This window comes from Pinus tabuliformis, chromosome 8, assembly GCF_031772625.1.
Source record: "Pinus tabuliformis cultivar Carrire ecotype Pingquan chromosome 8, CPIR1, whole genome shotgun sequence".
In the NCBI taxonomy this organism is placed as follows: domain Eukaryota; kingdom Viridiplantae; phylum Streptophyta; class Pinopsida; order Pinales; family Pinaceae; genus Pinus; species Pinus tabuliformis.
In genome coordinates, this window is record NC_142294.1 from 1,783,157,039 (window position 1) to 1,783,229,127 (window position 72,089).

A 72,089-nucleotide genomic window follows, 5' to 3' on the forward strand; every position below is an offset into this window, starting at 1 on the left:
CTTCGAATTTCTGATGCTGATCATCTGGATGAAGAAAAGAAGCATTTAGTCTCAACCTTTAAAGGTATAGGCTACAAAGAAAATGAGATTAAAAGAGCAATTCAGAAAGCCGAGAAAAGGATGTTATCTCATGAACCTAAGGCCCGAGATCAACCTGAGGGTGGTAGGGTTTTTCTACCTTATATTCATGGAGTTACAGATAAGATTGCGAAAGTCCTAAGAAGGAAAAACATAAGCACGCAATTCTCAGCCCCTGGAACGATTAGGCAAGGTATGAGATCGGTTAAGGATAATATTGATAGACATCAACTTAAAGGGGTCTATAAAATTGATTGCTCATGTGGGAAAAGCTACATTGGTGAAACAGGTCGCTCCCTGCAGACCAGACTCAAGGAACATGGAGCTGATATTAAGAATGAAAGATCTCGTTCTTCCGCCCTCACAGAACACTCGTCAAAAACTAAGCACCATGTCTGCTTGGAAAGCGCCTCCATTATCGCTAAGGAAGAGCAACACATAGGCGAAAGATCAGAGAAGCTCTTGAAATTATTAAACACCCGCATAATCTCAATAGAGACAATGGTATGGAAATTAGTGGAAGCTGGTTTCCCCTAATCAGGAAAATTAACCCGATATCAGTATAATAATAATAATAATAATAATAATAATAATTCTCAAATTAAGCATTTACAATATTAATTAATTAATTATTCAATTTAATAATCACCCATATTAATTACTTATTTTCTTAATATTAAAAACATCTATTTTAATATAATAATAATAATTATTTATATTTATTCTTTTAAATAATAATAAAATTTTAACCAATTTTAATATTATCCCAATATATGATAATAATTCTAATTAAGAATATAAATAACATTGTACTAAACAGACTTAAAAAAAAAAATATTAAATACTGAATTCAATATGCTAGATTAATATTTTCAATATTATTCTTAATACAAAATTTTATGATTTATTTAATTAATTCTAATTTATTTAATATTATTAATTCTAATTATTATTATTATTTATTAGATTAATAAATAATAATTATTAAGAACAATAATATTTTCTATTGGCAATTATTTCTTTATTAATTTCCTTTCTAAAGCTATAACCTATTCTAAAAATTAATAAATAAATAAATTAAAATTATACCATCATATATTATAATAAATAAAAACTAATTCAATATACCAAGTTTAATATTTTCATCATTAATTATGATCATTATAATTATTATTACTAATTACTAATTATTATATTAATAATAATAATTAAAATAATAATAATTATTTCAATTAATTTTAATAATAATAAATATTAATGATCAATCATTTATAAATATTAAATATTAATTCAATTTTCTAGAATTAATTCTTTTCAACATTAACTATGATCAATTCTAATTATCATTAATTATTATAATACTAACTATTATTAAAAAAAAATTATTAATTAATAAATAATTAAATAAAAAATAAATAAATTTTTTAATTAATTAAATCGGAGACAGCCGACTTCTCCTTAAAAATTATTGTTTCAAAATTTGAGAGCCGACATTCATCTCTTTTTCTCTCCTCAATTCTATTTAAACCCTAAAATTTGCTCTTCTTCTATCAAGCATTCAAGTTGTCCTGATGATGGATCCGGGTTGGGATTTGAAACGTTGGCAGAAAATGGTTCGTACTGTGGATTCTCCGGTGACTAATTCGAAAAAAATAAAAAAATAAAATAAAAAAATTAAAAAAAAAAATTCTTGTGATATTCCATAGAATAAGAAGATAATATTAAACAGGAAAATAAACAAGCATAGAACTTACCTGTTTTATTAAGTCACCGATTTGATCATGAATATGTTGTCTCGAAGTCAATGGAGTTTGTTTTGAAAAATCTTAACTGGGACTTAGGGAACTTTGCTACAAAATAAATAGTTTGCATGAGATACCATGAAATCAGAAGATGAAGGGTTAAGCTACAAAAATAATGTTTCATTAATTATGCATCCTACAACAATACAATCATGTCCATATTGGCATTGTGCTTTTAAAATCCCAATCTTCAAAGATGGCATACATCAAAAATTAAATATCCTACACATGTAATTCCTACATTGTTGGTTGGTTTTGGATCAACTCAACCATTTTTTTTTCATTGTTGGGTTCTAGATCCCTTTATAATGTTTCCAAACAGACATTTTGTTTTTCCTATACCCTTTCTTTTCATATTCGTTGTAATACTGGCTTAGGTAGTTTCATATGCCCCTTCCAAACCATGTTCTTTTTGTGGTGATTCTCTCTTCACACCATGATCTTGTTATGGTGGTTCTTGCTCCAAATCATGATGTTGTTTTGATGGTTCATGCTAAGAATTTACTGGAAAACAAACCACACCTCTTGAGATAATTATAGTATGGGTTTCTTAACAGAAAATCTTGAAGTACTTATAAAGGAAATATAAAATTGAGAAATGATCATACCTTCCAATGGTTCATGCATATTTTTCTCAAGAATATGTGCATTAGAATTGTTGTTGGCACTAAAGCAACTACATTCATGTTGTAATGGGGCCATGGATCATGGTGCTCTATTTTGTGGGTATTTGTTTATGAAGCCACATCGAATGTTGTCATGTTTTTCGTAATGCATCTTGACTTTGTGGTTTTACTCACTGCTAAAATTTATCTCTTATGACATCTTTCAATAATATTAGATACCTACAAATATAAATTGCAACACTTGATCAAAGTCAGTAAGATAGATTTTAAAGTAGAAAAGAAAGCACAATAATTTTTAAAAGATATTGAAGTCCAAAACCAAAAATAATGTCTTACTTTAGTATGTATATCTGCAAATAGACTGCATAACAAAAAAGTTTATTTTTATTAGCACATCCTTTCCATTTCAAAAGAGTTCAATTCAGATCTTAGTATTCTCAAGGATCCATTTATGTTGTCTTAAAACAATATCCATCTCCATGTGTGTTGAAACATAGTGCAAGTTATTTGTGGCATTCCAATGCAACTGCCCATTTGACACCATCTTTTTATTTTTCTGCTTCAAGTGGATGATCAAAGAAAAAAATACCTTTAGGGGTGGTTTTAAAACCCTCCTAAAAAATTCAAAAGAGTTAAACTTTTGGAGGTAGTTTTTTAACAACCGCCTCTAAAATTTCAATTATCATGACTTAAACTACTCATTTTTTAATATTCTTAAACTACTTAAGTATCATTATCATGTTATATATCTACTCCACAATTTTTTATTTATTATTAAAAAATCCATAATGCTTTTGTTTATTGTTTTTGTTTGTTTGTTTTAAATTGTGGGAGACCCTATCGTAACTTAGTTGTTAACTCGTAGAGGGGTCAATCATCGGTCATTGCTATCCACAAATGCAATTCAACTCATCACCATTATTTAAGGGAAACCATGCCACTTGGAAACATTGGTGGTTCATAAAGGGGCTTTCACTCCTATTAGATGCCTCTGGGTCTTGGGTAGTAACTTGTTTCATTACTTATGAGAAATATGAGCTCTTAGATAAGTAGATGCAATTTTAGATAAGAAGTCCATTTTTTTTAAGAGAGAGAAAGCATATTATAGGTTACTTGCCAAACTAGTAGTGAAGATAACCATCATTGAATCATATCCTTGAATGCACATTGACTCATCACCATTATTCAAGAAAAATCATGCAACTTGGAATTACTAACTTATAGTCCATAAGGAAGGAGGCTTTCACTCCTACCATATGCTTCTAGATCTTAGGTGTTAACATGTTTCCTAACATTGGGGAAAGATGAAATCTCAACTAAATAAAAATTATTTTAAATAAACAAAGCTCATAATATTATATCAACATGTCAAATGGAAAATACAATTTCCATTTAAGAATAAAAATTAATTGATATTTATAACTTAATTTATATAATTACTATCCTAGATCCATCTTAACTCCAAATCTATTCAGCCTTGAGAAAGGTCAAATCTCTCAAGTTACAAACATTTTTTCTAAATGCAAAACTTGTAAAAAAAATTGCACTCTGAGAGATTTAATCTCTCTTAACACTTAATAAATACAAAATTAAAATAAATCTAAACTAATATATTTTAATTTAAAACTTAATATTTTTTACTCAAAATCAATTATTATGGATTACATTAAAATATTATAAACAAAACCATAGATATCAACGAAAAACCATAAAAAATAACTTTACTTTAACCGAGTTAAATTTACTCCAATGACTTGACTACAGGCCATTACATTGTAAAAAACACACGTGAGATTTTGATTTAATACTGATAAGCCATGGTCATGGCCGTGCCCATGCGTATACCAAGGGTTAGTTTTCTAAGGAACACCTAGGCGTGTGTTTAATTTTTTCTATTATTTATATTACTCGATGATGTAAATAAAGAGTTTATTTATATAAATAAAAGCATTATTGTTTATTACGCCGAAGGCGTTGGAAAATCTTTACAAATCAATAATTTTATTATCGAATAATAACAACTAATTGGAAATAAATGTAATGCTATATGATTTGACCTATGAACATGTGATTCTATACATCATCATACCATATAACATGATTTGAAAGCTTCAAATTTATATAATCCCAAGTAATTCATATAGATTCATATATAATACAATTGAAATTTAGAATTTTAAATATTTTTTAGTATTTATTTAAATATTAAAAACAAGAACAAATACATTTATATATGTTTAGAGAGTGTTTTATTTACTTATTATTTGTTTTTTTTAACTTCTTTAAATTAAGAATAATTAGTATATATCTATCTTAATTCAAAGAAATATCAAATTTAGTGTAGTGATTTTTCTTTTCAATTTTATATTGTTTTAAAAATATATATTTTTTTTGAAATATTTGATTTCAAAAGAATATTTAAAATCTGTTTGTAATTTATAAATTAAATAAACATTTTAATGTTTTTATTTTTACATGTCATATTTATATTTACATTTTAGCACACGTCATTTTTTAATAAATATAAATATTATAGATCAATATCAATTTAAGGGACTTAAATCAAATCAATTTTTTTATTTTTTTATTTTTTATTTTAGTTATAATTGGAGTTTTGTATAAAGCGAAAAATGGCCCAAAAAAATCTATATTTCTCATTTATAAATTAGATAACACATTTTAATATTTGCATTTTTAAAATCGGGAGTTTTTTTTATTTGTAAAAGTTTACATTATAGTGTAAAAACTTTATATTGGTGTAGTTAAAAATATATATATATATATATAAAAGTGTATAGATGAAATTGTTGTTTTCTAAATATTTTTTTTTGTCAATTTTGTTCATAATTTTGTAGACATTTTTAAGAATCATAAATTTAAGTTGTTTAATTTGCAAAATTAGAGTTCCTCAAGGTTTTTTAGGGTGTTGAATCCATTTATACATTCAAAAGTGAATTTTAAGCAATAATAAATCACAATCTTTCTCAAGTAGTCTAACTAATAGATGAAATAGCTATTTCCAAATACTTTTTCTTGTCAATTTTGTCGAGAATCCTATAGATATTTTTAAGAATCACAAGTTTAAGTTGTTTAATTTGCAAAGTTCGAGTGTCTCAAGGGTATTTTAGGGTGTTGAAAATATTTATACATTCAAAAGTGAATTTTAAACAATAAGAAATCATAATCTTGCTCAAAATTGTATTGCTCGGTTCCGATGAAAAAGCATTTCATCTATTAGTTAGATTAAGCACAGTGGTAAAGCACGCACACATTCCATATCTGTCTATCTCTATACATCTATCTATATGTGTATGTGTGTGTGTGCGTGTGTGGAGTTGATATGGAATGTGTGTGTGCTTTATCACCATTTGTATATGGATTAGTCTAACGTACGAAGTAGCCTTTTTCACCAAAATCCAATGATACAATTTCAAGTAAGATTGTGATTTTTTATGTTTAAAATATATTTTTGAATGCATAAATGGATTCAACACCCTGAAAAACCTTTGGCGCACTCGAATTATATAGATTAAACAACTTAGACTCGTTTTTTAAAAATATCTTCCATATATTGGTTGAAATTAACCAGAAAAAAATGTTCTGAAAATGCCATTTTATCCATAGGTTAGACTACGTCTTTGTATATTATGTGTACCTTCTAACTTATTTAGGTAAATAATTCATTATGGTAGTTACATGTTTAAATTCATTCAGGTGAAAGGACACCTTATGTGGCATCTCCACTTTTATCCTATATCTACCAGAACACATTAAATGTGGTCCTATCCAAAATTATTTTAAGTGGGGATGCTTGTCACTATTTTGTCATGAGAGATTATGAGAAATGAACAAGTAGTTAAAGTGATAAAGTTATAATATTTCTTAATGTTGTATTGCATGTAGGATTAGAACATTAACATTGTATGTTGTTTGAGTAATACAAAGGTTACTTTGTCTTAAATTTGTTTTGTCTTACATTATTTATGTCTAGGTTCATATATGATTGTAACTCTTTCACTAGACGACATAAAATATGTGATCCTAAACTCCATTTTGATCATAACTCTTTCAATAGGGGGCATTGAATATATTATCCTATACTTCATTTTGAAAGATATATTAAATGCTAATTGTGTATGTGGAACTTATCAAATCTCTTCTTCAAAGTCTAAAATCTGACCACTGCTTCTCCTTACATCCATGTTTGATGGTTCATGAAGCTTGCTTAAAATTTGTGAATCAATGCAACTCGATTCTTGGAACCAATTTTATACACCTTTTTTATTCTAAGGGAAAAAGAAGTTGCAGTGTACCTAATTAGCCATTTCACTATATAAGGAAGACAAAGTTGCTAAATAAACAATTGTTGAATTTATCTCCTCCCAAAGAGACTAATGAAATTCAAAAGTTTTTCATTGAATTTATCTAAGCATTCATTGTGATTCCTACAAAGATCCTTGGTACCACCCATGCAAAGGGTCTCAAGCTATATAAAACTTTGTCCATCTTGCAAGGTTATATCAATCTTGATTTTTTCACTTGTTGATAGTATCAAGAATCTAAAACATTTGTGTTACAAATTGTAGTTTATATATTTCATTATTAGAACTATAATAGTTATTCTAATTTTAATTGATGTAATTCGTACATGTAGTAGAATGATGTAAAGGATCTCTTCCATAGTAATGTGAAGAGTATATTTTTTAGCACAAAAACCTTGATATAACTAAGTAAATTATTTTGGGTATGTAATTTTGAAGGTCAGAGAAATTTTAATAACTAAAATATTTAAGATAATAGAAAAAATAAGGAATGTTTAGTAGTAGTAGTCCATCCTCATATGTTGTCACAAGTCCTCGAAAAAGGGTTGCACACAAAAAATTACTTTGTTGTCCATTAAAAATGGTAAATTTCATGCATTTTTCAACACAACCTTACTTTGTGTGAGTAGTGCCCTCCTCAATTTTTCACATTTCATATAGATGTCTTGTTTCTTATGGTTTTGGTTATTTCATGCATTTTCTAGCATGTTTCAAGTTGTTTTAGGATTCACACCCTCTTTATGTATCATATCATGCTCTCTTATAACAAGTTATAACTTGACGTTGCCAAATTTTTTTGGATATGTTATATGTTAAGTAGCATAATAATTTCCCACATAAGCAAGAAAGATTTTCAGAGCAGAGATATTATTAGAAAAATATTGATGTGAAAGATGAAGAGTTCTCATTCTATATTTCAAATCTATCATTTATACATGGGGAGGAAAAAAGTTATTTTCCCAAACTAATGAAAATCATAGTAGGTAGATTCATTCTATCCCACACATGTCTATAATGTGGGCTAGGAGGTGACATGCACTTCACATGGTAGACCCATATGGAAACAACATAGACATCACATATATGGTAAACACAAGTATTCATTTATGTTCATGACAAAGTATCATGACTACCTATTTATTCTTAATCCAATAACCCATTGCTCCATCTTGAACTACTAAAATGTAGAAAAAATAAATGGACTTGGTGAAGGTTGCTCTTTTTTTTTAATTGATCATACATTGTTAAGTAATTCAATGGCGATCATGAAATAATTATTCTCTAAATTTTTTTTTCATAAAATGATCAAGATTGTACTATTCTTTATGGTCATGTGTGGATTTGAAAGACCCACACCAAATTCTCAACCATAATCTCAAACAAGAACAACTAGCACAAGGCTATTATCAATATTTAACCTTTAATTGATTTTACTTTCAAATGAAAACATGGTTTATCCTAGAAAATGCTTTAGTGTACATTCAAATATGACAATTATTAACAATCTAAAAGATTGTTAAACATGTTATTCATGAACTCTATTAAATAGATTCACTATTAGTTGTCCACGAACTATCCAACACACTTTTATTATCTTTTAAAAATTAACTTCGGCATTTCATTTCCCCTAGTTATTATTAATTTTTAACCAAAATGGAGTAAAAGGGTGAAATATATTTTCTTTCGTTAGATCTGAGACTTTTGTGATCCATATTGTAGATATATGTATTTCGGATTAATCACATCATTAGGATTTGGTTGACGTTTCAAACCAACTAATGTGGTTCATCCTCAGGACAAGTGAGAGAAATCATACAATCTTCAGGAATAAATATTAAGGATGCATCATTGCACAGGGTTAGCTAACCCTGGGCAATGATGCATCCTTACTATTTATTCATGAAGATTGTATGATTTTTCTCACCTTGTCCTGAGGATCAGCCACATTAGTTGGTTTGAAACGTCAACCAAATCCTAATGATGTGATTAATCCAAAAGACATATATCTACATATTTTCTTTCATTTAACACGCTAAAATCACTATCACAAAAATCTCAGTCATAAAAACTTATTATGACATGAATGTTTCTGACATTTTACTTGAATCATTTCCATTTTCAAGACCCACACTTATACTTAATCGGATGTCAAACAACTACTAAACTAGCATTTTCACCAAAAGGGTGAAAAGACATGTCGATGTAAGTGTAGATGAATGTAGAGTGGCGAAGAGGTGGCACTACAGGAAACAAGGATGTGGACATGGAAGGCATGAGGAATCGAGAGGCTAAAGTATTGGTAAATTAGAGCTTTCCAAGTCAGTAAAAGTTCATTATAGAATCTACAATATATCATATTTCTATCATCGAACTCATAACTAAACTAAAATAAATCTTTGAGGAGACATCACTATGATATTCTACCATCTTCTCTGAACAACATCCTGGAGATTATGATGAGAAGCTATTTGGATGGGGGAGAAAAGGAAGGAATTGAGAAACACATATTTCATAGAGTGCTCGAAAGCCTAAATGAATTGAATTGGTGTCCTTCTCTGCTACAATTTAAGGAATCCCCAAGTATTTTTATCATGTTAGGATTTTGGATAGATAACAAGTGGATTACGTGCTTGTATTTAATGAGAATTTATGGCTCTCAGAAAACGTGAATGCTTTGTGGAATGCCTCATTAAGAGATGATAAATTTTTGATAAAATATGGAATGGAGTTGTACAATCTATTGTTTGGCATGAAGAAAATGGTCAGAGTTTTCCATTTTTCTTGGAAAATAAGAGAAATGTTGCCAAATATTTTATTACTTCCCAAACAAATCTGCTCCAGGTAAGGGAGCTACTCAGAAAATAAACCCTCGAATCATGGAGTGGAGAGTCCATGGTCATGGTGAGCACGTGATTTCATTGTGTGTATAGAGTTTTACGAGGGTTCTTGTCCTTTACGTGGCCTGGTACTTGCTCCATCACACTGACTAATTTCAATCATTCTACTAGGAATTCGCGACTCATCTCCATCTGGGCAATTCCCAAGCTCAAACTAGAGTCAACAATAGCCTCGGTTATCTTCATGGGTACTTTAATCACCTGAATTTTAACTCCATTTCATTTTGTTTTCCTTGTACTCCTACTTCATAGATTGTATCATATCCATTTATGTACTGTCATTGTGCAAGGAAAGAAGCCCAAGCAGTTTAGGTATGTGAAATTACATAAACATTATATTATATGCATATATTTTATCGAGGTTTCAGATGAATAGAGCTACCAATTTGAAGACCATGCTTTCTACAATTTCATCTTTACCACTCCCTGAAGCTGCCAATTTGGTCCCTTCTCAGTTCATTCATGCTCTGGCTTGATCCAATTCCTTGCCTCTTTCGAGGAATCTTGTGCTTGTCCTTGCATTTGCATGTCCCAGATACGAAACCCTTTGGGGGAGGAACTCTAACCGTGCTCTACCAAGGAGCCCAGGGGAATACTCCCTTGGCCACATACACTTTCATGTTTGTTGGGTGATTTAATTGTAAGTTAAATCCCTATCATTAATTGTCAACCCGAGGTTTGTAGAATTTGCGAGGTATACATGTACTATATGTACTAGGTAATTATTTATCATAATAGATTAATCTAATGCAATTGAAACTAACTACAAATTTAATTAAATCAATCCAATCCAAACCAAACCAAACATAAGTAAATTGAAATCACACTTGCATAAAAGAAAATCACACTTGCTTCAAAAATAAAATCACACTTGCATAAATGAAATCACACCGCACTTGCATAATTTAAATCATTCTTGCTGAATTGAAATCACACCACACTTGCATAATGAAATCATGCTTGCATAATTAAAATTGCACCACACTTACATAAATGAAATCACACCACACTTTCTAAATTGAAATCACACTCACACTTGCTGAATTGAAATCACACTTGCTAAAAGGAAAAACACACTTGCATAAAATGAAAACACACTTGCTGAAAAGAAATGAAATAAAATAACTACACTATGTTACCAATATGTACAAGAGTGTGCAAATTGTTGTTGATGGGGACCCTCCATTCCTCAGCAAGCACACTAAAAAACTATCACATCTTTGAGATAAAAGTGTCAATATGTATTTCATAAAATGAGTTACAAGATATTACAACAATTCTCTATCCTCACTTTATAAATAACATCTTGGATGGAACTTAGAACCTCCAACTAATAACTAGAAACTAGCTACTAATGACTAATTAATTAACAACTTGAAAACCCTTTGTATGAAGGGTGCACTCTTATTTATACAAAAAATGAGGATAACTATACAATAAATATAGATCCGTAGATATCTTCTAAATCCACATTTATCTCTTGTGGTTACAACCAATCTCCTAGCAATGTAAGATACAAATCCTCTCAAAATACTCTCATCCATGGTTCTTCTCCTTTGAATGTGCATAGTTAATGATCCACATATTCTACAATTATTCCACAAATCTTCATGAGTTGGAATTTGAAATTCAAATTTGTGTTTGGATGACCAAGTAGGACCCTTCTATAATCACCAATTCACCTATAATACTTAAAATCAACGACTTGGAAAATAATAATAATAAACCCATATGATTATGAAAATGGTTACTAATGTAGGGTTATGGAGTTACAGAGTTACGGAATGAGGGTAAAATGATGGAAATGAAGGTGAAAATGGATGACATTTTGGAGACTCAACATACCCCCCAACTGAAGATGTTGCATGTCCTCATGCAACTATTGCATTGATTCCCTTAATCATAAGTTGATATTCTTGAAATGTTTTGCTTCTATATGAGCTTTGGTTTTGTATTGGTTCTCTTTTAACTTTGCATAATCATATCATTTAACAATTTTATTCTTTTTGCAAAGTGAACTTTAAAATACATTTTATTGCATCCTATATTTTTTATGGTTGGTTCTTGTGTGACAACCAACATTTTATGAGTATTGGTTCTTGTGTAACAATACTTTTCTTATTTTTGTTGCATCAAAATACTTGAAAACATTGAGAATTCTTTTTTAAGTCTCATAGTGACTGTCAGCCATTTGATGTGCTCATCAAATGATCATTACAAAACATATAAACTTTTGGAATCAAAATGCAATAATAGTTGATTGGGAAAAATATGTTTGTTAGGGTGAAATGAAATGTGACATGTGGCATGAAATGTGAATATGAATTGATATCCCTTCCCCCCAACTAAAGGTGTTTTCAGTTTTCTTGGAAATGAGAAAGGGAATATAAATGTGGTGAGGGATTTTCAAAAATCACAATTTTAGCATTTAGGAATTACATGATTAAAAATTAGAAAATTACATACCTTCACCTACCTGAGAAATGGACAAGTTATGTATATTGAAGAGTGTGGCTACTGCTACTGGATCATGGAATGTGAAGTAAAAAAAATTGATATGTTTCTTCTTTCTCTTTGTTGTATGAATTGAGGATGAGATTGGAATCTTTATTACTATGCTTGATAAATTGAGTCATGTTGCAAACTGTTCAAATCATGTAGTCTTCATTCGTTCCCACTCGATGGCATAATTCTTATCTATGTGAATAGATGTGTAGATGTCAAACATAGAAAATAAATTTTTGGATTATTGGCCAGTAATGAATGCCATTAACCAACACGATACTACTCACCATTGATGTCAATGAGAGTCAAGATTCCTAAGAACATCTTACTAGGTACGAATAGATGTGTTGTAGTCGAGTTACCTAGAAGATCCAAAAAATAGGGGACATTGATGTATTCTCGTTGTTTATTAGCGAGAGAAATTTCCCTTAAGGCATGCAAGCCTCAAGGTACTTGAAAGATCTCTAGTTTTGATCACAAATGATGTGTCATAGTCGATGGGTCAAAACTTGTTAGAAAGGGAGCCTTAATGAATCCTACATCATCTAACACGAGTATGAAATAATAATTTGAAGAACTATAGATGGAAAATCTTCATTGAAGCAAGGTTTATTTAACAAGAAGGAAATGGAAAATGGGATGATTCAACTTTGTAAGGGAGTTGAATTAGTTTATTTTTTTGGTGAAGGGTGAGTGAAAATGAGGTAGGAAAGTATGAAGATTGCAAGAGAAATGAGCTTTTGGTAGTAGGGGGATGGAAAATTATGGATCGACTACAAGCTTAAAATGTGTAGCAATTGTAAAATTGGTATGTGTTTAGTAGAAATGGTGTAGTGGATCTAATTTTACATTTAATGATCATGTTCTTCTGAAAGAAATTTGGTCTTTAAAAAGGTACTCATGCATATAGTGCTTTTCTTTCATTGTCTTCGAACCTACAAAAACTTAGCAATTTTTTGCAATAAAATGTAAGACTATCAAAAGAGAGAGGTGATTAGTCCCTCTTCATTAGATATATACACAAAAAACTAAGAAATAATATTAATAAAACAAATTTAAGAACAAAAAATTAAATGCACTTTTACCTTATCAGTACCATGGATCACCTATTATTGTTTTGTTGGTGACTTCTTCATTATGTTTCTAACCAATTTTGAGCTTGAGACATCTTCTCTATACACTTAATGCTTTATTAATATACCATAAACCAACTTTGCATAATCTACTGAATTGTGTCGATTCTGCAACTACCAAAAATATGGATCGTTGCACTGCCTTGTCGCTTTTACAACTTGCAATTAGACTCGGATGGTGGTTTTTCAATTATCACAATTGGATTTTTAATATTTACATTTTTTTATGAAATTTTTAAGTCCGTAACTGTGTTTTTTCTTTTTCTCTAGCGCTCCACCCTTGTTCATGATCTTGTGGATCAAGAAAATGCTTAAAATTAAAAAAAATCTTGGAATAGCTTGAAACCAACTCCAAAGCATAGATCTCGTCGCCTTGAATCCAATGCAATTTGTTTCACTGAAATCTGACTTCGTATAATCCCGGAATCGTGTTCTATTCGTTTTAGGAAACAACCAAAAATAATGAATTTTAAGTTGCAGGAATGCCCAATCAGCAGTGCGTACATTGACTAGGTCATGTCGTGGCAAGTTTCACTATATCTCATCAGCCAATAAGTGTTTGACACTTGTCACTGGTTATTGGTTGACACATGTTTGTTTTTTATTGGTTTTGGTTTTATTTTGGTGGGCTGATGAGGGAGTGCCATGTGGACCAACCATTGGTTACCACGTGGCCTCCTCGTAATTGATAAAATTTCGTTTAGGGTCAAACCACCCTTCATGGGAATCAAAACCACAACCTCATATAAACCAACAAAGCGCTCAACCAAACCGCGTCCCACAAGTTTCTTGTCAACCAAAGTTTCAAAATTGTATTTAACGTGTGATGGGCATGCATTTGGGGAAAGGGGTCGGGCTAAGCCCTAGCCCACGGTCCTGTAGCACCATAGAACCATAGGCGGGGGCGAAGGGCTAGGCCTTAGCCTAGCTCACGGTCCCATGAAAACTGCAATATGACCAGGTGCTAAAATTTAAAGGGTGTGACAGAGGAATGGGGATTAGCCCCTGATTTTCGACACCTAATGTGGTTGCATGGCGCCACATGACCTTGATATTCAAAACTTGGGGCTAAATGAAGATTTTAACCATCCTACAATTTCAACCGTGGACTGGGAATATATGTCAGGATTTTGTTGATTTTCTATGTTCAGGGCGCATAGAACAGGTTTGGGTCGAATTGTAGATTATTAACAGTAGAATTGGGTAGAAACTTAAAACAGTGATATTTTACTCGATTTTTGGCCAGATGAGGTGCAAGAGGAGTCAAAATAGGGGTTTTCAATAGTGTTGGATCCATTGGAAACATCAATTTTGTTGTTTGAGCTTTGTAAAATCCTATTATTATACTTTTTATTATGAATTTAGATCTATTATCCAATTTTTATTGCAAAATTTTAAAACTGACTTTGTGCAATTTTATTTTCTGATCTTCCAGAGTGCAGAAAGTGCACGAAGAGAGCATACTCATCAATATTGAAACTCTTTATTCATTTTTAATGTGAAATTAAAAAGACAAAGTGAAAGGATTTGATCTCTAAATTTCAAATTGTGGCTCTCAAAACTCTATTTGTCTCCTTCTTCTCAAATATTCCTTCTCTTTATACATCTTCCTACAAATGATTAGTGAGTTGGGTGGCTCTTACTACACCACCAATAAATAAAATTGCAAATAAAATGAAATCTAACTTAAAAAACCTAAAAAAACATATCCAAACTTGGTTTTATTCATTAGTTATATCCTACTATACTCTACTAGAAATAGAAAAATTGTTTCAAGTGTATGCGTAATTCCAATGTAACCATCTGTGTAACAGGAGTAAAAAGATATTCATGCTTACTTCTAAAAAATATGCATTAAAATACATCAAAGCAAGAAAAACCATTTGTTTTGATAATACAATCAAGAATTAAGGAAGAATGGAAGACTGATGTGACTTGATCCTTGATTGGAACCTTCTTTCAATAATATCGTGACATTCCTGATTCCTTTTTTGGTTTAGATCACATTGAATATCCTCCTTTATTATGCATTCCTCGATCTTATATTCTATTGGTTGCTCCTCATCAAAAGTATTGCATGATTCTTTAGTCTCTTCAAAAGAAACTTGAAGATCTTCTTGTGTAGGTGGAGAGATAGACAAGTTTTTGCATGCAGTTAAAATAAACTCTTCCTGAGAGGCAGATATCCTAGCTATTTCTAATATTCAAGAAAATTCTTGGAAGAACATTCTTTATATTCTTAATTATATGTGAATTTCTCTAACTGGTTGATAATTCTTGTCGTGCACATAGATTAGTACAAGGTTTTGAAATTTTTTTAAAATTAAATATGCAAAATGATTTTAATACGCCTTTAACCGTGCATCTAAGAATGAATGCAACTATAATGAGTTGTCTAAACTTCAAAATAAAAACCTATGTAGACCCCCCCGGCAATGACGCCAACATGTTGGGTGATTTAATTGTAAGTTAAATCCCTGTCATTAATTGTAAACACGTGATTCGTAGAACTAACGAGGTATACCTATACTATATGTACTAGGTAGTTATTTATCAGAATAGATTAATCTAATGCAATTGAAACTAACTACAAAAAATGAAATCACACTTGCTAAAAGGAAAAACACACTTGCTAAAATGAAAACACACTTGTTGAAAAATAAAATAACTATGCTATGTTACCAATATGTACAAGGGTGTGCAAACTGTGGTTGATGGGGACACTCCATTCCTCAGCAAGCACACTAAACAAACTATCACATCTTGGAGATCAAAGTGGAAATATTTATTTCATAACATGAGTTAGAAGATATTACAAGAATTCTCTATCCTTCCTTTACAAATCACATCTTGGATGGAACTTGGAACCTCCAACTAACAACTAGAAACTAGCTACTAATGACTAATTAGTTAACAACTTGACAACCCTTTGTATGAAGGGTGCACTCCTATTTATACAAAAATTGAGGATAACTATACAATAAATATAGATCCTTAGATCTCTCCTAAATCCACATTTATCTCTTGTGGTTACAACCAATCTCCTAAAAATGTAAGATACAAATCCTCTCAAAATCCTCTTATCCATGATTCTTCTCCTTTGAATGTGCATAGTTAATGATCCACATCTTCTAAAATTATTTCAGAAATCTTCATGAGTTGGAATTTTAAATTTGAAGTGGTTGGATGGCCAAGTAGGACCCTTCTAGAATCTCCAAGTAGGCCTACAATATCACAAAACTCATAACACTTTTAGATATATATGAAAACATGTTAATTTCCTAATATTTAATCACAAATTCACTTATAATACTTAAAATCAATGACTTGGAAAATAATAATAATAAACCCATATGATTATGAAAATGGTTACTAATGTAGGTTTATCTAGTTACAGATTTACAGGATGAAGGTAAAATGATGGAAATGAAGGTGAAAATGGATGACATTTTGGAGACTCAAAAATGTTCAAGTGGGGAAAAAAATTCTATGAAAGTTATAAGGGAACAGAAGGAGAAGAAGAACATGACGAGGAAGAGGCCTGAAAATTTGATAGCTTAGTGTTTGAGAAGAAGTTGTAACATCATCTCATAGCCATGGATGACTTGGGTGTCTACACAAGTGGAGAAATTCATCTTATCTTGGGGCCTATGTTCGCGAGAAAGACAACTTCCCTTATTCGTAAAATGTGAGCAGCGATTCAAATGGGCAGAAAAGTGTTCTTGTGAAATATGGAAAAGATACAATGTATGGGTTGAACTAAGTTGTATCGCATGATGGTGCAAACATGCCTTGTTGGGTTTTTTCAAATCTTGCATCTTTCAAAGGAAAATTAGGGGAGGAGGCTTATAAGCAGGTAGATGTGATCGGCATTGATGAAGCACAGTTCTTCAAAGACCTGTATAGTTTTTGTTATGTAGCAGCTAATAATTATGGGAAAAATTTCATTGTTGTTGGCCTTGATGGGGATTATTTGAGGAAGATATTTGGATCATCTCTTGAGTTGATACCTATAGTCGATTATGTGATTAAATTGAATTCATGTTGTGAGTTGTGTGGGAAGGTTGTGTCATTTACATTTCATAAAGAAAGAGAAAGATAAACTGAAGTCGTTGGTGATGCATACATTTAGATGCCAGTGTGTCGACGACATTATGTAAATGGACAATTTTTTATTGATACAACAAGGGTTGTGCTCAAATACCCGGAGGTGTAATTTGATACTTGCACACAAGAAACCCCAACATCTGGATAATTATGTCAGAATTTTGTGCATAAATTTATTTTCATTACTTATGAGATATACTTATTTCTTTCTCTAAATGTTAAAATTTTTCTTGGCATAATTAAGTGTAATAGGGGTGGTTTAATGGTTGGTATATCTCAGGCAAGGAAAGGTTTGACTACCTAGGGGATCTACGGAAAACACTCTAAAATGAACTAGTTAATTCTCAATGGATGGCCTCATAGTATGTGAGATTTATGTTTTCATTTATCTATGGCCATGTCAGTGATGCTGAGTTGGTTTTAGTGTGTATTTTATGCTCTACGGATCTATATACAAGAAAATTTGGGCAACCATTTATTTGAAAATCCATTGCTATGTTGTCTATATTAAATACGCATTCTCATTTGTTGAAAAAAGGGAGTTGAGAGAGGCACTCGAATGGAAGAAATCGAGTGAGGTTTTCATGGGAGATATCCAAAGAGACCAAACTAGTCATATTCACGAGCCATGTAGGGATTTCAGAGTGAAAAATATTTTGATCCAATTGCAGATTCTCTAGGGATGTAAGATTTTGTAGAGAGGCAGGAAGCGAACCATTTAGCCTACAGTTTGCCATTGAAAGATATGTGAGCTGAGAAAGATGACTTACTGTTTATCCCCATAAGTTGGACATTGCTAATAGAATGATTATGTGAAGATGAAGGTGTTTCAATGTTGTAATATTAGGAACCAGGAAAGGTCATGACTCCTCAACACCTTGGAATAAAAGAGATCAAGCAGTCCCAATTTTGAAAGATTTTTGAGCTAAGCCGGAACGGTGCCAACGAATCTCGTTATGGACAGGTTAAGGGATTTCAATGTTTTCAATAGTCCCAGCACCCGCTGAATAGGCTGTCCCTTGTAAAATTATTGAAGGCAACATTTAAATTTTGTAAACTCCTTAAATCAACCAGCGTTGCAGGACGAAGACCACCACTTAAACTACGATTATTTAAATTTATAGCTACAAGTTGGCTAGTATGTATGTCACATGAGACACCTTCCTAGCGGAAGCAACTTAATGAAGCATTCCACGAAGAATTCAAGTTTTCCCAGATCATGCTTGAGAGAATCAGTGAATATGCAGCGACACTATTGAAATTCATGGCATTTGTTGAGGACAATGAATCTCAACAGTGTCACCAACAACAACCTCATAATATAATTTCTATAGGCATAGTTAAATTTTGGTGGCAGGGGATGTAAATGTCTATTATCTTAATTTTTTTACGTCCCCTGTTCTTATGTCTTTTACGGTGAATCTCGTGAGATAGAGTGAAAATGGGGATGTGCAGGAGCATCTGCATGTTTCATATTGCCATCAAATCACTAAAGCTAGCGTCAAAATCACTGGATATACTCACAGTATGTACTTTGGAACGCATATATTTGAGAATTCATTTTAAACTAGATCTTCAACTGGGTTATGTTTTCAATTGGAAGTAGGTTTCTACCATATCTCGCTAAGATCTGCCTCCAGAAGTAATTGTGTGTTTTTCTTTTTATAATTTTTTTCTATTGCAATATACGAAGGATGCTTATTTTTCTAGGTATCAAATCTCTCAACTTCGAAATACAATTTCTACAATTGGGTTATTCTAGGGTTTGATTTGGTCCTAGATTCAATTTTGATAACCTAGTGTATTGAACTAAATCACAGAAATAACATATAGAACAAGACATAGTGTTGTAGTTTAGTGAAATTGAGCATGAGATGAATATGTCTGGGTGGTTTGGTTGTTGTGTTATCCTAGTTTTTTTTTGCTCCAATTTTTTTTGCACAACCGGTTTTGTTTGAATAAACTTGTCTATTAGATTGCATACCCACTAATATATATGCCAATCATCTTTGGCATGATACATACCTATGTGCCTTTACTCAAGTGAATGAATATGTTGGTCAGATACTCAAATAATTTGTGTTTGGTATTCAATCTTCATATTGCAGGATGTTGGAAACTCTGAGAAAATCCTAATTGGAAAGAGGATTAAAAGTGGCGATTCCCATACATTATTTAATCTATCACCCAAGTGCATGTAATATAATATCTTTGCATTCCTATGATGATTTTTTAATTTCATTTTTTACAGGTTTATTCTATTTTAATTTTCTTACACAATAAATAAATGAGACTATCGATCTTAATATGTAGATATCGCATTGGCTATGGTAGATGAAACGTTGCAATAAGGAATTTAGGTTGAGGGGATAAATTTAAGTGGATCCCATCAGGACTTCCACCATCGCCATTCCCCTGTGCAATCTTCTCTCAATCATCAGGCCCACATAGTGTACCTCCTTTGCATCTTCTTTATATGGAACTAAAACCGTGCAGTCTTCATCTCAACTACCTATTATCTAGACAACTATACAAATGCAAGTATATGGGAACCTTTTGACAGTCTGTTATCTATAGTGATACTAGAGAGGCTTATTATTTTCTTTGCTTCAACCACTTTATTAATTGAGTTTTTCTTTTATATCGAAACCTGAGGATGCACTTTCTATTACCAGAATTTGGCCCTGAACATCTGAAATCTAAACAGTTGGTCAATTCTCATTTGCGACAGCCGAGTTAAGTGATATATGGAGATTTTTTTTCTTATGTAGGTAGGAATTGTGAGTACATGGTAGAGATCTTGACAATCTATTTTCTCATAAACACGTGTAGCTCAAGGGGATACATCTGCAGGCTGCATCAAATATAGTAGATGGAGTAGTTGATAACTATCTCGTCAGTCGAGAAAAAAAAACAGAAATGAAGAGATCAAGTAAAGTATTTTTGGACTTCACCAAGATATATTTTCTCCTTGTTCATTCTTGTAAATAAATATTAATAGAATAACTTTCAATATAAAAGAAACTTTATGCCTTCATTTTTTTTGCATTGAGTGGTTTGAGATGTAATTTTCAATGTGCCATCAACTGTTTTGTGTTGTTTTTCTTGATCAATTTTTTTATCTGATTTCGGTAAATGCCTTAAAAGTTGTTTTAAAAGAGTTTCTTAAATTATTGATGTCAAGGTATAATTTCCAGGGGTATTGATGCTAGGGTATAGTTTGGTGGTGATCTGAATTTGACATTAAACTATAGAGAAGTTTGGAATGATAATTCCATGTATGATAGACTTTTTCAGATTTATGTCTTATCACACCTTGAAGATTTTAGATTGATGGATATTAAACCTGTCAAAATAGAACCTACTTGGAATAATAATAGATCTACTAAGAATGTAGATGTTAAATGACTAGACTAATTTCTATTTTAGGTTCCACGAATCGTTCCTTGTTAAGAAACATCTTGGGGGAACGCATATCCCAAAAGACTTTGTTGTGAGGAATAGTTCCAGATTCTATAGAGCTATCCCCTATCCTCCTATTGAGCTACATATCTTGACAAAGCACTCGATTGGGGTCATTTTCAAAGGACCGAAAACCCTCATCTACACCTCAAGCCCCTCCTTTTATGTATCTATTACACCTTTATTTGGTCATTTTGGTGTCACAAAACATATGAAATCCAAGTGCCTTCCATAAGGAGTGAATTCGATTTCCCAACAAATTAATGGCATGAACCTACTGTGAATTACTTGAATCTTCTCATTGCTATAGTTTTTGTGCACATTTATTGAGAGATACGGGGGAAGGCACACCAATAAAGTGTATTTAAGTCATGGAATCAAGAAAATACATTTTTTTAAGGGTCAAGAAATACCTAACAACATGGTGTTGGTTAATAAGAAGGAAGAATCCATTGTCCCATTCTTTAGAGACCTTGAACTACAAGTATCCCTACTTCGTGTATGCCCCATATATATGGAATGGGGGGACAAGAAGTGAAGAATTAATGTCATTTTATCCCTATTATTCATAAATATATGGGTTGGGAAGCCCCCCTGATGGAAGGTAGGGGTGTGTATTCTTTATGAACAACAAGGATTCAATAATCCATCTATGCGCCATAACAGTAACACCAAGGCCACCCTTACTCGAGTGAGTATGTAAAAATACATCATCATACCCTAAGATGATTTATAAAAAGACTGAAACTCACCCTGGTAGTAAGCCCCTTCGATAAGCTCTGGTTATTATCCCTAAACCAGGCCCTACTTCCTCGGGAAAGAGCTTTGCCTTCTCAGGTCAGATCAGGACCAAAATAGCCTCTTCCTTTTGAATCAACAGGTATTGGGTAAACTAAAATTGGTATGTATGTAGGAAGATATGGTGCTTTCTTTGCTAGATGTATCAACACCTGGAGCAATGGGAGAGGCACAGACAACAAAAGAGATAGAATAGCTAGCACCACCACGTAATATCCCTAATGCCCAAGGAAAGCAATAGTGAGATCCTTAGAGGTGGATGCAAATGTGGATGCATATAAAGATTCAAAGTGAACAGTTCCAAATCTAGGCATGGACTAGAAGGTAGAGCCATTTTGAGAATATAGAAAGGCCCTTGCCTAGGCGTTGGGTGATAATCAAGCTACTGGAAAGGAATGCATCAGACCAAATTTAACTACAAGTGTGAGGCTAGCACTACCCTCCTGCATGGGAATTTCAATGCATGTTGACGACATGTCATGCATATATGACATTTGTTGAGGACATGTATCACATATAAACACATAAAAATATATTATATCATATACATTAATATTTAATAATATAAATTAAATATATGGCACTTCGTAACATAGTTGTCAACATGTTTAAATTACTAAATGTGATAAATGTAATTTGTTGTTGTGATATAATAAAATGTTGTGCCCTCAGTCCTCGGTTCATGAACGCTCATTTTATTGTATGTCTCTGTTCTCAAGGTGCTTTAATTGTAGAGGCCATTCATGGACCAAATCCCTCTTCTCCTAATTTCTCCTAAGTCGATTTCATTAAGGTTCATAATAGTTAGTAAAAGAGGAAATATAATGTACCTTTGAAATTTTGTTTTGCTAGTGAATAACTAGATGTAGCCTACAAGACAAATGGTAATGTGGTTTATATCTGGCATAATTTTTCTCATAATTTTGGAAAAATGACCATTCCACCCCAATCAGTTTGTCAATGGTGTGTTGGCATTCCCCCATTAATTTTAAACTCTTATTTAGTTTCCAAAGAAAATAGGCTCATTAATGATTTTATAAATTATATCTACAAGTCAATTATCCTTATACTGACTTTTTTAGTATTAAAGAGTAGTGACCTGCCAAACCAATGAACAATTCAAACTCCTAAGTGAATGACATATTAGATTTTGTGAGTAGGGATGGGACATTATAACATTATGGGATATGCAAGCTAAATATGATATCTAACTATCTAGACCCTAAACTCTATATTTATTTTTTCTGTGATAATGTTTGATGTCCCTTATGACATCCCATGTACTCTTTGGATTCCCTTTGAGTCCCTGAGATTTAGGGTGCTACAGTTAGGGATGAGGGAGTTGGTCTTACATATGTCTAAACATGAATAACTTAAATGTTGTACTTATTCAGTGTAGCATTCTTTATGTAGTTATGCCTGCCCCCCAGTTTTAAAGTAATGTAAATTAAGATATTGAAAATCAATAATTAAAATAAAAACATATCTATAGAAGAGATATGTCTTGTAAATAAGTGAAAAGAATGAAAGTCCTAAAATCAATATCCTTGTTCAAATGCATACCCAAGGTGTTTGGATATGGTGGAGAAAATTTTTCTTACATAATTAAAGGAGACAATTTCCCAATATTTTCCCTCTTGAAAATATTGGTCAAATAGAATTTTGTTAGCCCTACAGTCCAAATGACCTGCAAATTGACTTTTTGTTCAGCCATTCAAAATAACAAGGTAAATGTCATTTTTGGCTTGAAAACTGGAAAAAAGCTTTTTGGATTTGATGCAATTGCAGAAAATATATGTTAACATTGTACAATCTAGATTAAGATGGCTACAATTGTGGAGCAATAGTGAATTTGTTTAACTCACCAACAACCATATAATTTCTTAATGCCTTTAAAAGAGTTATATCTAATAATATATTGATTCTGAGCAATGTTACAAATATCTTGGATTTCTCACAAAATATCTTGCATTTCTCTCAATAATTTCAATTTTTTCCAAGCTTTTCAGGTTGCCAATGTTTCTAATATTTTTCAAGGTTTTCAGGCCAAGTTTATGCCGACCAATAATTTTCAATAACTTCCAATATTTTCCCCAACATTTATGATTAGTTTATTTTTGGACCCTTAGAGATAGATTCCCCAAAAAAATATTTGCAACATTGACTCTAAGATCACAAGGATCTGTTGCTTTAACTCAGGAAGTAGCCTACAAAAATCTCATAAAAGACGTAGGTAGATGGAATGTTTTTACTACCATCCAAGGTTAATCCCTCTACTCTGGTAGTTAAGAAATTAGTGATGAAATGTTGAATTATCCTTCTTAACATGCTCCATAAAGGTGGCTACTAGGATTTTATATCTATCATCTCATAGTCCTAGTAGATGATTTATATAATTGTGTAAATCATTGAATGTCAGCATAGTGTAGAGCTTAATCATTCCAATTAGGGGTACAAGTGAATAAAAGTAGGTAGAAAAATAGTAAATTATATCATCGATAAGGGAATATTTTGTCTCTACTTATGGAAGAGAGGCTTTGCATTAAATAGGGAAGTATTATTCTGGTCCTATAATATGCTATAGTTGTCAACATAGTAATATATTTACACAAGGGGCATTCAAAAATAGGTAGTCTAGTAATTGTGCCCCAAAAGTCATAGAAATATCTTCCTCTTATTGATTTTTATTTGACATGTACATTACTTTGTATTTGGCTAAGACTACCTATTCCATATTGGTGTAGGATACAAATCTTTGTAGCACAAATATACACTTAGCTATTGATTTATTCATTGGAGCATATGCATATTTTATACAGAATAGTTAGTGTTGTTCATATAGATTAGGATCTCAAACCTATTCTGATACTTCTTATAGAATGGAATAAATGTATTCTACTTGTATGTTTGGTACTTCCCAACACCTCATTTACATTGGTTTATTTACATATACTATGATGTAATTATTCCAGCATCCCCCTCAATTAATTCAAACTCTTAGAAGTACAAGAGAGAGACTCTTGGAATGCCTCAAGATTTTCACATGAAAGTGACTTCGTGAAGATATCTGCATGCTGATATTGAGTGGAGAAAATTGGACCTACATGTTGTATTGTTGACATGTTTTCATTTGAATTAATACTAAACCTAATCTAGTAACATATCAACCACATAATTATCTTCCTTTTGTGATTTGCTTCATTCAAAAGGTTCTATATTCTTTTTTCTTAAGGAAAACTTCAACCTTTCCACATATCAAAGCTTAAATGTGTCGTGATTAGATAATATAGATGAAATGGATGCATACACCTCAATTTTAGAAACACCATGATGGTAAATACTAGTGCACATACTGAAAATCACAACCACATTACCTTATATCAAAGTTGTAGATGGACCATTACCTTATATAAAAGTTGTAAATGGAAGTAAAATTCGTAAGTGTTGATAAGGAAAAATAAAATACTGAAAACACCACAAACCCCAGAGAAGTCAAGTTCATTGAAGTTCACAATAGTTGGTAAAAGAGACAATCTAATTTACCTTTGAAATTTTGTTTTGCTAGTGAATAACCAGATGTAGCATGGTTTATATTTGGCATAATATTTCTCAAAATTTTGGAAAAATGACCATTCCACCCCAATTAGTTTGTCAGTGGTGTACTGACATTCCTGCATTAATTTTCAACTCTTATTTAGTTTCCGAAGAAAATAGGCTCATCAATGGATATCTACAAGTTAGCAACTTCCAATATTTTCCTCAACATCTCTGATTAGTTCAGTTTTGCACCCTTAGTCATAGATCCCCCAAAATAATATTTTCACTACAAAATTGACTATGAGATCACAAAGTTTTTTTTATTTAACTCAAGAAGTAGCCTAGAAAAATCTCATGAAAGACGTAGGCATATGGAATGTTTTTACTACCATCCAAGTTCAATCCTTATATTCTGGCAGTTAATAAATTAGCGATGAAATGTTCAATTTTCCTTCTTTGCATGCTCCGTAAAGGTGCCTACTAGGATTTTGGATCTATCATCTCATAGTCCTAGTAGATGATTTATATAGCTATGTAAATCTTTGAATGTCAACATAGTGTAGAGCTTAATCATTCCAATTAGGGGTGCAAGCGACTGAAAGTAGGTAGCAAAATAGTGAAATGCATTATCCATGCCATATAGGCATCTTCTCTCAATACCTATGGAAGAGAAACTTTGCATTAAATAGGGAGGTATGCATAAAATAGGGAGGTATGCTTATGGTCCTATAATATGCTAGAGCTTTAAGATAGTAATATATTTACACAAGGGGCATTCAAAGATATGTAGTGTAGCAATTGTGCCCCAATTCATAGAAATGGCTTCCTCTTGTTGACTTTTTCTTTGACATGTACATTACTTTGTAGTTGGCTAACATTACCTATTCCATATTAGTGTAGGATACAAAACTTTGTAGCAAAAATATAGACTTAGAGGTCTTGATTTATTCATTGGATCATATGCATATTTTATACAAAATAACTAACTTAGTTCATATATATTAGGATCCCAAACTTGTTCTAAGATTTCTAATAGCATGGACTAAATGTATTCTACTTATAAGTTTGGTACTTGCCAACGCCTCATTTACATTATTTTATTTACATATACTATGCTATAACTATTATAACATCCTCCTCAATTAATTCAAACTCTTAGAAGTACAAGAGAGATGCTTGGAATGCCTCAAGATTCTCACATGCAAGTGACTTGGTGAAGATATTTTCACGTTGATCTTGAGTGGAGAAAACTGGAGCTGAATGTTGTATTGTTGAACATGTTTTCATTTGAATTGGTACTGAACCTCGATGTATTTTGTGTGCTCATGAAATAGTGGATTGCAAACAAGTTATAAAACACCTTAATTGACACACTACAAGATCGTCTAATGTATTTGTGGTACACCCAATCTTGCAAGTATGTGATGTATATTTTTTGCATACATATCCTCATATTGTGCAATATTCTTCTTCAGTGGAAGATTGAGAAAAAAAAATCCACTTTTTGTTCACTCATGACATAGGACTAGATCTTAAAAGAAAACAAATCTAGAGGTGGATTTCCTGTCATCAATGGAACCTCCATGATCTGATTTCATGTATCCTGTCAAGAAGAAATAATAATTTTTCTTGTATTCTAAGTTGTATTACATAAGACCATGAATATATTTCAATTCATTTTGTTGGTTTCTAGTGACTCAGCTTTGGTTCCTGTGTGAATCATAAAAATTAGCAAACAACATAGCTAATTTATGGCCTTGTGTATGTTAGGTAAATAAGGCTCAATCAATTGATGATAGAAAGTGGCATTTACCTAAGATGATGGATCAAACTAAATGAGTCTCACCATGATCTCCTGATCCCTCTGTGACACATCGCTACCTAATTGTCTAGATTGGCCACATCTTCTTCTCTTCAATTTTTGTCTAGCTTGGTTTCTTGCCTTTTGTTGATGCTTCTCTCATACAAGAACTAAATCCAACTAAGAGTGAGTCAAGTGAATATTCTATAGACAACATTCCTCTCGATTATGAAAGCAATTATTGGAGAAAAATCTTGGTTTCAAGCCTACCTGGTATGCTAAACATTGCATAATTTGAGGAGGTCTTACTTTGATTAGAGTTTTATTTTTTGTTTTATTGCATTATTTAAGCCATGCATGATTATCTATTTTTATAATTTGATATACAAGGTAGGCTCTTTACTTCATTTGTTTTTCTTATGTGTTGTTTTGATAAACATTTTCCCTATATTATATGATTTATAGACTGTTTTGCTTTTACATTGAACTTCCTAATAATTTATAATTGTGATGTTTGTAGACTTTGTGTTTCTTTTACACTGAACTTCCTAATAATCTGCAATTGTGATGTTTATGTATTATGTGTTGCTTTTACATTGAAATTCCTAATAATATGTAATTGTGATGTGAAAGTAGTTGGGATGTTCATGAATATTATTTCATCAACATTGTTGATTATGTTTTTCTATAATCTTCACAAAATTGGCTGAGAAGTGTTTCTATAAATTGTCTCAAATGTAGGGCATTATAACACAAATCATACAATGTTATTAGTGCTTAAGAAATTGTCAGGAAGGAATGAAAAGAAATAATATTACAATATGGAGATGTGATCATGGAGCTATTGATTTAATATTGCACTTCAAATATCGATACAGCTTGCTCTACCTTAATGATAGTTCAACGGATTTTGATCCACACCCTTGTTTGCATCATTTATTGTTGTAGTTTTTTTCAAAATAATCAATAGCTTACACGACTATGGAATACGTGGCTAGACGGCATTTATGTTTTTGATGATAGCATTTCTTCTTCAAATTCCTTTTCCTGAAATCCTCTTCTTTTATCTTATTAGGATTTCTTAGACGAAGTATAAAAAGAACCAGCAATGTAGTATATTGGCCTACAAAATTAAGTTGGCAAGGACTTGTTGCCTCTGCAACCACTCTTGTTTCAATGTTGGAGAGTAAGCATAGAGTGTATCACAAAACCCCAATTCCATACATAGAGGATTTATACTAGAGGACAGTAGAAAAAAGGTAGGGATTTTCTTCCATTTTACTAAAAAAGTAAATTCCATTTTATCAAGTGCATAAGCAATCATGTTGGGTTCTTTTGTTTCCTCTAATATTTGAGTACATGTGGACTCATGTTCAAATTAGTAGATTTCGTTGTTGGTTATGTTTTTGCTTATCATCTTTATTTTTCCCACTCTAATCCTATTTTCTATAGATCTTTTTATTATTCCCGTAGATTTATTCTATAAAGGTAGAGGTGGAATGAAGTGTATTTTTGTATTGTGTAGTTATTTTTTCTTTGACGTTCTTGTCTTCACAACTTTCTTATAGTTGAAGTACTTATGGGAGGACATACTTATCATTGAGAATATAGAGTGATTTCCTTGTATCTATGCAATTTCACCTTTGGATACTCGTGTTTGGTTTGGATTTGGAAGTGTTTGAATGCCCCTTAGATATTTTTTTGGTGTAATGGATATTAACCAAACTTTGTGCTTACAATTTTAACATTTGTTTAATAGTTACATTTCAATATCATTGTTATTGGTCATTGTATTTTTACATTTTGAATTAATTAATAATGAGAAGCACTCCCAATTTATTTTTTAGAATCCAGATCTAGTAGGATTCAAGCATGTTGCTCATTATTCATAATTGCATCATATAGACTCACTATTTTTTACTTTTGGGCATGCAAATAAGTCTTTTAGAGGCGGATTTTTATGTTGTCACAACATATTTACGTGATTCACAAGGTGAGAAATCAATATTTGGTGTAATTACATATTTTAGGTTTGATAATTATAGGTCATTTATATACTATAAATGTCTTCAAAGTTTCACCTCTAATTGATTATTCAACTGAATATATTGAGTATCTTATAAGTAAATATTTTTCCCTCCACCCACTTTTCATAACTTTCATAACCATTAGGTGGGGACCTACAACTTCAATGATATTTTTCTTGGTTAGTTATTTTCCAAGACTTTACAAAGTTTTATAATTTATTGAAAGTTATAAAATTTACAATTTATAAAGTTTTAAGGTCTAATTTTTTAATTCTAATTCTTTAAAGGGTGTTAGCTCAATGGAAGAGCATCTTCTTTGCAAGAAAGAGGTTGGTTGTTCAATTCCATCGTGCCTTGATATTCATATGGAATGACGATGATCTGTTTTTGGTGACAGGGGCTCTTTTGACCATCACCAATGAGCTTATGGTGACATTTTTCGACTCTCATCAAAATATGAAATGGTGACAGTCAACGAAAATCACTATATATATATATATATATATATATATATATATATATATATATATATGCATCAATAGTGACAGTTGTGAAAAGTCCATCACCATAAATCATTGTTGTTCATATGAAATGGTGACATCACTATTTATCATTATAATCATTATTTGTTACGAACCTTGAATGTCACCAAAACACCTATACTTTTGGTGATGTGGCCTTTGGTGACATTCATTTTTTTATGATGGAAGCTTTTTTGACCATCAGCAATGAGCTTATGCTGACATTTTTTGACCCTCACTATAATATGAAATGGTTACAGTCAACAAACATCGCCATATATATGCATCAATTGTGACGGCCATGAAAAGTCCATCACAATAAATTGTTGTTGTTCATATGAAATAGTGATGAGAACTATCGATCATTATAATCGTTTTTCATGATAGACCTTGAATGTCACCACAACATATATACCTTTGGTGACGTTCAAATTTTTGGTGACTGGCTAAGATTTGTTTTATATATATATATATATATATATATATATATATATATATATATATATATATATATAGATATATATATATATAGCGACAGTTGTGAAAGGTCCATCACCATAAATCATTTTTGTTCATATGAAATGGTGATTGTCACTATTTATCATTATAATCATTATTCATCACGGACCTTGAATGTCACCACAACGCCTATACTTTTGGTGATGTGGCATTTGGTGACATTCATTTTTTGGTAACAGAGGCTCTTTTGACCATCACCAATGAGCTTATGTTGATATTTTTTGAACCTCACCAAAATATGAAATGGTGACAGTCAACAAATATCGCCATATATGTGCATCAATAGTGACGTCCATGAAAGGTTCATCACAATAAATTGTTGTTGTTCATATGAAATGGTGACGGGCACTATCCATCATTATAGTTGTTTTTCATGACAGACATTGAATGTCACCACAACACATACTTTTAGCGACGCCACCTTTGGTGACGTTCAATTTTTTGGTGACATAGGTTAAGGTTCGTCGCCATTTCTCATATGAAATAGTGATGGTAACTATCTATCATTATAAATCATTATTGGTGGCTAAACTTAAATCCCACCACAACACCTATCATTTTGGCAACGCCACCTTTGGTGACGTTCAGTTTTTGGTGATGGAAGCTCTTTTGACCATCACCAATGAGCTTATGTTGACATTTGTTGAACCTTAGGGTGTATTTTCTTTATATTCATATATATATTAAATTATTATTCATACTCATGCATGTAATATATTAAATACATAAATAAAGAACAGTGAAAATATGAACACTCGCAAACCAAAATGACATAATTTATGCTTTAGGAAGCCCTTATGGGAGAAAACCCAACTAGGAGGTTAGCATGCTATGATCTCTCTTTCTCTTAATGGAAATGGATGCAAGTAAAAGGGAAGTGAGATGTGTGGCCCATATGATGATATAGAATACAAAACCTACATGTTTTCTCTTTCTTTATCCACTTGCAACTACTCTTCTCATTAATGGAACAAAATGCACTCTAATAGAATAGAACCCATTTGCCTCCTACTTCCCCAAGTATAACACTGCATGACACCCTTCTTGTAATTAAATTTGAATCCTTAAAATATTATCTAAAGTTACAATATTGACCCTTATAGAGTTTTAGTCAGCATGTTCATGTGGCTAGCCCATTTTCCATGAGTAATGGGGCTAATGTGGCATCTTTTCTAATAATGGTGGTCAAAATAAGAAGGTCAACTTTTGGGTGGCATAAATTTGCATATCGACTCCATATGAGGTAATTCTTGCATTGCTGGAAATGTATTTGAGAATAGAATGGATACAGGGGGTGTAGCTCAAGTGAGACCTTTTAAATCCCAAAAAAAGTCAAGAAATGCCTCAAATTTCCTTTGGAATGTTTAAAACCTCAATTCACCAAAATGGGACCCACCAGTTAAAATGGTCCTATAATTTGATTCATCCAATTTTTCCACTCCAAAATCATAAATATGGATGAAAAATAATATAAGTATCCAATATGGATTATTCTATTTCTCATGAAATTCCATAGAGCCATTTTTCATCACTTAAAATTCTTCAATGATGCACTTTTATATATGTTAACAAATATTATCTTGTCAAAAGATGGAACTATGGAGTTGCAAAGGTAAATCTTCAATGTCTTCATAATTATTCATATTCCACATTAAAAGCACAATGCCTTCAAAATTTTAAAAGAAGAAGGTATGTTTTCTTCCAATCAAGATGCTAAGATGAGAAACATTTTGAATGAAACTTCATCCAATGTTATAGCTAATATGTAGATGTCTTCTATGAAATGGTATTACCTAAAGTTACAATATTGACCCTTATAGAGTTTTAGTCATAATTTTCATGTGGCTAGCCCCTTTTCCATGAGTAATGGGGCTAATGTGGCATCATTTCTAATCATGGTGATCAAAATAGAAAGGTCAACTTTTGGGTGGCATAATTTTTCATAGACTCTATATGAGGTAATTCTTGCATCGCTAGAAATGTATTTGAGAATAGAATAGATCCATGGGGTGTAGCTCAAGTGAGACCTTCTAAATCCCAAAAAAAAATCAAGAAATGCCTCAAATTTCCTCTGGAATGTTTAAAATCCCAATTCGCCAAAATGGGACCCACTAGTTAAAATGGTCCTATAAGTTGATTCCTCTTATTTTCCACTCCAAAAGCATAAATATCAATGAAAAATAATATAGGGATCCAATCTGGATCATTATATTTCTCATGAAAGTCACATTGAGCCATTTTTCATCACATAAAATTCTTCAATGATGCACTTTTATATATGTTAGCAAATATTATCTTGTCAAAACATTGAACTACAGAGTTTCCAAGGTAAAGCTTCAATGCCTTCATAATTGTTCTTGTTCTACTTTATAAACACAATGCCTTCAAAATTTGAAAAGAAGAAGGTATGTTGTCTTCCAATCGAGATGCTAAGATGAGAATCCTTTGGAATGAAACTTCATCTAATGTTATAGCTAATATGTAGATGTCTTCCATGAAATGGACTTTATCCCCAAGAATGGTGCTAGAATTTAAATATACAAGACTTGAGATAAAGTCCTAAAAACTAATTGAGGCTTTGGTGTGATTAATAGGGGGACATTATCACCTCACCAATCTTGTTATACTATTTATGTCAGCTCAAGTTGTGCCTCTCTAGGATAAGATTGTTAGGATTAAAGAAAAATGAGTTCCAAGGTGATATGAAGAGTAAATCTAGGATAGTACACTACAAGGAAAAGACCTTCTAGCGAAGGGTTTTGTGGAATCCCCTATAAAAATAGCACAAAAATCCATTTGTAGCGGAGGTGGGCAGGTGGATGTTTTAGAGTATTGTTTTTTACGATGCATTTATAATATTCAATCACAATGGTCTTTTACTATACATATAAGCATTGGTGCCGAATAGAACATGGTGCACCGTGGTTGATTTATGTTTTTTAATAAAATAAAAAATGTTGCACTAAATAACAAAAGAATTAGTGCGTATACTACTCGATATCACTATAAAAGGGATAAATTTACAAAAATGTTTATTGTAAAATTCATTTTTCCCAGATCCATGCTATACTGTGACGACGACCCAGCGCTAAAGTAATACTATAACACCCCAATGTGTGCACAGTATACCACGCACTAGTGCTTACAATAATCGATAACACTAGATAAAGGTTAAATTTTAAAAATTGTCGGTGCTATATCCACTTGCAAATCGATGCCCTTCTTATAGTAAAACAATCTAATGCATAATTAGAAAGATCATCGCTATAGGTTTCTAATTTAAAAAAAAAAAATCAGTGCTATATTCCAATGAAGCATCAATGTTTTTCATGTTTTAAAACACCTTGATCTATCTTAGAAAGACCACCGCTAGGGGGATTTAAAATGTGGTGCTATATTCCCATGGAGCATCAGTGCTGTCAATTATTTAAAATGCCCTGGTGTGTCTTAACAAGAGCACCATTATAGGGTTTTTTTTTTTTTTTTACAAAGCAGTTTTATCTTATTATGATGCACCAATGTTGCCCATGTATTAAAATGCCCCGGTGTGTCTATGAAAGGGAACCACCAAGTGGGTTTTTTTTTTTTAATGTGGTGTTATAGTCTGACAAAGCATCGATGTGGTACATGTATTCGAATGCCCCGGTGCTTCTTAACAAGAGCACTGCTATAGGGTTTTTTATTTTTTTTAAAAGAGGTGCTCTTATATATTTTACGCACTAGTGTGCTTATAATAACACGCTGAAAGAGGGTTAAATAAAAATAAAATTAAAAAATAAAAATAAAAACTATTGGCCATAAATTTCATTTTTACCATCTTTATTATTGTAGAGCTCTAAAACACAGGTGACACTCTTGCCTCATGCAAGAGCACTGACATCGGTGCTTCTCTTTCTCACCATCCTTCCATACCGTGCTCAGTGCATGGCTTTCCAATTTTCTCAAATGGTGGTGCAATTTTTTTTTCTCAATTATGTGTCAACAATGCCTCCCTGACAACCAAATGTCCAAGTAATGTACATGTTTCTCTCTAATTTAATTTTTTAACAAATTAGAATTGTAAAATAGGTATAAAAAAAATTGGTTTTTATTTTCTTTCTTGCATAGATTGTTCGACATCTTCAACTTGCACCGATAGTGGTGCACCCTGTAAATTTACAAGGTCCACCATAGTTCAATGCGTGAACCTGACGCACCGTTGTTTTTGTGGTGCATTCCAGAAATGAAAATGTATTGGGAAAAGCTATAAATTGTATGTTGGTGCATACATTTTTAAGTTACAACCAGTGCGTTTATATTTACCAAAAGCACCTCACACATAATATTAGAAAATATAGCTCGTGTGTTCGATAACCTGAATGTTATGTACTAGTGCAAAAAGGTTATAAGTGCACACTAGTGCATAAGTTTGAGATTCATCATGATGAAAATGTATACATGTGAACCAAAGTCAGAGCATCATATGTATGTATGCACTTTCTCCGATGCGGTTGTGTTTGATAGTGCACCAGACCCAACACATGTTAGGAAACCAGCTCACAAAAAGATAAAAAGATAGATCAATGCCTTAGAATTTAGCCTCTTCAACCCAAGAAATCCTCGTAGATGCTTTATGGATGTGGGGATTTTCCATTCCTTAATGGTTTTAATTTTGCTATGGTCTACCTTAACACCTTCATGAGATATAATATGACCCAGATATTCCACCTCTTGTACTCCAAAGAAACATTTAGACATTTTTGCATATAATTGTTTCTCCTCCAATAGTGTGAGCACCATGTCAACATGTTGGACATGATCCTTCCAAGACTTGCTATAGATTAGTATATCATCAAAAAATACTAACACAAATTTTCTAAGGGTTTGAAAATGGAATTCATCAAACCTTGAAATGTAGAAGGTGCATTAGTAAGGCCAAAAGGCATGACAAAAAAATCATAATGACCCTCATGAGTTCTAAATGTTGTTTTTGGAATGTCTTCAGTCTTCATTCTAATTTGATGATATCCTGAATGAAGATCCAACTTGGTGAAGTAAATTGATCCATGCAATTCATCCAATAATTTATCAATGACAGGAATGGGAAATTTATCTTTAATAGTGAGCTTGTTGAGCTCCCTATAATCTGGACACATGCGCCATGATCGATCCTTCTTGTGAACCAATACTAGTGGAGTAGAGAAAGAACTTTGACTAGGTTGAATTATACCAGCCTCTAGCATTTCTGCAACCATATGTTCAAATTCACTCTTTTGGAAATAGGGATATCTGTAAGCCCTGATGTTTGGAGGAACACTTCCTACAATCAAATTGATAGCATGATCATGATCGCGAATAGGTGGGAGGCCTTTGGGAGTCTCAAATACCTTGGAATGATTGTCCAAGACTTTTTGGAGATCTAGAGAAATGGATGATTTCGATGTGGGTACCTATAGTGAACATAATTGTGCAATTATGCCTCATTGTTCTTTCTTTAGAAGCTTTGTCATTCCATTAGAGTTGATTATCTTTCCCGATTTACCTGCGATACCCCTTAATTCAACTTCCTTTCCTTTTGAAGAGAATTTCATGAAAAGTTCTTGAAAATTAAAAGCTATTGTACCCAAGGATTGTAGTCATTGGACTCCTAGTACAACATCAGCACCACCCATTGGAATGGAAAGCATTGGGCTATTCAATACATATTCTCCCATGGATAGCTTGATATTATGGCACTTTCTTGAGCAATTTATGGTTCCTCCACTTGCAACCATCACTCGACACTCTGGTGTTGGATATAGGAAGCAATTAAATTCTTTGGCTATCTTATAATGAATAAAATTATGGGTACTTCCTGAATCAATCAATACTATTACCTTTTTTTTCTTGATATGCCCTTCTATCTTGATAGTTTGAGGAGTGGTAATTCCAGCCAATGCATTACAAGATATGGTCGGATTCATTTCTTCTTTTTCTAGGGTTTTTTCCTGGTGTATATCCTCTTCTTTTGACGTTTCTTGTTCCTTTTCTTCCTCCTCTTCACAATCTATGTAAAATAATTTCTTCTCGGCACACTTATCACTTTTAGTGTATTTGCCATCACAATTGTAACAAAGCCCTTTTGCTCTTTTTTCTTCCAATTGTTGTGGTGTCAACCTTGTAGGTTGTGGATGGCTAGGGGCAGCAACACTTCCATCTTTATGATTGTGAGTGGTAGGCTTCCTTGTTGCCATAATTTTTCTTTCCATTTTTCTTGCCAACCTGAATGCCTTTTTCAATGAATCTAGTTCCCAAAGGCGAACCTTATGTTGGATGTTATCTTTCAAAGTCCCTATGAACATATCAATCCTATGCTCCTCTGGAATATCTTTTACCCTTATATTCAATTTTTGGAAGTCCTCAATGTGCTCCATCATTGAACCCTTTTGTTTGAGATTTATCAATTGACTAAAAAAAGTGTTGCTTTTTGTATCCTCATAATGTGCTATCATTTCATCCGTAAAAATAGCCCAAGTGACAATTTTTTTATGAGAGCAAAGCCATCAATACCATACAAACTGAATTGGTTCCAAATATAAAGTTGCAATGCGCACCTTTTGTGTGTTTTGCACATTATGGAGATCGAAAAATTGCTCCATCTGTAGTATCCATGTTCCGGGATCCTTGCCATCAAACTACCTAATATCTATCTTTGGAAGATGGTGGTTCTTCGATCCAACATTAGAGTCTATGAAATCATGATTAACATTTATTTTGTTCTCAACATGAGTTTCCTTTACTACCCTTTCGCCATTAGTAAGCATTTATTGTAGAAACTTTGTCAAATTTGTCTTCAAATCTTCCATGCATGTCTTTAAATCTGTCTTCAAATCATCCATCTTAGTTTCCACGCCATCCATCTTAGCTTCCACACCATCCATCTTAGCTTCCACGCCATTCATCTTAGCTTCTATGTCTTTCTTTAAACCATCCATCTTAGCTTCCACGCCATTCATCTTAGCTTCTATGCCTTTCTTTAAACCATCCATCTTAGCTTCCACGCCTTTCTTTAAACCATCCATCTTAGCTTCTACGTCTTTCTTTAAATCATCCATCTTAGCTTCTGTTACTTTTTGTGCGAGTGACATTTGTTGTACTTGGTCTTGTAATTTTGATATATCATGTTGCATTTCTTCCTCTTCTTCATGAGTCATGCTAGAGCTTTCAGGTTGCTTACTAGGTGTTTCCATTTTCTTTCTTTGGGGCATCAATTATTGATAATAATGCTTCACTATGCCCTTTGAATTCCTTCAAACTAATTTTTCAAGCCAAGCTTATGCAAAAATTGAAACAAAAAAGACTACACCCCTTTTTTTCACTTTGTAGGAGCCTGATATTGAATCTAATGTATTTCTGTAATTTCAGCTCTTCCAGTTCTGAAATCATGCCCAGTTGTAGCCCTCTATGTCCTCTTTCCAATGCCACTAGTTTGATCGAAATTGGATTCTATAAGAAAGATTTATACACAATCTCCCAAGATGACCTGATTATATACCTTTTTCAGAAGAGTGAACTTGTCTGAAGCGCCACGTGTCACTGTTTTGACCTTTGGATCTAAAAAATATATACAAGAAACTACAGTCCGTCCTCTTTTTGTAACTTCTTATGAAATTTCAATCTGATGATCAAAGAGAGAGTTATGACAATTTTCCCACGGTGACCTGTTTGGAATGTAATTCGAGGGTCTTCAAAAACCCTAACTTCCTCAGATTATATCTCTGCAAATATAGCGATACAGGATCTAAAATTTGAAGCCGAGGTTCATACCGATTTCTTCTCAAATGGGTTTTTGTTTTAGCTTTTGAAACTTCTTATCGAAATCATTATAGCAAAAATCCCACGATGACCTGTTTTAGCTTAAATTCTAGATCTTGCAAAAACCCTAACTTCCTCAGATCATATCTCCGAAAATATAGCAAGACAAGCTCTGAAATTTGGACCTGAAGTTCAGCACGATTTCATTGCAAATGGGGTTTTTTTTCGCTTCTAAAACATCGCATAAAAACTTTTATAGTGAAAATGCCACGCTGACCTATTTGGAGCGGCGAAACCCTAGAATCCAGAGATCTGATACCAAATTTTAGGAAACCAACTCACAAAAAGATAAAAATATAGATCAACACCTTATAATTTAGCCTCTTTGAGGGGGAAACCTCCTTTACATTACTCAAATGAACAATTCTTAGATGATTCAAATGACAAAACCTCCTTTCTATATATAGGAGTCTAAGGGGACACAATATAACCAAGCCGACCTAACAATAATAATATAAAGGCACAAAAATAACAATAGTGGGATTCTATGAGGCACAATAATAACAATATGGGGACAATAGGGGCACAATGATAACAATAAGATACAATGACAATAGTAATGGGGGAATCACTAGTATTATAGGGACATAACAGTGCATTACTATTTTTTGGGCGCACCAGGGTTTTTTTTTTTTTAATTGAAAGTTATGTTTCCATATTTATAAATACATTTTTTATTCAATAAAAAATTATGTTTTATGTATGATGTTGATGTATTTTATATGTCAATCATGTAGCATAAATGTCAACAAAGAGAGCAGCAACAGGAGCAGGAGCAAAAGGCGAACCAATACAATGTGTTACAACCATGGGAGGCTTGAGAGAGGGAGAAGGATTTATACCCTCACCCTATTAGCATAGTGATCCGAACGCTCTTAAGGAATGTATGCCTCCTCAAGTATTATGAGGAGGCTACATCCCTAAATGCACACTCTATCTTCTTGGCACATATGATCTGCTAGTGGAGTATCCAGGAGCAGGGTTTCTACGTCGGTCTTGAGACGTGGTATAGGCCCTCTAAGGAGGACATATATTTTATCACCGACCTATCTAGGAGGGGAGTATTTTCCCCAGTTCCCTAATTTCCTCCATTGGGTTGCAACAAAGAGTCATCTTGTCTACTCTTAGAAATATTTTGGGGCTTATGTAGTCCGTCCAACAGATTTTCAAGTGCATGGTGGATAGCTATAGATTGATTCTTTTGCTACATAGGAGGTTAGGCGCCTCTCATTAATAGTGACCACCATTGCAAATTATATCTCATGATGGAAAGAGCATTAGTTTCCCTCTTTTGTGTTATGTCGATTCTTTGATTGAGGCACCACGATGTATCAAATGGTCTATCATTTTTTTGAGGCATTTTAAGGGCTTTAGATAGATGTCGTGAAATGATACATGGGAGGATGAACTTCCTTTTCACTTCAAATATTTTTTGTTTATTTTTTTATAGGTTTCAAGAGATGAGGCTTACATTTGGCTGTTGCCCTCCCAAGCTGATGACTGAGGTGTAGATGCACATGTGGGGCCATATGATGCCTAAGAGGGGCCTGTTGGAGTATCTGGTCAGATTTCCACACAGGCACTAGCACTACTAGCTAGTGAGGATGACTACGTGTTTATGTTGTTGTCATTTCCATATGCGGGTATGGCTTGGAGACAATGTCCCGACATCCTCTTCACACCAGATGAGTCTGCAGATGATAGAGGTAATATTAGTGTTTTCTTTATATTAATTTAGTTTCATTTTATTGTCTTTATTAATTAGAATATAATTTATTATAGCACGTTCTTTAACTTTTTTTATTAAATTGTTTAATGAAATTTATTTTTGTGTACCATATATTTTGTAGACATCAGCACATTCCTTGGGGACATGCCCCTTCCCCCACAAGAGGAATAGTTGAGGAAACGGGCGAGGCCCAAGAGGGTGAGGCACATCCTCAGTGGGGCATGGGCATCTGGGCTCGTAGGGCTGGTCTGAGATTTAGGATGGGCTACTGCAACAGATTGTCAAATTTTTTTGGTTGAGGAGGGAGTCTTCCCTGCAATGGCTCAAGACATCAGCACAAATCCTAGGTTCATGGATCTCTTTGAGGGACTATCCAAAAAATATGATGTCTCTTATGTGTCATATCATCGAAGCTAGTAGGCTACTAGTAGTAAGGAGGGATGTAGGGCATGCAGTGGCAGATACGGCAGATGAGCCTTCATGCAGTGTTACCCTGTTAGATCGTGATGATGAGGGTGGTGATCATGCTTCTAGTAGTACTACCTCATAGGATCATGGTCAAGGTGTTGGTGATCCTTATGGTAGTACACCTCCTCATCATTCATCTGATGATCAGATGCTAGAGCTAAAGGATGTGCCTCATGTTTCTTCTGAGAGAGAAAACTAGCCACGTCCTCCTCCACCTCAGAGTTTGAAAGTTGATGCAGTACTTGACCATCCATAGTCTTCTGTTGTAGATCAGGTTTCCACTACTACATCTATTGTATCAAATATGTGATAGCAGTCATTTGACTTGATGTATTTATTTGACTTGTATATATATATATATGGTGCATTTTTTTTGTTCATGTTTATGTACTTAATTTATCTGCTGGTGTTGATGTGTATATTGTTAGGTCATTCTAGATATGCTCATTTAATGTGCTTGCAGATAGATGTGTATGTGATAGCAGTTATTTGACATAAGATGTGTATTAATTTGAGGATGTGTGTGGTGATGATGTTAGATTAAAATGCTTGTGTTTTGTTAGATTGGATCACGTTGACGATGCCATGTTAGATTATTAGATTTGTGTGCTAGCTAATGGCGTTTATATGTGTTAGAGTTGTATATAATTAGATGATGGTAGTGAATTTGAATGTGTATGTTTGTTAGATGGTTATTATCATGATGTTTATTTTTATGAAATAATATTTATTATATATTATGTATTGGTGAACTTATATCAAAATTTTATATATGAAATTGCATGCAAAATGACTTACTTTAGATAAAAAATGCAAATATATTTTTATAAATTACAAATTTTAGTATGGTTGAAACTATGATTGTAAAATTACAATAAATTTTTTTCTATTTCTTAAATTGATCATTCATATTCATGTTGGGTGTGGATCTTGATTATCTTCTTGATTCAAAGGTCTTGTTTCAAACAGGTGTATACCCCAAGAATACCGTACACCCCTCCACGTGGGGGTGTGCAGGGGGGGCTTATTGAAAATTTGTCTTGTAAAATATTGTAACTTCATAGTCAATCTGGGTTGTTCATTAGGCAGATGATCTGAAGGTAGAAGTTATGTTAATTTAGGGGTTTTTTTCCCTAGAAGGCAACACTCGGTTTTTATGAGGGAATTTTATTACGGTTGTGTATGATTATTCTGAGCGAGAAAGAGAGAGGAGACTTTGTGAGAGCGAAGAGGAAATTAGAGTGGATTTGCTATAGTTTGTATCTCTTCATTTTGCTGGATAATGTAAAAGGAAGGAATTAGTTTCTCCATGGACATAGCCCAAATTGGGTAAACCACATATATCTATGTCTTTGTGATATTGTGTGTTTCTATGTTTTTGTTTCCACAATATTTTATGTGTTCCATTTCTCTGTTATTTAATTTTCTAACAATTGGTATACGAGCCAAAGGTATATTTGGATGATAAACTCCCAGGACTATAGCCTGTGCTTCCATGTACTTTCGGGTATATTTTGGAAGTCCCCTATAGGTTGTTATCCTACCATAGGTAATTGAGTCGATCACCTTGTCCACTATGATACATTGAACACAACATTCGGGGAGATTGCCTGAACATACTGGAAATGTTATTCTGCAGTTCACTGTGACTTAGTAGTCCTTTTTTCCCTAGTTACACCTTTGTTTTATTTAATGTTTTTAAATTTCTAAAATTCGTTAACCCATCATCGAAGAACACCCTCAACAACCCCTTTGTTTGCGTAGAGTGAAAATATTTCCTCCTTTACCTCCAGAGGCAACACCTCATTGTCAAAAGAATAAAAAGATGCAAACTACCAAGTTGTTACTTTAGAATCTTCCCTTCTGGAATGAAATTTGAAATCAATCAAACAAAATCATCACTTTCCATAAGTACTGATCCTGAAATTACATCTTTACCACCTGGTGAGTCTGACGCAATCAAAACTGAAAACCTTGAAACTTCACTACTTGAGGTGATTGAACCTAAATTTCCAGATTCAGATACATTACAACCTGAGGCTATACAACCTCAAAAGCCTCATTTGAATAAACCTATTACTTCATGGCCTTCTCTTTCTCTTCCTCTTCCTTTGACCCAACCACAACCCATATATTTCGATCCCGACAAAGAAGAACTTCCACCTAGTCTTTTGAGTGTTGAGGAAATTACTAAAGAGTCTTGACCTTCATCTCCTTTTCATTTAATAGGGACTCCTCTTTATCAAGCTCGTCCTTTTCATACTCCAATACAAGGTCCTTCACCTATCACTACTTGTTTCAACTCACCTTTGAGTTTCCCTTGGAAAACTTCTTTGGGAAGTTTAACCATGACTAAGTCAATGACGATTTCTCAACCGGTGTTTGTTATCATGAATGAGTCAACCAAATATGTAGCTACTTCAATGATTGTGACTTCACCAGAAACCCATTTGTATGGTGGTCCTTCAATGCCACCTAGCTACCAGTCATTATCTAGAACCTTTTCTGGTGTGTCAACTAGTCCATGGACTTCTCCCTTATCATCTTCATCTGGAATGTTATTTGGTACTTCTTTAAAGAACACCTCACCATCTATTTCACCTGTTCCACCCTAGCTTTCTTTGGAGCATCAATATGGTTCATTTATTAGTGGATTGGGACATCTACAATAGCCTACTCCATCCTATATTGGGTACTCTCCTCCTGAGGGGAAGTTACCTCCATATACTTGTTATCCCCCAGCGGGGGGGGGGGGAACCTATTGTTTCCATTTCTCCATCTCCTAATCAAATGTCATAAATGGGTGCTCAATCATATTCGAGTCCTCCATTCACGGCTTCTAATCCTTGGAATCTTATGTTTCCTATTCAACCTAGTTTGGTTTTGAATCAACTTCCCACATCACAACCTGCCTTGGTCACACCCCAGGTTCCTACTTGCCAACCCATTCAATCTATGCCTCAACCTGCCCAATTTTTATCTCAAGTAATTCAACCTGTCTAGGTTGCACCTCAAACACAACCTATTCCATTGGTATCTGGGATCTCTCAAATACCACCTACCCATCCTCTTCAGGGTGTTTCGCAAACCCCACCACTTGGTCAGTCTATACCTCAAATTCAAGTAAATCAACTAGTATATGGTATGGCCCAGGTACCAACTAGTCAACCCAATGTAGGGATAATGAAAAATCCCTCTCGACAACCATTCCAAAGTATCCCACAAATGCATATTGGTCAAAATACTATTCTGTAAATGCCTTATCAAGGCCAATGGATTCAAACATAGCCATTCCAGCCTTTTCAAGGTTATCAAGGAACTGGATAGTCTGGCTACATTTATCTTGGTTATCAAAATCCTCCTTATCCTAGAATGTAAATTCTGGTTGCTCGGCCCATTCTTTCATACACAGGATATCGTCCACCAGAATTTAATAGGTTGTTTTGATTCATGGAAACCCTCAAGTTACCATATTTAACCCAAATAACGAATGAGCCTATTTTTCATTCTCCTTGGTTGTCGGCCATTCATACCAAATTTTCGAGAGATATTCCAAAATTCAATGCAAATCTTGTAGAAGACCTGTCTACTCATGTTATGACATATGATCTATGGTGTTCCTCCAACTCCTTAAATCATGATTCAATTTGTTTACAGCTTTTCTAAGGAACTCTTACTGGTACAACAACTAAGTGGTATGTTGAATTGACACGAGCTTCATTTAACAACTTCAATGCCTTGGAAACTACATTTTTGACTCATTTTAAATTACCTATCTGATATGAAACTGCAACTGAACTTTTGACCTCTTTGAAACAGTCTAACTCCACTCATATCTCTGATCATATTCATGAATGGAGGTTTCAGCATCATTTGGTCAAAACTTTCATTCTTGATGAGTTATTGTCTAAATGGTTTATCAAATCTTTGTTACCATCCATAATTGAATACGTTGCTAAAGGCGGAGTTGTTACTAAAGAGAAATTCATTGCTCGTTCCCAATACATTGATTTTATTTATACTCAATATGGCATGCTCTACAACAAGATACCCAATGCTCCATGACCTCAGCATATTGTTCCACCACCTCCCACTAAAGAATCACATGTCATTGATGGTGTGATTGGTTCTACTAGTCAACAGACAATGAGTAAACTATCTGGTTCATCTCCTATTGTGGCTACTCAAAACCCATCCTCTGTTACTCCTGTGATTACTTCTGATATTAATGTCCTTCAATCTGTGAAAAGAAAATATTATCAACTTTGAAGTAAGAATAAAGGTAAAGAAAAGAATAAGAAAGACAATTCTTCGCGAGAAAAACAAAATAATCAGTCTCCTAAACATAAATGAAGCCCTTATTTGTAATGAGGAACATTTCACTCGAGACTTTCCACATCGGGTAGAAGTTAATAAATTCCTAAAGTCATCATATAACACACGTGTTATGTTAACAGGTCTCTTTCCCAACTAGGAGACAAATATGGTTACACGAGATCCATCTTCCTCTTCCCAGGTTATGATGTTAGCTTCCACCAAAAACAGAGCTGATATCATGGTGGCTACAAGAAATAAAGACTATGGTAACCTAAATCCCTTGATTGGTAAGGCTAATGATCAACCTTTGAGTTCCACTCAATCTACTTCAGATCCTTCTCCAAATGTGATATTGATTGAATTAACCATTAAACCTCCTAAAGGTGTTATTCATAAATTTGCATTCAATCCTCGTGCGAGTGCTACACAAAACTATAACATTGTTGAGGACTTGGCCCAAGCTCCTTCCACTATGTTAATGCTCGAGGTATTACAGAATTGTCCTGCCCAAAAGAGGCCTTTACTTACAGTAATTGGAGGGATATATCTGTCAAATTCGAATCTTGTGGGATTTAATCACCAGAATCATACTCCCAAACTTCCACCAATTTGCATTCATTATCTAGGTTGTTGTTCGAAGTAAAACTATCCATCGGACAATTATGGACAAAGGTGCTTCAACTTCTATCATGTCCCTTTCCTATTGGAAGGTTATTGGTTCTCCGCAACTTTATCAGTCATCCACCACTCTTGAATCTTTTGATGCAAGAGGTTTCAAACCTAATGGACTTTTTAATACATTATAAGTAGAATTAGCTGGAAAAACAGTTTTAGTAGAAGTTGAAGTTATAGATGGACCTTTGGATTATAACCATTTACTAAGCTTCACATGGATTTATGCCATGGTCGATATCGTCTCAACCTATTTCAGCATGATTTTTTTCTCTCACCAGGGGAGCATCATGGTCATCAACCAGCTTACCTTATTTTCCAATAATTATCAAACTACTAGAAACATCTTGCTTGTGGGTAAATCCCCATAGTCCTATCAACATGTTGGAGTTGGATTGCTGAAAGATTCCTCTTTGGTAGGAACTTGTTCACTCCCTCCTCTTGACATTCAAAATATGGTTGCCTTTGTTAATATGATTTCCTCTTGTACTTTTCCATCCAATCCTTGGATAGTACCAGACATTTCCAATGTTGATACATTTGGTGCCCATATGCCACTCAGTCCCATTGAGCTCGAATATGAAGCGATTTATTCATCATGTTCGGAAAATTATGATTTAAATTCCTCAATAAATTGGGTTGATCATTCCCAATATTTTGGTTCATCTTCTAACCCTTTTACTAGTACATTATCTACTACTTAAAGAATCATGGAAATCGTGATGTTAGATGATGCAGCATGGGAAGATAATCATCATCATTCGTCCTTGCCTTAAACCTTTGAAAATAATCTTGGAGATGTTACTCACCAAATATTACTAGGACATTCAAGTATTTCGTCTCTATTCATGACGTTGATTCTGAGAAGAACTCAACGAATATTGAAGAGGCTGTTCATCTTAATATTCCAATTAAAGTCTGTAATTATCGAAAATGTCCATATTAGTGCATCTTGTTCCCCTTATGAGGTCAAGGTTTATAAAGCCCTTTTTCAATGATTTCGCAAAGTTTTCACCTGGACATATGAAGAGATGCTAGGTATTGATCTGAATATCGTAGTACATGAAATCAAAACATATATGGATGCTAAGCTAGTTCAGCAATGCTTACATCTGGTTCACCCTAAGAAAGTTGTTGCAATCAAAGCAGAGGTTGAAAAACTTTTGTGTGTTGCCTTTATTTACCATGTTCCTCTCACTAATTAGGTGTCCAACATCATTCTTGTTATGTAGAAACAAGGAATGATTTGAGTATGCGTCGACTATCAGGATAGTAATCGTGCTTGTCCCAAGGACAACTACCCTACCCCATTTATCAGCCAAATTTTTGATGACTATGTTGGAAGCGAATTTTTTTCGTTTATGGAAGGTTTTTCTGGGTACAATCAAATCAACATACTCCCATCACATCAACATAAAATTGCATTTATTTGTCCATGGGGAACATTTTCCTATTGTAAGCTCCCTTTTGATTTGAAGAACATTGGTGCAACTTTCCAAAGGGATATGAATTATGTATTCCACGATATCAAACACATTGTACAACCTTATTTGGATGATTTACCTACCCACTCCAAACAACGTGAGGATCGTCTGATGCATCTTAGGGAAAATTTTCTACGTTGTCAATATTACAATATCATATTAAACCCGCACAAATGTGAGTTTTGTTTCCAATCCGGTTGACTTCTCAGCTTTGTTGTGTCGAAGCAAGGAATTTGTTTGGATCCACTCAAAGTACATGTGATTCTTTATTTTCTTGCACCTTCCTCACTTGTTCAATTACAAAGCCTCCAAGGGAAGGCTAACTTTCTAGAGAGAATTGTCTCGAACTACGCATAGCTGGAAAAAGGATTTACTTGCCTATTGAAAAAAGGGGTTCCCTTCCATTGGGATGATACAACCCAAAAAAAAATTGATGCTTTGAAAGATGTCCTAATTTGAGAATCCTTGTTATATCCCCCTGATTATCAATGCGACTATTTCCTATATCTCATTGTTGTTTTTACCACCATTTCCATAGTCTTGGTCCAAGAACATGACCTAGGGGACGAACATCCTATCTATTATTTGAGTCAAAAATTAAATGACACTAAAATCAAATACACTCACATTGAAAAGTTAGCGTTGGTAGTTGTGAAAGCTGTCTAGAGGTTTCACCACTACATTCTGCTTCGGAAGACTTTGGTAGTCCTTTATTGCAACCCGGTGTCATACATTTTGTCACGGTAATTGTTGGGGGAGAAATACTCAAAATGGATCATTATTCTCCCGGATTTTGATTTGGAATTCGTCATATCCAAGTCTAAGAAGTCCCTAGTCTTCGTTGAACTGATATGAGGCCTTCCCTCATCCGAAACTAAGTTTACATCTGATGAGTCATTATTTTTTATTAATTTCTTTAATATGTGGTATGGAGATATCATTATCTATCTCCAGACCCAAAATTTTTAGCCTAATACATCTCGCTCTGATCAGTGACATATTCGATACCAAGCTCGAAATTACATTATAATTGGTGTCGATATGATCATTAGATGGTGTCTCCCTCATGAGGAGGCCGAGAAATATTTGAACGAATGTCACACTAGATCATATGGTGGATATATGCTTGTTTATGCTAGTACCCAAAGATTTTCTGAGCCAGTTACTTTTGGTTCACCATGTTTCAAGATTGCATCCTTGCAGTCCAAAAAAGTCACGCTTTCCAGATCTATGATCATAAAGCTCGTGCTCCGCCTACTCCTATGCATCATGTTATTGTTGTTGGTCCCTTTCCGAAATGGGTAATTGACTTCATGACTTATAACCCTCATTCAGCCAGGGGGCATGGCTACATTATTATGGTTGTAGATTATTTTACCAAATGGGCCAAAGCGATGACTACATACAACAACATTGGTGAAACAGCTGCATTATTTCTTTTCAATCATGTAATTTCTAGATTTGGTGTGTCCCAATCTATCATTATAGAACAAGGTAAACATTTACAAAATCACATGATAACTGAACTTATCGCCAAGTTGGGCCTTCAACATGATAGCTCGACCCCTTATTAGCCACAGGCCAATGGGAAAGTAAAATCCATTAACAAGGCTTTGAAAACAATGTTGTGACGCATGATAAGGATTCATAAAATGAATTGGCACCTCATTATTTTTTCAAATTTGTGGGCATACTGAACATTTGTTTAGACTGCAACTTGGTTTACACCCTTTCAGTTGGTGTATGGTCTAGAAGAACTCCTTCCCATCAAATGTGAGATTCCATCTTCGAAAATTCTCGTCAAGCTTATTCCCGCAACTTCCACAAAAGAGGAGAGTTTTTTTCATCTAGCACACTTAGATGAAACCCGGTGTGATGCCACAATGGCCAATGAGGCCCACAAGAAATGTATCAAAGCACAGTATGACAAAAATGTTAAATATTGTACCTTCTGAGAAGGTGATTTGTTTCTTTTATATAACTAGGAACCTGATAAGTTATCTTGAATCGATGTAGCTAGGCTCGTATATAATCAAATGTGTACTTGCAAAAGGGGCTTATGAGCTCATTGATTTTGATGGAATCCCTTTGGTACAGCCCAGAAATGGGTTGTACCTTAAAAAATAATATGCTTAGATTACCTTTCCATAATCATTGTGTACATATTGTATATGTGTGTTAGTGTGTTTATAGTGTGTTTCCTTCAAAGTTTCCTACCATCTTTGTTAATATTGAGTTACATTTGATTTGCAAATGTCGTTGTTCCTTTAGCCATATGTTGGTTAGGCTGATGGCGCTAGGCATAGTACTTGGAACCTTTCCTCCACAGAATGGGTTATTTATGCTCCACATGGTGATTTAGTGAGTCTACAAGGGATTTGTTTCAGTCACTCAACTAATAATATTGCTAAGTATAGCGTAGTGATCTAATTATTGACTGAAGCTATTTCGCATGGAATTTTCCATTTGATAGTCAGAATTGATTCACAACTTGTAGTACTATATCTAAACAATGTCTATTTAGTACGAAGTCCAACTATGCTACGCATGTTTTTAAGAGTTCGCCTTCTAGAATGACATTTTGATTACATTCAATATCAACATATTCCTAGAAGTATAAACACATTAACTTATGTATTCATCTATTATGTTTTAGACAGACATTTTCAACACGTAAAATTTCAATCAACATCACACGTTGAACAAGAAGATAGAGCAAAGAGGAAACATCGATAGATAACTGTATATAAAGTTCATTTTTACAAAAAAAACTGTGTTTGAGACACATATGGCCACATAGCCTATAATATCAAAATACATCTGAACAAAATATGGCTCTAAGGCCTCCTAGTAGACTAGTCCTGATAATGATCACGATAATAGAAAATCACGAAGGAAAATTTGCACAGCCACCGACTAATATGCTTAGGCACTCCAATAGTGTATCAATGTAAATGCATAGGGATGTCATTGACCCTAGTCTCTGGCACACTATGGTTCAATCCCTCAACATGGGACTTAAACTCATCAAGAGTCTCAGTTATGTTAAGATCCTGCATCTCTTCCTCTACCCCTGTAGCAACTCCAATTGGTGCAAGTTATGGCTCTTCTCTTTGTTGAATATACGATGAGCCTACTAGTCGTACTAGTCCAATATCTGCATGGAAATCCAATAGTTATCCTCTGATACATTAAAAAAACATAATAATAAAAAATTGTAAAATGCAAAAAAAAACATTCAAAATGATATTGTTTTACCCATATCACCCCCTTGCTCGCCTTAAAGTAAAACGAGCTCTCAGTCTCCTCGGAAATTAGATCTAGCATATGGATAGTCCTTGATCATAATGAGTTTCACTTGCAACCATCGAAATAAAGTGGGAGTGAAACTCAACACAGATGCACCTGCATGACGAGACATAAGATCTACCCATTGCCTGATATGTGGAACCCTAGGACATGGAAGCTCGAGTGAAATGCATTAAGGATGAAGTAGTGGTATCTTCTCTAGAGAAAATGATATTAGAATAGAACCATATCCAAAGTTCTTTAGTCGCCCAACCTTTTCTCTGTTGAGTTTTTCCCTCAAATTTGCCAACATCCCCTAACTTCAATTAAACATAATAGGTTCTATGCATTCCAATGCATGTTGCATTTGGGACTTGGTAGCCAAATTCAAAGCGACACTGCAAAACAACCTAGCGGTGATGAAAAGGATTGTCTTGAGAGGTAGTCGAATCACATCCTTAATCCATATCTTCTAATCCTTTGTTGATTGAGAACAAGGTCTACAGTGTGCAGTTATGTAGTCCTTGACAGTTTCACCACCCCTTCTCATACCAAATAATCAGATATGAGTTCTTCTTAGAGACAACCCTGTCAAAAAATAGATATCTTCTACCTCTATCGTGACAATTTGTGCTCTGATCCTGAAGCATTGTCCTTGAATATCCCATTCCCTGACCAGATATTCTAGTAACTCAAGCTGAGCTCCCATGCCTGGAATCCAGAAAAACTTAAGGACTCCACAATTCCTAAAGGCTCATATTGTTATTGATTCATTGGAAGCATCCAAATCTTGGGACTCGTGTTCTCTTTCTCTCCATATTAGAACCATTTTTTCTTCAGTGAATAACTGCAAAATAATGAGGAAAACATTTGAAATCATTCTTGTGCAAAAATTTGAGAGAAATCTAGGTAAAAAACATAAACCCTTTTCTAAAATTGTTCCCATCATAGTTGTCTTTAAGAGGATAGAGTGCCCCAACGCACTTTGCCTTCCTGGCAGGTGTGCTAGGTCACTCTTCCTAGTATTAACAAAGCATACCCAGCAGACCTTTCGATATAGAGAGGGTGCGATGGGCCTAGGGAAAAAAAATAAGACCTAAAATCACTAAAAACTCTCAAAATTCTGCAGGAAAAAAAAAAAAAAAAAAAACAAAACAAAAGACAAAAATCGTGAAAATGGAGAGAAAAGATAGATCTCCTACCTGGAACTGACAGCACTCGAAATGGTCCACCGGATTGATTGCAATCACCTATTGAAGTTTGAGGGTAAAATGCACTCAAGGCTCACTCACAAGAGGTAAATTGAAAATGGTAAAAAGTGTTTTCACTTTTTCCTATTTATGGTCAATTTAATTATTATGTTAATATATTTTTGACATGTTTTACTTAATTTGATCATGGAACATATATTTTTTAATTTTTGTGATGTTATGGGTAGGCTAAAGGCTAATCGAAGGATTTGATACAAATTTTAAGTTCAATACAACTCATTTTGATGAAAGAGAATACTTTTATCACTTTTTTGGGCTTTGTAAACTTACAAAAAAGGAACCCCCTGGAGTCATCTTTCATCTCTTTTCAGACTCCCTAAGCATGAAAATATTTTCAAGCACTTGTCTTTTCAAACTCGTTAAAGTAAATGAAAAGATGTTTACCCAGTATAAGTTTAACCCTTTTTCAAATTCAGATGGACTATTTACGAAAAAGAAATACTTTAGTCAAACATGATTAAAAGGTTCTCTTGAGTATTGTTTTATACCTTTTCAAACTCAAGAGACTAAATTTACGAAAAGGAACCTTTGGAGCTTTATTTTTCACTTATTTTTTAAACTCTCTAAATATTAAAAAGAAGTTGAGTTACACCTTCACTAGACTCTTAAAAACATCAAAAAATGTTGGATTCATCGAACATGACAAGGCTGAACCACTCCTTCTCAGGGTTTTTTAAATATGATCAAAAGGATTCATCTAAAGGATGAACTTATAGATCAAGCATACGTTATCCTCCTCAATCTTGTCAAAAATAAAGAGGTACTAACCAGAAATGGTTGGAGAAATTAGAAAATAGGGTACTTAATCTATTAATGTCAGAGTTTCTCTTGAACATGACACTCTTTCACTTCATCTATGTGACTGTTGGGTTGGGAAATATGTTTTCATCTTTGGTTAATTACACCATATCAAAATCATTCATAATCGGTTTTGGGTCAATGCTACCAACTTCATAAAGTGTCACTGATATGTTCAAGAGAAGTCCTTAAGTTAACATCTGCTACAATACTCTTAAGCCTCCATTCATGCCTTTCATTCTTGAACTAGCTCTACATCAACATCATTTTTTCTCAAATATTAATACCCATTTTGTGTCATTGATGAGGAATACATCAAGGCCCTCTTGCGACAAGTCGCTTCCTATCGAAATTAGCTCATTATCCAAGAGGTTGAGTTAGAAACTCCTTTTGGTACCTTGGATCTTGCATACCTCAATGGAAAGTCTCCTCACTCTCAGTGAAAATTATTCATCATTGACCTTCTACCGTAATATTATGTGTGGTTTTCAACTTCAATTCATTCTCACACCACGTAGATTGTACTATAGTACCTTGAGGGTCATTGTCATTATTCGTGGTTTCTCTCATATTTGTTAACGACTTACATCATTGGTCAGTAATTAGATGGTGTCTACCATGTTCGACTCTGGCTCATTTATTCGCATGGTTAGACTCATAATATCGAGTGACGAGGTAGAAGACCCTCGAACTAGTTCCATCCATATGGGCTATGTTTTCATGACTGATACAAGATTACAAAACATGGCATCTATGATCATTTAGACGATCATCCAAGCATGGGTCCAAACTTTGCCATCATTGGATGAGAATTCATGATCATTGTACATGTATTATTGGCTTATATGTTGAGCATGGTTATGCTTCCCTTAGTAATGATATCATGATGATAATATATATTGTAACAAATGATGATCTCGACCTAATTTGTTCTTGATTCAAACTTGTCATAGGTAAATCACTTCAGCCCTCAACCACTGCTTCTAAATTTGTACTTTAGGGGGAGATCTATCACATTTCATTTTCTCACATCCACTCAAAAGGCTCGAAAACTGGATCAATCAACATCCTTGAACACTTTGTCATTGTCCCTTTGCAAATCCCTAAGCATCACCTCTCCAAAAAGTTTGAGTTTCTGGGTCAATCAGCTCAAAAACCATGTTTTTAGCCCCATTGCACCGTGCATACTTGTCCACCTGCAATTCTTGCAAGTTACATAACTAATCATTTGCGCTAACCAATGTAGGTTGCTATACTCTGCAGGTGCGATTATTCTAGAATTTTGGGAAAATTAAAAAATATTTTTGAATCTTTTGCTTCCAAAATCTTCTAAGGCGGTTTTATCAATTTACCATGGATAAAGATATCAAATTCCTCTATGATCCTACTATAATGGTCTTATCACTTATCCTCCCTCATATGTGGATCTCAAGCCTAGATTGGTAAATCTTAAACTACCACTTTGACCCTATAAATTTATTTCCTCCCATAGAGTTTGGGTTAGCTTTTGGAGATTACTAGTCCTTCATGTTGTTGTCTTGAGCTTAAGTAATCATAATCCATTTATGTATTATGGTTGAGTGTGAAGGTTTTCTTTGTGGCAAGGAAGGACAAGACAATTGGGGAGACATGACAAAGTCAGCTTCTATATATGGTTGTAACTCTCACCTTTATTTATTAATACAAAAGAAATATGTTTTCCTATACTTGTGCCATGTTGATGCTTATGTATTTAAATGTTATGTTGACTCATTCATTAGAGACATTAGATTATGGTATGTGGATATTGTAGTTTCCTTGCTTGTTTTAGTCTTTGTTGCAAGTTCCATGTATAGTGTGTGGAGCTAGAGTTTGAGCTAACAAGCAAGAAGAAGAGGAGGGTTTACTACAAATTCCAGGTAGATCTCTTTTCCGTATTCTAATCTCCATAAGGAAAACATAGATCTTTTTGCCCTCTTTTGTTCTAGATCAGACTACTAGATCTAGGGAGTTCATTTTTGTCTTCATGAGTGAATTTTCCACATAACATGGAGTAACAACAAAGGAAACAATCAATTCTATTCTAAGAAAATAAAAATTATAGAACATGTGAATGATGATGAATTTCTCCTTAGCTTATTTCAAGTGGTGCAGGAGGTTAATGAATGGGGGGAAATTTACAAAGCTATGAGGGATATAGTGGAACGAATGTATAGACATACTTTCCACTTACAATATAAAAAATCAATCCAATGAGACAAATAACCAAATTATATCTAAAATACAAGAAGCATTTCCAGAGAAATGATCAATGAGACATGTCAAACTTGCAATAGAAAAACATAGAACAAAAAATAAGAATCATTCAAAAGGTAATATTCCTAATTAAAATGATTTTCTAGAATTATATGTATATATTACTACAAACCATTCATTTATTAATGTCAGTTTTTTTATATTTAGTTTTCATATATCAATATAAAAATAGTTTATTATATTTTTCACAAAGATTACGAAAATCTTAAAGGATCAACGAGCTGAATGCAAAACATGCTAGTAGGAATGTCCCAAAAAGTGTACAAGGAAATGGTCAAAGAAATGGACATAATTGAATCACAAGAGGATCCATCTCAACAACATTATGATTCAAATGTATGTAATCATGATTGACTTTGTACATATCAAAAAAATATCAAATTCTATTAATTTTCAAGTATTTTCTTGCAGAAAATAAAACAAAATGGAACTCATTCAACCCATAAAACAATACGACAAGGAAAAAAGGGTTGATATCAAAGTTTGTGAGTAATTGTTAATATTTCCTTATAGCAACTCAAGGTTTCATTTTTTGTATATTTTAAGTTGTTTTACAACAACCATCCTTGAATGTCTTTAACTAGGTGCTAACATACAAAAAAGAGCCATCAAAACAATTGATTGACATTGGGTTAAATATGGGTTATGAGTATAAGTTGGTATATCAAAAACTAATTGTGGAATTTTTAAGTATCTATGTTGTTTTACTCCTATAATTTTATAATTAATAGAACCAAAAAGACCTTTATATTAAATTTATTGTTTATAATGGGGTTTAAAACGTGTAGGAAACAAAGTATGGAACTACGCCAACAGAAGACTTGTTGAGAAAAGGCATGAGACTTGGTTTTGAAACCATGTGTACAATTTATGAGCCACTTGTTTCTATGGTACATTGTTGTTTGATTTACATTGATGTATATTATTTATTTCAATTTTCATTATTATCGCCAAAGTAGATACACTCATTACACTTTATTTTTATGTTTGCAAATAGAACAAGATCAAGAAGACGAAAACAATCGATGCAATCAACAAAAAATTTGTCCAAATAACACAAGTCATGGAAGTATCTCGAGCATTGACAACAATTCCAGTCAAGAATGATGATCTATTTGAATATCAATGCAACCTGTTGTATATTTTGAAACAATTGTCTGTGAAAATTAGACATTTTTTTAATGTAATGGACATAGTGTTCCAATTGAAAGACAAGGGGTTACCAATAGCAATCTAGTTTTGTACGAAAAATAGCCTCTTATTCATATATAATAAAATACAATTTCATTTATTATATTATATTATCCAATATCGTTGTGAAATGCTACACCATTGATTAAATATTATAATGAAAAGATGGGAAATCTGATAATATAACAAATTAATCCAAACATTGTATACAAATGCACTAATCGAATTTTAATTTATACGAATATTGTTAAAATATATATGATGATTTTCAATGAATAATGGATTTTAAAAATCACAATAATTGCACTGTCACGTGTCGATTTTGCCAAAAAAAGAGAAAATCTCATACAAAAAATTGGTGTGTCCATAACATAAACATGCACCAGTGCGTTATGTAATATAAATCACCATTATGACATCGTTTTTGCATGACCGATGCCTTTTCAAAAAACAAAAGCACCAGGGCGTTTAGTTCTTCAAGCACCGGTATTATTTGCAATTAATGCTCTAGTGCATTATAGTTCTTAAAGCACTATTTCTTTCATAGAACTAACACCTCAGTGCTACAAAATATTATTTCCAGCGCTAGTGCATTATTAAAATTAACAACACCATTACTTTTAGATCCTTAGCACACTAGTGCATTTATACAAATCATACCCATCAGGCACTACAAGTTTAAATAAAAGCATTGGGTTTGCAATATTTTTTTGCTTGCCCTGGTGTTATTCCTTAAAAGAATGCCTTGGGGCATTTTTTTATATATATGCACCAGGGAAGTATACATTTCAGGTACCAATGTTATTTGCATTCAACGCTTCAATGTTTGTCATTATGTATGCAACCTTGGTGCTTTTGTATATGTAGTGCACTGGTGCTACTTGTTCTATGAAGCACACCACAAAAAAAACATCCGCTAAAAACTTCGACAACCCAGTTTGTTTCAGTTGTGATGAAGTTCCGTTACAATCTTTTCTAAAACATCTGCTATCACAAATGGACGTTTTAGCGAATTTTCTTGTGACATTTTTTGTCGATTTTATAACACTAAAAACCTCCTTTATAACCTCCGCTATAAGGTATTTTCCATGTAGTAATGGGTTTTTGAAAAAAGTAAGAGGATAAAGTTGATGTAAGGACTGGAGACTAGTGCCATTTCAATGGGAAATGGTTTCAAATAAGGTTCCTTTTTATAGATACATTTTAAACAAAAATGGTATTTATGGATGTGCACTACAAACTCGAACAAAACATCCTATATGCCCAACAAGGTTCAAGATATTGAAGGGGAATATCCTCCACTAGTAATCCTCCAATGAATTTGAGAATGGATCTATTTAGAAGGGAGAAGAGGATGAACCACAATGATATGAATTCACACCACACGTATCACATTATAACCATAAGGATATGAAGAGAACCACTTACTCATCAAACCACATGCAAAACCATTTATCCATTTATCATCATCCATGGAGAAGCATCCACAAGATAATTCCTTCAAGAGAGTGCTCTAGTTAGCCATATATAGTGTCAAATAAATAGACAAAAGAATTCCTTACAAAATATGTCCAAAACATATTTTCAATTTAGTTCTAAGGTATTTCTCCCCCAATCCAACTATGAGTGATAACGAAAAAGGGAGCCTCCATTTATAGAGTGATGCTCATATTCCTTTACAATAAAATAATACTTTCTCATGAGAAATCCTAAAATTTAGTGTAAGGAAGACTAAAATAGAATCTCTTTTAACCAATTAACCTAAAATAAAATGGCCAAGCCACATAAACAATGATCCAAGTGAAAAATCCCCAAAAACGTGGAATGTTTACCTAATAAAGGAATGAATGAGTGTACAAGGTGTAACTTTGACCTCCCAAAACCCTCCAAAGAATGAATCATCAAAAAACTCTTTTAGTAATGCAACAAACCCTCTTGGTTATATTTCAAGGTGAAAATTTAACTATTCAAGGTGAAAACATTCTCCAAAGCCAAGAGAAAGATCCTCAAAAGGTAGCATGGCCCCTCAAAACTAGGTTCCAAAATTATGTGTTATTAATGAGTTAAATACCTTCCTTAAAAATGATATAACATGTTTATTGGGTCAAATTCATGCTAGAAACCTCTTTGACTAAGTTAACCAATTCGTGTAAACTAAGATAAACGCTGTTAGAATAAGGTGTATTCTTGCTAAGGTGTTTCCTCAAGATAATGAATAATTTCCTTGTTTTTTTTAGCATGTCAAGGGTTCTAAAATTTCTATTTGTTATCATTATATGGGAAATATTCTCTAATCATGTTAAAAGGATTCCCAACAATCCCAAAGGATGAAGGGATTTCATCCTAAAATGAAACTTTTGACTGAACTGCCTCATTTTCCTTATCATTCTTGAAGCACTTGTCATATTTAGCCTTCAAATGTGCCTCTAATGCATACTTGAAAGTTCACATGGATTAAATATAGACTTGAATAATGCACCCAATTGTAGAGGTTAATTCTCCCCCTTTGGCCTAAATTAGCCCCACTTCCATCTCTCCTTTACTGAACATGCTATGATTGAATGGTAATGTATATTTAGTGAGTTGAAGTTGAAAGGTTTTCTATATTTTTATGGATAATTCCTTGAGGATCTAGACACACCTTTTCCATTCTATTTTTTAGTGGGTTGATCTATTTGGTGAGAGAAGGTACTTATTATGAGACCCAATAATTCCCATCAAATTTAGTCTCATCTATGGGGACAAAATTCCTACTAATAAATTTTCAATAGTTATAACAACAATGTCATTGATTAATTAATGCTCTCTAACTATAATCATTAGGTCAAACTTTAAGAAATTTTTCAATTTTAATTGAATCCATTAGGGCTCGATCACCATGATTAATAATTTAATTACAATAAGAATGCAAATCAACATTGGCAATATGTATTATATATACAACCATGGAATACTTATGTTTCAAATCCATCAAAAAATAAAAACCAAATTAAGAAATCCAATCTAGCTTGTTGATATGTAAATAATATTCTAAGCATGTGGATTTCTATGTAGAAATGTATAATATTTGGATTGAAAATCATTTTACTCCCCTACCACCAAACTGAAAAGACAATTCCTTGCCTCCAATTGTTGTCATTGTTGATGTTATAGGTTCCCTGACTTCTTTAAACATAGTCGATTGATACATAGAGAAGGAAAATACAATCTCATATGACATTTAAATGTGAGATAATCATGCAAATAAAATGCACAAATAATCATACGAATTATACAAGAGAGTTATATCTCAGAGACTTAAATGTATTAAATCTCTTAAAAAAAAGACATAATAGATAGCAATTCTTCTGAAGATATCTTGAAGAAAATATCTACATATTTTTAGACACTAGTTTCCTAATAATAAAGACTGAGTTAATCTTAACATCTTACATGCATACTAAACTATTATCTAAAAATAATTATGGCTTTTTACATGCACATGCATCTGCATGCTTCTATATGAAAGCTAACGAGAGTTCATCTTCACTCTCATATGCATAATGAAACTCTTCTCTAAAAAAAAATACACATGTTTTTGCATGCTTCTACAAGCAAGTTATTAATTATGATAACTAACAATTCTAACACTAATAATTTGGTAATGCCTTTATAGGATTACAAAATTCATAACATGATGTCATGTTGGTCTAAGTCTTAGTTAGGCTCATGGCACTCAAGATCAACTCAAAAAACATGTTTTGCATGCTAATGTATCTTTTCCTCAACTCAGTTTTTCCTTTCTTTTTCTCCAAACTTTATATTTTGTTTATTTTTACTTGTTCCTCAGGTTCATTTTCTACTCTTGTATTATTCTTCAATATTTCTTCATCTTCTTTGTTTTATTCATCTATTTCTTCTTTTGCATGTGCTTATGATTAACCTACTATTGATTGAACATTTTTTGTTTTCTTTCACCTCCTCTTCCACTATCACATGTTTAGCTTCAACAACTTCGATGGTTTCCTTCATTTTTCCTGTTCCTTCTTTTGATACAATTATGAATATTTTTCCATACCAACTTTAATATCCATCATACTTAGGGTTTACAAGCAACTCCTTGAGAAATTTTGCTTCAAATTCATAATCAAATTGTTATGAAACCAGCTCAAGAAAAGATAGAAAAGATAGATCAATGCCTTAGAATTCAGCCTCTTCGAGGGGGCAACCTCATTTACATTACATAAATGAACAATTCTTGGATGATACAAATGACAAAACCTCCTTTCTATATATAGGAGTCTAAGGAGTCACAATATAATCCAGCCGACCTAACAATAATAATATAAAGCCACAAAAATAACAATAGAGGGATTCTATGGGGCACAGAAATAACAATATGGGGGTAATAGGGGCACAACAATATAAATAAGGGGTATAACTACAATAGTAATGGGGTAATCACTAGTATTATAGGGACCCAACATGCCCCTCTCCTTCAAAAAAGTGTTGTCCTCAATGCTTGAGTAGTTCTGGATACTTCTGCATAAAATTCTCATCCTCCCATGTGGAATCTTCAGCGGATAAGTTCTTCCACTTGATAAGATACTCTGAAATTGATCGATTTCGTAGCTGTCGAGTTCTTGTTTCTGTGACTGCTTCCGGTTCCAATATAATTTTTCCTTCCTCGTCAAGTTCTGGCAATATTGTTTGAACTGGGAGCTTGTCGCCTATAACCTTCTTTAAACATGAAACATGGAAAACTGGGTGCAATCGAGAAGCTGCAGGAAGCTCCAATTTGTATGCCATAGTACCAATCTTTTCCAACACCTTGTACGGACCATAATACTTTGGTGATAATTTATTATCCTTCTTAGCTTGCTTTAGGGACATTTGCTTATATGGTTGTAGCCGTAGGAATACCCAATCACCTACATCAAAACTTCTTTCACTGCGATGTTGATCTGCCTGTTGTTTCATTCTATTTTGTGCCAACACGAGGTTATCCTTTAAGAGTTGGAGGACTTGTTGTTGATGTTCGATGTGATGTTCCACTGCCTGAACCTTAGAATTTTCTCTTAAATATGATGTGATGGATGGTGGTTGATACCCATAAAGTGCCATAAATGGGGTCATTTTTGTTGCTGTATGGAAGGAAGTGTTATACCACCATTCAGCCAGAGGCAACCATTTGACCCATTGTGTCTGTTTATCAGATACAAAGCAACGAAGATATCCTTCCAAACATTTGTTTACTATCTCAGTTTGCCCATCAGATTGAGGATGATAAGATGAGCTATGAGCTAACTGAGTACCAAGACAAGAAAATAATTCTGTCCAAAAATTTCCAGTGAAAATGGGATCTCTGTCACTTACAATAATCTTTGGGTTTCCATGTAGCTTTTGAACTGTTTCCATAAATGCAGTAGAAACTGTACTGGCTTTAAATGGATGTGATAATGCACAAAAGTGTGCATACTTGGTAAGTCTGTCAACTACCACCATGATGACACTCTTTCCCTCAGACTTGGGTAAACCTGTGATAAAATCCATTGAAACCTCCTCCCAACGTTGGCTTGGAATGGATAAAGGTTGTAATAGACCCGGTGTCTTAATTGTTTCAACTTTATTTTGTTGGCAAACCAAACATTCCGCCACAAACTTTTGAATATCTGATTTAAGGCCATCCCAAAAAAATTCCTTCTTAACCCTGTGGTAAGTTTTTAAAAATCCTGAGTGCCCTCCTAAGGGAGAAGTGTGCAATTCCATAAGAATCTTTTGTTTTAGCTGGGAATTCTTACAGAGGTATAAGCGATCTTTGTACCATAACGAATCATTTTGCCAGCTAAATGTATCAGAAGTACTGGAATCTTGTTGTAGCTTTCGAATAAGTGCCCACACTTCTTCGTCATTCTTCCATTCCTCCTTTGCTTCGTTTATCCAATCTGGTTGGATAATAGAAATGGCACACAACAATGCTTCCACATCCTCATCCTTTCTTGAGAGTGCATCTGCCACCACATTTTGCTTCCCTTTTTTGTAGATGATTTCAAAGTCATAACCCAACATCTTTGTGACCCACTTTTGTTGCTCTTCAGAGGATAATCTTTGTTCTAAAAAGTATTTAAGGCTATCATGATCCGTTTTTACCTTGAAGTGTCTTCCCATTAGGTAGGGTCGCCATTTCTTAAGTGCATGGAGTATTGCCAACATTTCCTTCTCATAAATAGCTTTGCTTAAAAACTTTCCCTTGATTGGACGACTTTCAAAAGCAATGGGTCTTTCATCTTGCATTAGAACAGCACCAATTCCATTTCCTGAAGCATCACATTCCACAATAAAGGTTTTTGTGAAGTCCGGTGTAGCTAAGACCGGTGCTTGGCACATTGCCTCTTTAAGATGTTCAAAGGCCTTTGTTGCTTCCGGAGTCCATGAAAATGAATCTTTCTTCAATAATGTTGTTAGAGGTGCTGCTATTCTCCCATAATTCTTAACAAACTTGCGATAATACCCTGTCAACCCAAGAAATCCTCGCAGATGCTTTATGGATGTGGGGATTTTCCATTCCTTAATGGCTTTAATTTTGCTAGGGTCTACCTTAACTCCTTCATGAGATACAATATGACCCAAATATTCCACCTCCTGGACTCCAAAGAAACATTTGGATCTTTTTGCATATAATTGTTTCTCCTCCAATAGTTGTAGCACCTGTCAACATGTTCAACATGATCCTTCCAAGACTTGCTGTAGATTAGTATATCATCAAAAAATACTAACACAAATTTTCTAAGGAATGGTTTGAAAATTGAATTCATCAAACCTTGAAATGTTGAAGGTGCATTGGTAAGGCCAAAAGGCATGACCAAAAATTCATAATGACCCTCATGAGTTCTAAATGCCGTTTTCGGAATGTCTTCAATCTTCATTCTGATTTGATGATATCCCGAACGAAGATCCAACTTGGTGAAGTAAATTGATCCATGCAATTCATCCAGTAATTCATCAATGACAGGAATGGGGAACTTATCTTTAATAGTGAGCTTGTTGAGCTCCCTATAATCTGGACACATGCGCCATGATCCATCCTTCTTGTGCACCAATACTACTGGAGCTGAGAAAGAACTTTGACTCGGTTGAATTATACCAGCCTCTAGCATTTCTGCAACCATACGTTCAATTTCACTTTTTTGGACATAGGGATATCTGTACGGCCTGATGTTTGGAGGAACACTTCCTGGAATCAGATGAATAGCATGATCATGATCACGCATAGGTGGGAGACCTTTGGGAGTCTCAAATACCTTGGAATGATTGTCCAGGACTTTTTGGAGATCTGGAGAAATAGATGATTCCAATGTGGAAACATCTAGCGAACATAATTGTGCAATTACACCTCTTTGCTCCTTTTTTAGAAGCTTTGTCATGCCATTAGAGCTGATTATCTTTCCTGGTTTCCCTGCAATACCCCTTAATTCAACTTCCTTTCCTTCCACAGAAAATTTCATGAAAAGTTCTTGAAAATTAAAAGCTATTGTACCCAAGGATTGTAGCCATTGGACTCCTAGTACAACATCAGCACCTCCCATTGGAATGGAAAGCATTGGGCTAGTCAATACATATTCTCCCATGGATAGCTTGATATTATGGCACTTTCCAGAACAATTTATTGTTCCTCCATTTGCAATCATCACTTGACACTCTGGTGCTGGATATAGGAAGCAATTCAATTCTTTTGCTACCCTACAATGAATAAAATTGTGGGTGCTTCCTGAATCAATCAACACTATTACCTTTTTCTTCTTGATTTGTCCTTCTATCTTGATGGTTTGAGGAGTGGTAATTCCCGCCAATGCATTACAAGATATGGTCGGATTTATTTGTTCTTCATCTAGGCTTTGTTCCTGGAATATATCCTCTTCTTTTGACCTTTCTTGCTCCTTTTCTTCTTCCTCAGCACACTTATGACCTTTTGTGTATTTGCTATCACAATTGTAACAAAGCCCTTTTGCTCTTTTTTCTTCCAATTGTTGTGGTGTCAACCTTGTAGGTTGTGGAAGACTATGGGCAACAACACTTCCGTCTTTATAGTTGTGAATGGTATGCTTCCTAGTTGCCATAATTTTGCTTTCCATTTTTCTTGCTAACCTGAATGCCTTCTCTAATGAATCAGGTTCCCAAAGGCGCACATCATGTTGGATATTATCCTTTAAAGACCCTATGAACACATCAATCCTATGCTCCTCTGGAATATCTTTTACCCTTATGTTCAATTTTTGGAACTCCTCAATGTGCTCCATTATTGAACCCTTTTGTTTGAGACTTATCAATTGGCTAAAAAAAGTGTTGCTTTTTGTATCCTCATAATGTGCTATCAATTCTTCCGTAAAAATTGCCCAAGTGATAAATTGTTTACGAGAACAAAGCCATTGATACCATACAAACTGATTTGGTTCCAAATATAAAGTTGCCATACGTACCTTTTGTGTGTTTTGCACATTATTGAGATCGAAGAATTGCTCCATCTGTAATATCCATGTGGCGGGATCCTTGCCATCAAACTTCCTCATATCGATTTTTGGAATGTGGTGATTCTTCGATCCAACATTAGTGTCTATGGAATCATGATTAACATTTCTTTTGTTCTCATCATGAGTTTCCTTTACTACCTTTTCACCATTAGTAAGTATTTCTTGTAGAAAATTAGTCAAATCTGTCTTCAAATCTGCCATGCCTGTCTTCAAATTTGTGTTCAAATCTATCTTCAAATTGTCCATCTTAGCTTCCATTCCATTCATCTTAGCTTCCACGCCATTTATCTTAGCATCTGTTAACTTTTGTGAGCGTGACATTTGTTGCACTTGTTCTTGTAATTTTGATATATCATGTAGCATTTCTTCCTCTTCTTCATGAGTCATGCTAGAGCTTTCAGGTTCCTTACTAGGTGTTTGCATTTTCTTTCCTCGGGGCATCAGTTACCGATAATAATGCTCTACTATGCCCTTTGAATTCCTTCAAAATAAATTTTCAAACCAAGCTTAAGCAAAAATTTAAAAAAATCTACACACCTTTTTTCACTTTGTAGGAGCTCGATATTGCCTCTGATGTATCTCTGTACTTTCCAGTCATCTAGTTCTGAAATTGTGACCTGTAGTAGCTCTCTGTGTCCTCTTTCCAATGCCACAAGTCTGACCCAAATTGGATTCTCCAAGGAAGAGTTATGTGAAATCTCCCACAGTGACTTGATTATAGACTAGTTCAGTAGAGCTAACTTGTACGACGTGCCGCGAGTCACTGTTTCAACCTTTGGATCTAAAAAACACCCACAAGAAACTACAGTCCGTCCTCTTTCTGTACCTTTTTACAAAATTTCAATCCGATCCTCAGAGAGAAAGTTATGACGATTTTGAATGTAATTCAGGAGTCTGCAAAAAGACCAACTTCCTCAGATCATATCTCCGAAAATATCACGCGAAAAGCTCTGAAATTTGGACCCAAGGTTCAGCGCCAATTCTTCTCAAATGGGTTTTTTTTGCGACTTCTGAAACATCACAGAAAAAAAGTTATAGCGAAAATTCCACGATGACCTGTTTGGAGCAGCGAAACCCTAGAATCCAAAGCTCTGATACCAAATGTTATGAAACCAGCTCAAGAAAAGATAGAAAAGATAGATCAACGCCTTAGAATTCAGCCTCTTCGAGGGGGCAACCTCCTTTACATTACATAAATGAACAATTCTTGATGATACAAATGACAAAACCTCCTTTCTATATATAGGAGTCTAAGGAGTCACAATATAATCCAGCCGACCTAACAATAATAATATAAAGCCACAAAAATAACAATAGAGGGATTCTATGGGGCACAGAAATAACAATATGGGGGTAATAGGGGCACAACAATATAAATAAGGGGTATAACTACAATAGTAATGGGGTAATCACTAGTATTATAGGGACCCAACACAAATTCAACATGTACCAATAGTTTATCCTCGCATTTTTCTACCATTGCAAAGATATTCCCATTTCATTTCCAATCGTATATCTTCACAATGGGATTCACTTTATTGACTATGTTCATGTTCTATAGAAACACCTTTTTCTTCCACAATTTCTTTAATAAATTTCATTCAAGACAATTGTACTTTTTATGTCTTATTTATCTTCTATATTTGTAGGTCCTTCCATATCTTATCCAATCATTTATTCAGTATCAAAATATTATTCTTCTTCTATTACAAAAATCACTTCATCAAAAAATAAAAATATTTGGTGTTGATTGTGTTACCTCCCTTTCCTTTCCTATATGCAATCTCCATAATATTTCAATAATCATTGGACCTAGTTGTCACTATAGTTTTTGGAAGAAAATTTTCATTCAATATTTGTTGAATGAGAAACAATGTTGTTGCATCACACTTATCTAAGTTGATCCTTTTGATTTTGAATCATAACCTTGCCTAATTTACTGATTTTTCAAAATCATTCAACATAATATTCTATAAATCCTATACAAACCCATTTAACATAATATTTTATGCTGAATCATAGACTTTGTACTTCATCCTTGAATTTTTCAGACCATGTATCCTCTATATGCTTCATGGGTATTGAATCTATTGGGATTCGCATAACTCCTAACTCACTTCTATGTGACGCATGCCATCTCTACAATATAGCTAATTATTTGCAACAAAAGAGCATTTGAATCCTTGGGATTATAGGCATGTCCTCAATATCTTATGAGGAGGACCATGTGATTTGTTATCCTCTACAATTTCCTAGACTGAGGAGGAGATCGAAAGAGGTAACCTCGAACCACTTTCAGTTCAGTAGCTAGCCCTACTAAACCAGAGAGGGATCTCTCTAAGAATTTGTCAATGAATAACTGAAAGAAATAGGTTTTAGGCTAGATATACAAGTCTTGTTTGAGTATTTGTGAATTTAGGGTTTTTAGTTTGTTGGACTAGGGATTAGAGCAGGTAATTAGGTCAAGGCTTCAAGTACGCAGTAACAAATATAAAGAGGAGCTATATATCAGTGTGTTATGGTGAACTTAAAGTTTTTGTCAATGTAGTGTAGGTCTGTGAGTTTAAGAGAACCTAATGAGCATGTGAAATCATGAATTCATTAGTCTTGGAAGAAAAGAAACACAAGCATAATTTCCACATAAACAAAGCTTAAATCTAAGATTTTTGTCTATATAACTGCAAGGAAATTCATATGAAGAAGATAAAGCATGAAAAGAGAGATTATTTATCCATTAGAATTTGATAAGAAAAGAAAACAACACCATAGACTCATTGAACAAGAATTCTTGAAATATAGTTGCAATTGCTCCTATATTAGCTGTAAGAGAACATAAGGTACCAAGCCTCTCCACAAAATTCCAACCCTTCTCTCTGAACGAGAAATGATTCATATAGACTCAAATCCCTGAAAAACTGTCTTGAAGTCAAGTTATCCAGAAGTGTAACAACTCTCCCGTAGCAAGTGTAGTTTGGGCATTTCTCTCAAATAATAATACATGTGCATAAAGTGAAGGAAATTTTTGTTCCTTGGACTATAATTGACAAAAAATTCTTTCACTTTTGTAAAATTCTTCTCCATTTGGTCATAAACATATTTTGAAGCAAAAATGGCCCTATGAGAATTGATGAGATGAGGTATTGTATTGCAGCATTGTCTTATTTGAAATAAAACATTACCTTTACCTTTATTTTTCTTTCCCTAAGTTGCTAACTCCCTTTACCCACTGAATCACATGATGGACATGTTTTTGTTTTGACATATGGTATCATGATGACACATGGAGTGAAACCCTAGACCATGACCTAAAATGAGGAATTTAACCATTTCATGACCCAAGACATTTAAGTGAAGATATGATACCTCGAAGAAGACAATGACCATGATGAGTGATGAAGACCATGAGTAAGTGAAGGGAGCAACAATGACCTAGACACAATAGCCAGTGACCAAATTTTATTTTGAAACCTAATGAAATGATAAAATTTGACCTCAAGACCCTAAAAAAACCTTGTAAGAGCATATTTGATCACTGGTGACTGAAATGACTGGCAAGCACAAACATGATTTACCCAAAAAAAAAAATTACAGTACTTGTCATCCCACATTTGAGACGTATCTTTTTGTCTGCATATTCTCCTCTTTATAGAATACAATCATTTGGACATGCATGATATGATATGTACTCAACACCAAACATTTTCAACAACTACTTTGACATTATCACTTGAAAGAACCTTGTCTTTGAATAAATTGCAGTTAGAGGGGAATATAATTGTACAATATCAATATTTAACATTCGTAAAATCAACCATTTTTAAGGTTAATTGTGTGACGATATTTCTCAAAGCATAAGGGATTTGATTGATCATGCAGGTAAATTACCTCAATATTGTCGAGAAACATGCATTCGACATGCCAAACTTTACTTTCAAGTTGTACAACAACATCATTGTCCTCAGCTAAGTAGACTTTGACTTGCTGACAGGTCCAAAGAGAGGGGTGGTGGAAGAAGATTCCAAGCTTTCGAATAAGGTATTAGTGATATGAGCATCATCCCCTAGCTCGTCTTTCTCGAATGCATCTAATAACATGACCTCCACAACATTCATATCCCGTAAGTAATTATCCATTCCAACCTCTATTTAATTGCCTCCAATGTCAACTTGTGATGAAGAACTACTATTGTTGTAGTCATTCCTAATTGGTGAATCTAGACGTAGTGGGAATTGAGTAGGTGGTTTATTCAACCATTCTTTGTCTTCTTCCTCTCTGATTCTTGTTCTTAATACAATGTTATCTTGATTTGATGTTGTAGTGGGGTGCACCGGAAGATGGTAGGTGGGTCGCTCATCATCAGTAGAATACTAATTTCAAAAAATATTGAGCGTCATTAATATAATATCAATGATATTAGTAAGCACATCAATGCAATTGGTTTGTTGAAATTACATTATACCAAACAATTATTACCATAATTGATCCAAGATTGCGGCTAGAAGATGTCATGTTCCAATTGGCAAGGTGAAGAGGTTATCCATTTTCATCTACCAACTGCTTGTGATATGCTGCTCCTGATAAGAGCTTCTAATGTTTTTGAAATGGAGGAATATTTTATGCATCTGAACTCGATTCTAAATCAGGATCCTACAAATTTGGATACATTTTTATTCAAATTGACATGGATTAAAAAAAAATCAATTATATAATTGAAATATAAATAAAATCTGAACTTACTAGAGATGAAAAGGGAGAACTCTACGAAATTCTTTGATCAGCAATATGGAATGATCTGGAATTTGAATAATTGGTCATTTGATATTATTGATATTTTCTTCTAGCGTTTGAGCAAAATCAGAAATAAAATTTTTGGTACATATCTAAAATTAATTTCAAGAACCATATAACCACAATCTAAATTTCAATATAGTTTTCAAACCATTTTTCAAATATAAAGAAAACTAAGGGTAAAATGTATACTATGAACTATTATAATTCATGTGGATGTGTCCTAAATGATAATTTGAGATGAATATAGCATTTTATGTGAAAATAAAATTTCATATAGCTTTTAAACCCTATTGGTGCGCTTATCGGGATGAATTGCGCTGATGTGTTTAAATCATAATAGCACTAGGGCGTTCAAATAATACCCGCACTAGTTTCCGACATTCTGGAAATATAGAATATGTTATCATATCAGTGCTCTTGTAAAAAACCGCACCAATGCATGTAAATAAAAACAACATTGATTCGCACATGTTTCCGGGATTTTGAAAATAAAAATGAATTCTACCATGTCGGTGCTCTTATAGCAATTAAAACATCGATGCACTTAAATACGAACCATACTGTTGCATTAAATATTAACCACATTGTTTCGAGATTTCGAAAAAATAAATTCTATCATGTTGGTGCATTGAAAATTTTTGGCACCCTAGCAATTTCAATGTGTTTTACTTGTAAATGCATCAGTGTTCTATACTATCAAATGCATTAATGTTCAAATTAAGTGGAAAAAAAATGAGGGTTTTTTTAATTAAAAAATGAGGGGCAATTGATTTTCGAAATCTAATTTCATATTATTTTAAATAGTAAAAAATTATTCACTATTTCATTATTTTTCCCAAAATTTCAAGGGAGTGATTTGCAAGAGAGACATACCAGGAGCACTGTGCAGCAGCAGAACTATTTAGAAAATCAGAACCTGAAAGGTATGGTGATTCACTCAAAACTCTGCATAGTAAAAATTTTAAATTTTATTGTTGATTTTACTAATAAAAAATTTTACAATTTATGTTAGGGTTTAATTAAAAGATAACTCATTTCCAAGAAATACATACTGGGAGCATAGTGGAGCAACAAAATATTTTGGAACCGTAGAGAGATCAAAATTTAAAAGGTATGGTGATTCACTCAAAACCTTGCATTCCAAAAATTTTAAATTTTATTGTTAAAATTTTTTACATTTTTTATTAGATTAATTCAAAATTCAAGAAAAATTAAAAATTAAAAAACATTGTATAATAAAAATTTACTATTAATTTTGATTGCATAGATAATTTTTTTAAGATTTGTTGCTAGGGCATCAAAATTTCAACCTCCTTAAAAACTTATTAGCCAACCTATCATATCATAGACTCCATACTCCCAAGGGAAAAGGAATTGGTCAACTTGGTTGGTGATCAAACAATCTTTTAATCCATAAATCTCTCTCTCTGTAACACCCTCCTCCCACATCTACCCAAGTAATTGGCCAACTTGGGTAAACATGTGACGATAAGTTACTATGATATGATTCGACTCCTTATGTGTCAGTAAAGGAAGTGGAACCAGCAAAACACATCACAAAGACCTTCCACATCAGCAATAGAACTCTGAGGAGCTATCCCAACCACTCAGGTAACTAGCCCCTAAGACCAACTGAAGTTTTAGACCATTAAACCCCCAGATGCTCCCTTGATATGGACAAGCTTGAATCTAGGAGGCTCCAAATGCTCCCACAGCATGGGTATGTCTGCGTCTAGGGACTTTTCTCCTTAGACATGTGCTTGTGACTCCTGTATTTATGCCACTTTTCAGGCCCAAAGCCCAGGTCACTGCCTAGAACTCAATGACACTTCCAGAACAAAATTATAACAACAGAATAATGATACAAATGCAACAATATTGACAAGGAATAGATTGGACCCCTACTAGCCATGACAAGCATTTCGTCAAACATGTTATGAACATGAAAGCTACAAGTCTTAACAACATAACTGAGCATAGGGGTCTCATACTTATCCGAGAATCGCTAAGAAGTGTTGATGCCTCAACATATTAACTGCAATTTCATATATTAGGCCATAGATAAACTTTTCATTCATCTACAAGTAAAAACATGGTAAGAGCCATACATAGCCAATGTCATAATACATGTTCATAACCAACATAATAGTAACAGAAATACCAAGGAAACAATAGCCATATAATCCACATATAAACTAGTAAAATACTCATGAATTAACAAGGAGAAAATATCTCATATTAATGATGCAAAGCCAACCACGTTTGGGACTTCCACAAACCACCCGACCATAGACATGGCTGAGCCAAATCTCTTTTTAGCAAGTCACCCTTGTGCCATATTCCAAGCATGAATGTGGGATCTCATAAAACACATCAATCAAAACCATTCAGGGCTTCTAGAGGCCAAACCACCTCAACCCATCAAACAATGATTTCACCTCATGGTAAGACATCACAAACCATCACCAGATTGGTCTCTACCGAAGCCTTCTAGGGCTACAGAGCATTTGTTCCAACCAAGGCTTCCAAGACTAGTAACTCAACCCACAAATTTCTTTGTGCTTCTAGAGCATTTTTCCAACCATGGCTTCTAGGACTAGTAACTCAACCCACCAAGGGATTTCAGAGAACTTTTCCAACAAAGGCTTCCAGGACTAGTAACTCAACTCAAGTTGTTACAAGGATTCCAAAGCATTTGTCAAACCAGGGCTTCCAGGAACTAGTAACTCAACCCAAGCTAAAGGAAACATGAGAACCAACTAGAAAAACAAAGAAATGAACCCACAACACCATGGCTATCCAGAAAACGGCAAGGCTAAGAAAATCCATTGTCAATGCAGGTAATCTTCCATGCCAATGACAGATCATGACCAATAAACCACAAGCATATGCCATGCATGCCAAAACTAATGAGGAAAACATACATGCAACTCAGTACCTGCAAGAAAAACCCATTGTAGTTATTGATTGTAATGTCCTCTTGCGCTTTCCTTCTCTTCCTTTTCCTTCTTGCTTCAAAATTCCAATTATTCCACACTCCCCAAGAGTTCTCTAAGAAACTCTAAGTGTCCAAGGGTATGAGAGAGACAGAATAGAGAGAGAGCTCCAAAACTGAACTGACAAAAGTTTGTGTACTAATCCTCAGAAGCCTTTTTATTATTGAGGCCTCTATTTTCTTCATTTTCCATTATTTTCCGTCATTTTCCTCCTCACATGCAATATGTGACCTTTCACCTCCATTTCTCCTAATTTCCATTACTTTCATAAATAAATGTGCCAAAATGCCACTTTGTCTTTCCAAAACCTTTTC

At 33.7% G+C, this 72,089-nt stretch overlaps 1 pseudogene; it reads left to right on the plus strand.

Moving 5' to 3' along the window:
• Positions 1–16,959: 16,959 nt before the first annotated feature.
• On the plus strand, positions 16,960–17,618 carry LOC149243340 (thymidine kinase pseudogene; annotated as a pseudogene).
• Positions 17,619–72,089: the final 54,471 nt, after the last annotated feature.